The sequence below is a fragment of the Tasmannia lanceolata genome, unplaced genomic scaffold, assembly GCF_043159265.1.
Source record: "Tasmannia lanceolata isolate RefF3 unplaced genomic scaffold, GAP_Taslan_0.1 ptg000005l, whole genome shotgun sequence".
Taxonomy (NCBI): domain Eukaryota; kingdom Viridiplantae; phylum Streptophyta; class Magnoliopsida; order Canellales; family Winteraceae; genus Tasmannia; species Tasmannia lanceolata.
In genome coordinates, this window is record NW_027518682.1 from 11,570,510 (window position 1) to 11,636,358 (window position 65,849).

Consider the following 65,849-nt stretch of genomic DNA (forward strand, 5'->3'; position numbering starts at 1 on the left):
GGAAAAAAATTATGCTCCAATGTTGGAGAGAGACATTTTAGAGATATAGATTGCATGATTGGAGTAATTTTTGGGTCAGAAGAGATCCAAACCGTGCAAGAGATCCAAAGTAAAGTCTATCAGACGGACGGTTCAGATTAATCAAAGGTGGTATCCACTAAGAAGTGTTCTAATATTCTTTAACAAAAATAAGAATAATGATATGGTAACCGATTTGGGGACCAACAGTGGAACGGAACAAATAGCCTCTCAACACATTCCCTTGATTTTTGGCTTTTTACTCAATGAAAATGGCAAAACTACCCTCCCATGCCATGTGGCATATGGTGATTTGTTAGGTTCCACTCTCGGTTCCACTCTCAACACTCTTAAAATAATAACGGTTCTGCTAGAGACTTCCGCAGAAAGGCATTTCACGGCAGGCAGTGTTAGGGCAGGTTTGGATACCTCATGTATTTGTATTTGGATTTGGATTTGAATTTTGAATACAAATAAATAGATTTGAAAACCGGATTTTTTTTTTCCACTCTTGTAGCTGATTTGGAAATCTAAGGATATGATCCAGTCAAAATCTTAACTACAAATGTGAGAAATCCAAATCTAAATCTTCTGGGTATGTTATTGTTGTTTGGAATATTGAGGATTTCGGATTATGCATAAAAGGAAAAGTCAACAGTTGGATGAGAGAGCCCATGCTCAAATAAGTTAAATTAATAAGACAAAATCTGCTGAAAAGTGAGCCTGCCTGTGCCTCGCTTCTCTCTCTCTCATGCAACTGCCAACTGCGAAAATGTCTTTCTGAGAAACTCCCCAGCAAATCCCCAAAATTATAAAAAAAACAAAATAAAGTAGTCCGCGGGCCACAAGGTAAGCGAGGTCTCATTAGAACCGAGCAAAGGTGCTTCCCCCCTTGTCCGATTCTGGAAGCTTCAATTGAAGAATATACATCCCAAATTTCTCTAAAGATAGGGTTTTCTCCATGTGGTTTTATCCCTACACACCCAAACAAGCAGCCCAAGCAGTGATCTGCTTCTTGACCGGAGCCACCCTATTTGCCGTGGGCGGTCATCTCTCGTACGTGAACATCGAACCCCAACGAGCTCGAACCCTAGCTCGAGACGAGTTCGTTCGAGAGCATTTCCGCAAGAAATACGGCAAGTGAGGAATCTCCCTTTCTTTCCAACCAAACCGCAAAGTAAAAATTTTCAGCAATGGCTTTCGTTCCCACTCCTATTAACGGGCCGGTAATCGCTGAAGTGGACATGGGCTCGGATTCTGCTCCAAGCACGGTCCGAGTCACCATTGTACAAGCCGCAACTGTATTCTATGACACTCCCGCAACCCTAGGTAAACCATTTTCGTCATCTTTTTATCCTTTTTCTTTTATTTCTCTCTTTGTTTCTTATTTGCAGAGGGAGATTTATAGGTTTGGAATTTGGAATTTTGTATTTGTAGTTTATTTTTTCTTTTCAGTTTGTAGTAATTGTTGTTTGGATTTGGTATTTATTTATTTTTTTTTTTTTTTTTGAGAAAGGACAGAAGAGGGTAGAGTTTTTTAGAAGCTTATCTGAGTAAAAAGAAGAATTTTATTAGGGTAATGGCAATCATGCATTTGAACATGATTTATAGTTTTTAAATTTGGAATTTTGTATTTATGTTTTATTTATTTATTTAGTTTGTAGTAATTGTTGTTTGGATTTGGTATTTTTTCCCCCTTTTTCTTGAAAAAGGACAGAAGAGTGTAGAGTATTTTAGATTGAGAATTTTTTTTAGGGTAATGGCAATCATGCATTTGAACATGATTTATTCTCTAAATAGGTTGATCCAAACCGTCCATGTGATGGAACGCAACATCAATAGGTTGTGCCCGTAAAATCATTTCCATAGGCTGATCCTAGCCCTTCAATCTATAGAGGTTTCCATAATTGTTGTTCCTCTTAAGGTGCCCAGAATCAATATTTTTACAGGTGTCCTGCATTTGTAATATCAAACTTTCCGTAATTTGACCCGCACATAGTGAATAAGGAAAAGTAGTTTTTTCGTCCTAGTTTGGGGTGCAACTTGGGTCTCAACCCGACCCAACCCGAGGAACCCTTATTTTCCAACCCAACCCGATTTCCAACCCGACTGGGTTCAACCTGACCCAACCCGATTTGCAATTTCCTCAACCTGACCTAACCCGATTTCCAATTCAGATTGGGTTGGGTCGGGTTGACCCGATTTTGTTGACCACCTCAACTCAAGCCGGGTTGTTTTGGATTTTGAGAACTAATAGTGAGTCACCAATAATCAGTTTTTAATTCACAATCGGTTCTGAAAATCCAAACCAAACAGGGACTAACAATTAACAAGGGGAAATGTTATCCGCACTACTATATTTTGATGATCACACTCCTCACTTTATTAAAGAACGGTATGGCCCGCACAATAGGATTATCCAAACCGTCCATTGGGGACTGTGGAGACTATTTCAATGTTGAAAAAGGAAAACACATATACATAATTTCTTCAGATGGAACCCAAATTTGGGTTTTGGGTCCGGTCGGGTTGCCTGACAGCCCAACCCGACCCGATTTCAAATTCGGGTTGATTTTTCCTAGCCCAACCTAACCCGATTTGCGAAAAAGCTTAACCCAACCCAACCCAACCCAACCCAAATTCGGGTTGAACCAGACCTGCGTGGGAACATCCAAGTAACAACGATGGTCTCAAATTATATATAGTGCTACTGTCCTGACTACCATATTTTATAATGGCACTACTCACTGTATTTTGATGATCGCACTCCTCGCTTTATTAAAATGTACGGTATGGCCCGTACCATAGGATGATCCAAACTGTCCATTAGATGGGCCACTGCTACATAGGTTGTGCCCCGAAAATAATTTTCATAGGTTGATCCTAACCCTCCGATCTATAGAGGGTTATAGGTTGATCCAAACCGTCCATGTGATGGAACACAACATCAATCGGTTGTGCCCGTAAAATCATTTCCATAGGTTGATCCTAGCCCTCCAATCGATAGAGGTTTCTATAATTGTTGTTCCTCTTCAGGTGCCCGGAACCTGTCAATATTTTGCAAGTGTCCTGCATGAGTAATATAAAGTAGTTCTTTCGTCATTGTCATGTCTTTACCTCTTCTTGGTAGTTTTTTTCTGTAATTGTCATAGACAGGTACCCGTGTCGGTACTTTTCGTATGTAGATTACGATTTTACCCTGAAATAATTTTTCATTGAGATAGATGTTAGATATTAGCAAAGGGGTTAATGGTAAAAGAGTAATGCTGGCGTGTAAATCTCACATAAAAAAAAAAGAAATTCCTTTTTTCTCTAGCTATATAGTAGTAGAATGACCCGTACCATAGGATGATCCAAACCGTCCATTAGATGGGCCACTGCTACATAGGTTGTGCCCCAAAAATAATTTTCATAGGTTGATCCGAACCCTCCGATCTATAGAGGGTTATAGGTTGATCCAAACCGTCCATGTGATGGAACACAACATCAATCGATTGTGCCCGTAAAATCATTTCCATAGGTTGTTCCTAGCCCTCCAATCGATAGAGGTTTCCATAATTGTTGTTCCTCTTCAGGTGCCCGGAATCCGTCAATATTTTGCAAGTGTCCTACATGAGTAATATAAAGTAGTTCTTTCGTCATTGTCATATGTCTTTACCTCTTCTTGGTAGTTTTTTGTTTCTGTAATTGTCATAAACAGGTACCCTGTGTTGATACTTTTCCTATGTAGATTACGATTTTACCCTCAAATAATTTCTCATAGAGATAGATGTTAGATATCGGTAAAGGGGTTAATGGTAAAAGAGTAATGCTGACGTGTAAATCTCAGATAAAAAGAAAAGAAATTCCTTTTATATATATATATATATATATATATATATATATTTTAAATTACAGTATGAATCTCCCATCTCTATGCTCTCCTTATTTTGGAAGAGAATCGTAGAATTTTTTTTTCTCTCACAAACTCAACAAATGAATGAGAAATGAAGAATATTCATTCTTATTTATTATTAGATAGGAAAAGAAAAAAAAGAAAAGAGACAAGGGATAGAGGTGCCAATTTCCTTTAACAATGGAAGAAGGAAAAAGATAAAATTGGAAGGTAGGGAGAAGATGGAATGCAACTTTGGCCATTGGATCACAAGAAGAAAAGAGAAGAAGATGTGAAAAAGGTAAACGAAAAGAGCAAGCGGGATTAGAGATATAAGCTTATTGGTTATGCGGACTGTGAGCATTGAAATGATCTAAAGATGAAATTATATTTACATTTGCCCATCGATTTTGTCTTTTTTTAACAGCATCTTCATGGCGGCCAAATAAACAATCCAGTGTTGCATTTTCAACCCATGAGGTTAAGTCCTCTTAAGTGTACCAGGTGCAGGTCAACCACTTATGTTAATGATTATTGAGCGAATTCTGTCACAAACTCACAATGAGATTATCTAAATTGTTTGGATGCCTAGGACTGCTATTTGCTAAATGTTGCATCCGTATCAATTGGTGTCTCAGGGTGTTTAGGTGAATGTGTTGTCAGTATCTTTACTCATGCATTAACTATTATGAGAAGTTTTGTGGGCCATAAATTTTTGTTGTTGTTTTTAACTCTTCATATCATAGAAACTGAATTTCCATTCCCCTTTGGGTCACTCATAGGGTTATTGAAATAACACAATGCAAGTTTAATTCTTTGAGGGACCTACTCTCAAATACTAAAACTCAGGGGGCACAAGTCGCATCTGAATTACTACTTCAACTTGCTCATTTTGAAAGAAAATTTATTTTCAGCCCATAATGACTGCTATTTGGGGATTTTACAGGGCTGTTCAAGTTTTTTTTTGGGGTCTCAGTTGGTTTTAGGTTCTAGTGTATAGGAGAGCTAGGGTACTGAAAGTGTCTGTGTGAACTTTTTTTTTTATAAGTAACAGTGACCTTTAAACTCAGCATACTCATAAGATGCTTGAGCAATGCAGCAAATGAAACAATGGACCAGGAGATTGGATCTAGCCATAAGAAGAATGCTTGGTTTAAATAACTCACTTCTTGGTCTTCGACCCCCTAAGTCACTACGAACGCCCCCGAGTAAGCGCTATAGCTTGTTTCCAATATTCAGGGCTTTTATATTGAATTAGTAGATCATTTCTTCTGTTTCTACAAGTAACAGTGTGCAAATCAATTAAAGTTTTCATGTTACATTATTCAGACTTTTGACTAGCTTGAAGGCTGAAGCTAATGTATTTTTGAATTGTAGAAGAAAGCCTCACTCAATTTACTATTTTAAGTCTTCCTTCTTTATGTTTGTTGAAATAACAGATAAGGCAGAGAGACTGATCGCAGATGCTGCTGCATATGGAGCACAGTTGGTTGTTTTCCCAGAAGCATTTATTGGTGGTTATCCCCGTGGTTCAACCTTTGGTGTTACCATAGGTAGCCGTTCAGCGAAGGGAAAAGAGGACTTCCGGAAGTATCACGCTTCGGCAATTGAAGTGCCTGGTGAATCTCTTTTCTTTTTTTAGATGCTTGATTTTAGTTCCGAATACAGTGACCTTTTGACATATAAGATGACCATTCTTCTATAAAATGATACTTTCAAGCTTTCTAATTTGTATTTCTTTCAAAGTTGCTCAATTAAGAGTCAAATTCATTTGTCTAGAAAGACAGCAAATCCCTGAAATTTTATTTATCACGAACTATCACAAATTTTATGTATTTTTAAAACAGTTCTAGTGGGAGTTTAAGCAGGGTTGTCGGGGTTGGTTTGAAGGTAAAATTTCACCTTTCGATCTCAGCTATGTTTCATCTTAGTGTAGGGGTTAAATTCGAGTTGGAATAAGAGTTTTCTTTGGGTCTTGGTGGCATTTGAAGGGTTCAACAAGAGGTAAACCTACCTTATTTCAAATAAATCTGTACAACAAAAGGTATAGCCACCTTATGTCAAACAAATATCGGGAATAGTTTCGTATTTCCAACCCTTAAATGGGGTGAAATCACTTACAGATTTTGTTCTCCTGAACTATCATTTCTTCAACAACTAAAAACAACTGTTGACAGCAAATAAAAATTTATAAATGATAAATAAAAATTTATAAATGAAATTTCTGAAGAAATTTAAAATAAGCAAATCCTATAAACCTTAGAAGATTGTTCTTTTCAAACTGTAAATAGATTTAAAAAAAAAAATTGAAGATGAAGATTGTGCGTATCTTCCCTCTCCTTTTTGACATAGAAAAATTATGAGGTTAGTCTTCCGTATATCAAAGGATTTAGTGAAGAGCTTGAGCAATTTGTTCCTCTAACCAGTGATTGAGATTTCATGCCCTTACGTTTTTTTCGTATTGATATGGGGTAATAGGATAAGCCACAAATAATAAGTGCCGAAATGAACTCTATTAACCGCTTTCAGAGGCCGAACATTGTTGTTCAGAGAAAGGAAAAACATTTTTTTTCTGGTGTAACGGGGAGGGGTGGTTGGAAGTTTGCACGCACTATGGGTCATTGAGAAAGGGACCAAAAAATATGAAGACTTTCTTCAATTTAATCACTGCAGGTGTTGGCACTCTTCTTTGTAGTGTGGAGGCCGTGCTTTGTTGGGCCTACTTGGGGCAGATTGGAGTCACTAATTCCAATGAGCTAGAGGGGTGCCTACTTGCTCAGTAGGATCAAACTCATTGACCTGAAATTGTTAGATTCACTTATAGTGGAGAGAGGTTCTCTCAATGTGATCAGGTGGATCTTGGCCGGCTTTCCCCATAACTAATTAGCTTTGATAAAACCCACTGATCAGCTCTCTTTATTGATCTGTTAGAGACCCTACAGATTTGTTATAGACTTGATTCAGTCCTAAAATCTCTGTCTTAAATATTCTTTCCATCAACTGAAATACCTTCCTCAGCCTATTACCCCATTTACCATTCAACTGTGTAGTTACATTCTTCTTCTTGGACTACATGGCCTGTAAAACTTTAAATCTATTCCTAATAAATACCTAGACCTGTCCTTTGACGTTTCTCGACACCTGTCAAAAGTTTCTCCACTCTAAAACCTGCAACAGTTACTAGCCCGGTAATCTAAATTATTTTCCTATTCCCTGAAGTTCCTGGTCATTACTTCAATAAAATTTTACCCATATTCCAAAATTTTACCCTTAGATCTTCCATCCTTTACTGAAATTTCTCAGATCTGTCACCCCTCTTAATTCTGCCACAACAGTCCCTATATTCATATCCCTAAGCTTACCTAGGTATGTTCCTTTAATCCTGATCTATTCCCATAGTCTAGTTAGCAAGTCTTTTTTTTATAGGGCAACGAAATTTCATTGATCTATCATAGAAACATTCAAAGAGGGACAAGATGTCCCATGTTTACATGTTATCATGATAATGCCCAAAACTAACCCCGATTCAAAATAATCGGGAGGTATTCCAAGTATCTAACCCACACCAGTATTGTAAAAGATCAAATCAGTATCACGATCCACACCCGCCTTTGCCAGTTCATCCACCATAGTGTTCGCAGATCTCTGCATGTGAACTAAAGTCGGGTGGATGATTCTCGCTAAGTCGCGAATCTCGTCGATCTTGCTTGCTAATCGCCAAGGACCACAGCATTTGATTTTTTGCCCAAGCAATGGTGTTTGAGGAGTAGCCTTCAACGATCAGTGGGTCCAAGTTGGTCTTCCCAAACCATCGAAGCCCAAAGAGAAGCGACGACACCTCGGCTTCGTTTGCATCGCATACACTAGCCGGACCTCGAGTATGACATAACAACATTGCCGCAATAGTCCCTAATTACTCCCCCAATCCCTGCTTTCCCCGGATTCCCGACAGAGCTACCATCAAAGTTGAATTTGAGCCACCCCTCAGGCGGTGGGGACCAGCGAGGAGTTATTCTAGTTACCTCCTTTTTTTTCCTTAAATTACTGCCGACCAATTGTTTAGGATTGCCCCGGTGGAATAGGATATCACCCCTTTTGCATGGGCCCATGCTCTGAGGGACAACTTAATGTTGAGTGCCGTATGAAGCCACGCCCTGTCCTTTCCATTGAATATGCGATTGTTACGTTCCTACCATAAGTGCCAGGTGATTGTGAAAGGAATAGATTTCCATATCGAGAAACCTAGGCAACCATGAAAAGCACCCCCCCAACTAAGAATAACCTTCACTATACTATTTGGAAGCGCCCAAGACATTCCAAAATGTTTGAAGATACCCATCCATATCTGGTAGGAGAATGGACAGAGTAGGAATAAATGATCCAGTGATTCCATTGCGTTCCTGCACAAAACACATCGACTAGCAAGTCTGAAACCTCGCTCTTGTAGCAATTCACAAGTGTTAATCCTGTGATGAACCAGGGTCCAAGTGAATGCTTTTATGCGTAATGGAACAGAGGACCTCCATCCAGACAATCGCCCAACGGGAAGGCCCTCGTCGTCGATGTCCTTCATCAATTTTTCGAAAGAAGGACTTCACCGAAAAGCCTCCTTCTGTGTTGGGAGCCCAAATCCATCGGTCTTCCTCGAAAGGGGACAAATAACAAGATGATAGCAAATTCATGAGCAATCCAAAGTTCCCAATTTCCGAATCCTTCAGGTTTCTCCCTAAGCAGATATCCCAGAAGTCACTGCCCCCCCACCCCGCGCCCGCGAATAAGGTGTTCCGTAATCCTAGCATCGGGATTCAATGATATACGAAATAAGTCCGGGAATTGTGACGCTAAGTTGGAATCTCCAATCCATAAGTCCACACAGAAACAGACAAATTCACCACTTTCGACTTTAAATCGAGCCTAGTTAACAAGTCTGAACCCAAGACTCAAAGATATCTGCTTGATAGTGCCCCTATTAGCCCTTATTAGCCCCTCCCACGCTACTATGCTAATAAGAGCAGTTATGGCTCTAGCTTATATGCATTTTTGAAGCCCCTCCCTATTTTCATATCCCTAAGCTTAACTATGTTCCTTTAACTCTTACCAAATCCCATCGCCTAGTTAACCTAAGTCTGAACCCAAGACTTAAATATATCTCTTTCTCTTGGCTCTCCTACATCAATTTGTAAGACAGCTACAATTCCTATTGTCTTCCCTTTTGGTCTTGCATCGAATAACCTCCATGGATTGAAATTTCGCTTTCGGTTTTTTTTTTTTTTAAATTTCGGTCCGAAATTTAAAACCTTATTAACCTCTAAGGTAGAATTTTCTTTTCAATTGTTGCTCTGGCTCAAAACTTGTTCAAGCTATTCATTTTCTCTATGAAGGAAAAAAGAATCATATTTTTGGAATTCTTGATAAGTTTTTTCTTATGAGCCATGTATTGTGGAAGTATGTTGATGCCTCAGTAAGATAACAAAAACCAGGCGATAATGATTTTACAGAAGAAATTATTGATGCCTGGGAGGTTAAAAATGATAATATTGGTACTTGCCTAATTGGCAAAGTTTAAACTTTGATACTGGAAAGGAAACTTGCATTGTGGTCCTTATGTAGACTCTTATTTTTGCTTGAGCATATTGGCTGGGGATAGAAATTCATGCTGCGCATGTGGTTTTATATTTCCACCGAGACCGACACGAATGACCTAAATGTTACTGTTTCCATCCCCACCGAAACCGAAACGACCGAAATCCATAAACCAAAATCGTAAGTGTAATAGTGGTATGCATGTATGTATTACATTATTTTTTTTTGAATGGTCAAAAAATTTCATTAAAAGAAGACTGAGATGGTCAAAAACAAATTACATGAGAAAAAAGAGAGGAGAGAATGAGAGAAACATATCTATAGAGGGACAAAGACAACAAAGAAAAGACCAAAAATCAAGGCGGAGGAAAGTCAAACTGCTGCATCAACTCCAAACTAACCCCAATCTTGGCCAACCTATCCGCATCACCATTTGCTGACCTCCTAATATGGCGAAAAGAGATAGACGCCCTGCTCACTAGGTCTTTGATCTCATAAAAAATATCCGCAAATCTCCAAGGACAACCATGAGAGCCCGACAACCAACGAATAACAATAAGCGAGTCCCCCTAAACCACTACTCTATTTAGGTTTTCTCCCACAAGAAGCTTTAATCCTCCCAAAGGATTTACCGTGGATGGCATCCCTTTCAACTCTATGACTTGAATCATCAAGGTTGTCAGATCTGCTTTCTAGTGCATGTAATTTATCCTTTTTATGTGACCCTTGCCACCAGAGTATTTTGGCCCTTCAATGCGTGAAAACAAATCCTTACTCAGTGTTACATAAATATTTTGGTATTGCATAATTATTTTTTATATAATAGCATGTGAGATATGGTGCATGTATTATGTATAAATATTTATATGAATTACATGTGAAATTTGGTATGTACTAAATCATCTAACATGCGTGGCAGTGCATGTCACTAGGTGTTCGATATTTTTAAATCATTATGGATGGTTGTCTCTCTTATATGATGATTTCTAAATATGTATTTGTGTTTATTCTAGTGTTTCATGAAGTTTCATCTTTAAATCCTATCATTTGCGTATGTTTCCATATATTTTCATGATTTTACAGGATTTCCACTGAAATTTCCTACCAAAACTGAAACGTTTCTGTTTCCGTGGCAACCGAAACCGAAACCAAAATTCTAAACCTTGGCTGCTCAACAGGAGGATTATCTTCGCAGAGATTCTACTCTATGATTCCCTGCCACTGGGATCAGCTGACACTTATGAACCCTGGATTTCCTACTAACCGTGTTGTACATTTCAGAGATTTTGTATCCAGATTCAGTTGTTTCAGTTCGTGATGGCACTGGGTCAAGTATTTGGGCAGGTCAATGGATGCATCATGTTCGGTTCCTTTTTCTTCGTCGTTGGTGGATAAGCTGGCTTGAACCCACATCCTCATGGATGCGACACAAAATGTAACACAAAGGACCTTCCAACTGAGATTCAGGCGGAAGCCCAATCCATCATGTTGGGTTGGGAGTGGTTTGAATTTATTAGAATTCTATAGCTATGGTTTATCTAGATTGGGAATCAGTACGCCTTTAAGGTAAGGGTTCTAGTTTAGCTCCATTACTCAATATATGTGGTTGAGTTTATGCCTTGGTTTATATGGGCCAATATGTCATTGAATAGATTTTTTGGGACAAGCACCTTTGAGATTAATTTGGACGGTCATGGCCCAAGCCATCTAGCAAGTGACCAGGTCCTATGGTTTATCTGGATTTGGTTATGTAGGTCTGATGTAGCAAGTGATTCTGTCCTTTGATTTGGTCGTTCACCATGGTCCGGCCAGTGCCTTTTACTAAATCAGATGATCCTATACCTTGATCAAGGACGATAAAACAAACATTCATGTAAGGTTTTTCAAAAAAGGTCCAACTTTAATTGTTTGCTGTCAAGATCATGCAAATGAAATCTCTTTTTGGCATGGGACTCAGACCCACTGTTGTATCACGTGGGAACCTAGTCAAATTAAGGTTTGGATCTCCAATAACGTGTGCAAGATACATGTTGAGTTCATACTTCATACTCGTCCGAATTAATATGGGTTGTGCTTGTCCTGCTAGTCGTACTCTTAGGGGCCGTTTGGATACGCGGATTTTAGAGTCTTGGGTTTCCTCAAAATTTTTGATGGAAGAATATAGAAGGAGACCATCAGTCATTTTCTGATTTCTCGCACTTCTTTCCATTGAGCAAGAGAGTAGGATATCAATGTGTTTCTAGGTTTTAGAAATCTCAAGATGGAGAGATTTGCAAAGCCCGGGTTTCTTTCTCAAAATCCAAGATGGCAGACGAGCAAGGTTTTAAATTTCGGTTTCGGAATGCGTTTCGGTCCGAAACCGAAACCGAAATTTCAGCCGAAATTTCCTAAATTTGGGCGAAATCTGACAAAATCTTCTCAACGCCTATTTTATAGGCCATATAATTTCGACAAATTTCCGAAATTTCAGTAATTTTGGGATATTATTAAATAATGAATTAAAATCATATTTTTTTGGAGATATTCTTTAAATTTCGGCCCGAAATTTTGTAATGTTTCGATTTCACCCAATTTCGGTCGAAATTTAAGACCTTGCAGACTAGAGAAGAAGGACGTCCTTCGTTTTCTGCCCTTCTTTAACCCAGCCCAGCTTTCAAACTGAAAACCTGGATTCTAAAATCCACGTATCCAAGTATCCCTTCTTTTAGGGGCCGTTTGGATACGTGGATTTTTGAATCTTGGATTTCCTCAAAATCGTAGGTGAGAGACAAGAGAGAGAAGCAGACCAACTGTTGTTTTCAGATTTCTCGCCCTTCTTTCCGTCAGCAAGAGAGTAGGAGATCATCCCATGTTTCCAGGTTTTAGAAATCTCAGGATGGCCAGAGATTTCTAAAACTTGGATTTCTTACTTAAAATCCAAGATTCTAAAGAGAAACGAAAATGGACGGTCTGCTTCTTCTCTTGTCTCCCATTCAAGATTTTGAGGAAATCCAAGATTCTAAAATCCGCAAATCCAAACGGCCCCCCAGAGTTTTAGTGATCTCTCTCTCTCTCTCTCTCTCTCATTCAGAATCCTTGCATTTCTTGCACAAGCATATACTGGCTTTTGATTATTTTCTTGTTAATCTTATTGAATAGTTATTGCAGCATGGCTTGTGGATTTGTGTTTTCATTTTTGTACGTCCGTTAAAGACCAAAAGTCATTTTATTGTTCCTTTTTATCTACACATCACTCATCTGTTCCAATGCAGTTAACCTGGTTCTCAGCCCTATTCTAATCCTTGTAAAATTCCTATTCACCAACAGTTAATACCTTTAAATGAGTATCTCCAAGCTTCAGGTTTCAATACATGGAAATTAGGCTTGAAATTGCCATCATAATATTTGGAATTTTCTTCCATGGATCTAATATTTGCAGTATATATCTACAGGTCCAGAAGTTGACAGGTTAGCAGCAATCGCTGGAAAATATAAAGTCTATCTAGTGATGGGTGTTATAGAGAAGGCAGGATACACACTCTACTGTACAGTTTTGTTTTTCGATTCTCAAGGCCAGTACCTGGGGAAACACCGTAAACTCATGCCAACAGGATTGGAGCGTATAATATGGGGGTTTGGAGATGGATCTACTATTCCTGTATTTGATACTCCACTTGGAAAGATAGGTGCCCTCATTTGTTGGGAGAATAGAATGCCCCTTGCAAGAACAGCAATGTATGGTAAAGGTAAGCCTTTCAGAACTCGTATTTTGATTTGTGCTGTTTTTATTCCTTTTAATCTGATTTTCTTTTATGAGTTTTATTCTTCGGTAAACTTATTACCACTTTCCAGTTACATACTTCTTTGAACTGCTTTATGGATTTTAATGTGGGCAGCAGCATAAGGTTTGCTACTGAGATGTCTCTATGTATGTTAGTTCTAGTATTGATCAATAAGCATTGAAAAGAATCTCTCTGTGCCTCCCCAATATATTCATATGCCCATTACATGCATTGTGATCTTTATGTTGTCATAATCATGCATCAAGTTGATTTTAATTTTTCTCCTTCCGCTTGGTAGTATTTTAATAATAAAAACACTAAGAAGACGTGGCTTTTACTAACAACCACTTTTTGGGCACCACGTGTACTACAGGATGTGATCAGATCAGGAAAAAGCAAATCTGGTCCATTTCCATTTGCCCCACCTTGATTGGATGATCATAGCCCTTTCATCTATCAGGCATCCTCTAGGGCCCTACCAGTAGAAGCTAAACTGTTGATTTTTGTAGGACTTAATCTTATGGGCTGCCTCATGATGGTCCAGATCAACGGTTTCAATTGTACACAGCTCCCCATGTGAGATCTAACGGTTCTGATTCTACACACAACTCGCCATGTGGGATCCACTGTAGATCAATAGGATGGATTATAACAATCTCCTTCCGCACAGTCAAAACTCTTTTTACAATTACCTGCTAAAATTTTATTGTTTGATCCCCCATCTGTCTCACGACTCCTATGTCTTCAGGCATTGAAATATATTGTGCACCTACGGCTGATTCCAGGGACGTATGGCAAGCATCCATGACACACATTGCTCTTGAGGGTGGGTGCTTTGTTCTGTCAGCAAACCAGTTCTGCCGAAGAAAGGACTACCCACCGCCTCCAGAATATTTCTTTGGTGGCCCAGACGATAACCTTTCTCCAGATTCTGTTGTATGTGCTGGAGGCAGTGTCATTATCTCTCCATCAGGGACTGTCTTGGCAGGACCCAATTATGAAGGAGAGGCCCTCATCTCTACTGATCTAGGTATGTTTGTCTTCTGCCCTCAATTTGCCTACATGATCACATTTGGAAACAATGGTGTCTCTTTGACAGTTGATATGATTTGTAGATCTTGGAGAAATTGCACGAGCCAAGTTTGATTTCGACGTAGTTGGACACTATGCAAGGCCTGAGATTCTGAGCCTGACAGTGAAGGACTACCCTTTACATCCGGTTTCATTTGCAGCTGCTCCCAAAAGTGGAGGTGCTCAGAATTCGTAAAAGAAATTTGCGGGTGTGTTACAGTTTATATCTATACAATAAAGTGCCTAATTAGGCCAATCTGTCAGTGGTTACACTTGATGGAACTCCCCCTTTGGTTTGTTCTTGGATTGGAGACTTTAATAATTATGTATGGTGGATAACTGTACCAGTTTATTTAGTAAATGAAGATTACAAGCTGCAGGCAATGTGCGTACAATGAAAATGGATGACTGAAAGAAGCAAGAGACATGAGTATTGGGTGCATAACTTATACAAGTTTATTTAATACATGAAGATTACAAGCTGTACGCAATGTGCATACAATGAAAATAGACGCATTTGACAATCTGAGAGAAGCGAGAGAAATGAATATTGGGTGCTCACTTTTACAGTTCTGTAATGCTACACAAACACCATGGTAGAGCTAAAGACCCTTCACTAATCATGATTGTTGCTGTTCATAATGCCGGCAAGAAGGTGCCTTTCTCATTAAGGATCCAAAATGGATTTTTACCCGGATTGCAACTTGATAGGGCGTCTGGTCCACCATGCTGCATTCAAATTGCAACTTGAAAACTATCTTCTAAAGGCCTCGATACTATGCCAAGACTTTATGATTGCAATAGAGAGATTTTAGCTTTAGTTGGGCGTGGCCAAGAAACCACCAGTTTAGCTTGGTTTGCCCTAAATAACTCATGAGAGAGAGAGAGAGAGAGAGAGAGAGAGAGAGAGAGAGAGAGAGAGAGAGCTTTAGCTGGTTGTGACCAAGAAACCACCAGTTTCGCTTGGTCTGCCATTTGCTGGGAATGCCCAGCTTGACGGGTTAACATTGTGGATTAGGAATGCCCGACTTATTAATTTGATTAATTTACCTGGTAAACCACACAGGGCTCACGTAATAACAGAACAACTAGGCCAAACGAGCATTTCTCTTATATGATAACAGAACAACCAGGCCAAAAGTGGATTTCCCTCTTATTAACAGAACAACCAGGTCAGAAGTTGGTTGGTAAAAAGCAATTTTTTGTGTTACATAGGGAGACATAAGGGCATGTTTGGCAACCATGAAAAACTTTTCTATGGAATTATAGTGGGGCCAATTGTGAGAGATGGGCTGAGAGAGAGAGAGAGAGAGAGAGAGAGAGAGAGAGAGAGAGAGAGTTGAGTGGGTGGAAGTGAGGGGAAACATGTAAAGTCTGAAAAGAAAAGGGAAAAAAAACTTAATTTTAAGTAGCTTAATTTTTGAGCGATGATATTTTCACCCCCTCCGGTACGCATTCGCCCCCTTATAACGTGAACAGTGGGAAACTCTAACGCTTTCTGACGTCAAAAATCATGTTACAAGGGGGGCGAATACGTACTTGGGGAGGAGGGGGGGGTGAAAATATCATCGCCTTAATTTTTTCCACTGTTTAATAGGGCTCCCTCCCCCCTTCCTCCCTTTCATAGTTTCATCTTATAATTGGGCCCATGAATATTCCATGAAATAAATTTTCACGGCTGCCAAACATGCCAGTATGTGAAATCAATACGATTGATCTTGCACAGTTGCACTAGAACATATTCCCACAGGGGCGTCACATGGGTAAGATAAACGGACTACAAAAAATCTAGTGTAGCCTTTATCGGGTATAAGTACCATAAACGAGGACAGATGGTGTGGATCAAGGGTATTTGGCCGGACCCGAGATCACTTACCAGAGGCACAGGCGGCAAAAGGAGGAACATGAATGAAATAGATGATTTTAGCTCAAAATGACCAAATCAGGGTTCAAACCAAGTCCCAGTAATGGCCATAAGGGTTCAAACCAGGTTCCCCTTTCATCTCATCATATCCAACTTCCAAAAAATCCCACCATACTCACTTCATAAACTCAGTTCATTTTCGAGGACCCTTAATCCCCCGTCCAAATTCGAAGTTCCAGAAAATTCTCAATTCAGACAACGGGTTTCACTGGCCAATCTACTGCAGAGGTACGGTGTTCCATCGTCTAATCTCAACGGTTTTCTCCGAGAAAACCAATTTTTATTGAATTTCAGCTTGTCAGATGTCGAGAAATCTCTGGGTATTCTTCTATCATTCAAGTTATCGCAGAAATCTCTCGTTTCAATCTTGTTTTCTTGTCCTAGGGTTTTGGAATTAGGGTTTCTTAAGAAATGGGAGATGGGTTTTTCAACATTAGGGTTTTCTGCGGCTTCTCCAATGGCAATTCAGAGGGTTTTAGAACAATCCCAGAGGTTCCGAATCGAGCCTGCTGATTTATATAAAAATTTAGAGGTTATGAAGGATTTGGGTTTTAGTGATGAGACTGTAACTAGGGTTTTAGAGGAATTCCCCAGAGTAATTATGATGAGTGTGCGGGATCTCAACCTTAGAATTGAGTTTTTCAAGGGAAGTGGTCTTAAAGGGTATGAAATCGATAGAGTCTGTTATTCTTTTCCAGGCATTTTAGGTTTTAGTGTTGAAAATAGGTTGAGACATCTATTTGAAGAGTTCGAGGATCTGGGATTTAGCAAAAATGAGGTTAGAAAGGCGGTTATTGAAAACCCTCGACTTCTTAGTTTGGAAGTTGGAGAACTCTCTAAATGCGTTGAATTGCTGAGGACTCTGAAATGTAGGTTGCCCATCAAGGAAAAAATTCTACACAGAGGGCTTTTTCGAGCTGGCATTGAAGTGAAATTGAGAGTTGATTGCTTATGCAGACATGGGTTGATCCGTAGGGAAGCTTTTATTGTGTTGCGGAGGGAGCCAAGGTCGATCATATATGAATTAGAGGATGTAGAGAAGAAAATTGAATTTCTACTTCATAGAATTGGGTTAAATATTGGTTGTTTGGTTGAAGTTCCAGAGTATCTGGGTGTGAATCTTGAGAAACAGATAATTCCTCGATATAACGTCATTGAGTATCTGAGATCGAAAGGAGGACTTGGTTTTGAGGTGGGACTGAAGGGTCTGGTAAGGCCCAGCACGCTTAGATTCTACAACCTTTTTGTCAAGCCATACCCTGAGTGTGAAAAGATCTTTGGGAGATTGCCAAGAGATGTTGAAGTTAGAACCAGACATCCAGTTGGATTGTGGAAGCTGTTTAAGCCGCAACAATTCCCCAAGTCCAAAGAGGATATGAGGAACATTAAATTGTTCATGGAGTCTTTGGTTTAATACAGATGGTTATACAGGCTAGAATGTCTTCCATTACTTCTTTAAATCCAATCAAGAAGTTATCATTAAATCCCTGACCATGCATTGCGAAATGAAGGCTTAAGGTGCTACGAAAATGGTCTGAATTGAATGCATTGGTCACTACTGATTTAGCTTCTGCTGAATTTCGAAAATATGAAATAAATGTCAAAACTTAAGAATAGAAAATGTCGGAAAAACCAGAAAAGAGGGTGCAAGACATGATTTGTAATTTGTTTCATATTTCATGGGATGCGACAAGAAATCACGTGACCAAAGGTTTCCTAATGGGCCACACATGCATTGTGGTGGGGACTTAGTCGGTCATCAGATATATCTGGAGTTGGTGCTGGGGTCTGACGTATGATTCCCTCTATACTGTAAGCAATGTTTATCCACACACTGTATATCTATGGTGTTCTTCAAAGGAAGCCCGGTGCAGTTTTTCTATATGTTTGCTTGCCACTCTCAGATTTTTTGGGAATTTTGATACAAGGTATATATGCTCTTTAAATGAAAACAGGGTAACTGATGAAAGTTTATTTGGTAGTGCTTTTGCAGTAGTACAAATGCATGACTTGTATCAAATGCATGCATGAACATGTTTTTAGTAGTTTTCAGGGAACGCGTACTTGATGAAGAATATAGAATTTTATTGCAACTGTTTATTTTGTGGCATCTACTTAAAAGTTCACTTAAAATACTTATTTCTTTGGCATCTTTGATTTATACTATGCGTGTTTTATATCACTTCTTCCTTGTAAATTGGTGCTTACTTATAATAGCCAATTTTTTCAAGTATAAACAATTTTTTTAAAAGTTCTCTTTTCACAGGTTGTATAGAACATATTTTATTGCATGAGACTGGCAGCTTTCATAGAAAGATTAATGCGGTTTTCTATTTTCCAGGACTTGGGCTCATTGGTTTACAATCTTTAGGAGAGAACAATATAGAACTACAGCATAAATGCTTCAACAATAAATGAGGGATGAGGAAAAGAATCACTAATCTACGAATTTTAATAGCAAAACTGTTTGTGGTAACTTGGTTAAGTCTTTTTCTAAGCCGCCTTCCACCCAAAGTAGGTCCGTAGTTGGTTAGTTTCATATGAGAGATCTGGAATTTAAGTAGGGATTCTTTAGTTCAGGGTAACCTCTACCCCTTGGGTAATATGTATGTACATTTTTCTTTCTTAATAAAATTTGAGTAGATGTGAACCCCTTTGAATGCACAGATTCGTCAAAGTCTCATTGACAATGAGACTGCAGATTTATTCTTATAAAATAAAAATAAAGAAAGAAGACAACAATATGACTGTGTATTTGTTGGTGAAGTTTTCATGTATCGGGACACTAAAAAAGAAAGAGTTGAGCATGTTGTGAACTGGAAGATTGTATGCAAATAAAAAAGAGAGAGGTCTTGGGATTGGTAACTTTTAAACGTGGGATTTGGCTATTTTGAGTAAGTTGTTACAAAACCTCTTTTTAGCACCCGAGCGTCTCTGGTCATGGAGTACGCTCTTGGCAGTGGTGGCTATGTTTGCGGCTAGAAAATGTTTTGCTTTGCTGTTCAGCTGCTCCTTGGGGTGGTTTAACAAAATATGTGCCAATTACCAAAAGTCCAAAACTACTTTTTTATCTGGTAAACTATTCTTTGTAGTATTTTGTCGCCCCGGGAAGTCCTTTTCTTTCTCCTTGTAAAGAGAGGCTTCTTATATTATATTATAATATATTTTTAGATAAAATGGGGAATGCATTCAAGTGTGAAAACGGCGGGCCTTCCCACTGTTCTTCTCCGCGGAACACGTCTCTGGCTGTGGTGGCTATGTTTACGGCTAGAAATGATTTGCTTTGCTGTTCAGCCGCCACTTAGGGTGGTTTAACAAAACATGTGCCAATTACCAAAAGTACTTTTTTATCTGGCAAACTTTCGTTGTAGTATTCCACCTCTTGCTTGCTTTTGGTGAAGAAAAATGTCTTATGGCGCAAAGTCATTAGAGACAAGTACGGAATGGGTTCGGGAGAGCCGGGGTGGTGGTGGTTGGGGATTTTTTTGCGGGGTGGGTGGGTGGGTGGGTGGGTGGGGGGGGGGGGGGTGGGGGGGGTGGGGCAGGGTGATTGTAATGTATTAACCTTGCGACAGGAAAATGCTTTGGGGCATGGCAGCCTATTTGTCTCCGTCCATTTTCTAAGTATAAGGTACAGTTTAGGGTGGGTGGAGAGGAAGGTGTTCAAATTTGGGAAAAAATTTGGTTAGTTGAGTCACCTCTCTGCCATACCTTTTTGAACCCGTATCTCTCAGCAAGCCTTAGAGGGATGAGAGTTTGTGGATGCCTTCAGTGGAGAGGGGATGGATCTGTCATGTGGGTAGCCAAAAGAAACATTAAACAAGAAGATATAGATAGCTTCACAACGAAGGGAGGATGTATTAATTGTTTCGGTAGTCAGAAGAAACCTTAAGTTAGAAGAGAGAGATATCTTCATACTTCTTAGAAGGCTTGAGTTGGTATCCCTCTCTCCAAGTGAACCCAATAAAATGATTTGGGTTCTGGATCCACAAGGTGCAATCATAGGAAAATCTTTTTTCTGCTGCATGTCTAACGAGGGTGACTTGGTTTCCCCATTAACTCGAGTATGGCTTCCATGACACCACCTAGAGTGGTGTCTTTATTTTGGACAATGGTATTGAGTAAAATCAACACTTGTGAGAGGCTAAAATAGAAAGGTTTCCATCTTGGAAGCATGTGCTTATTTTGTAAGGAAGAGACATTAGATCATCTTATTCTCTATGATTTAGCCAATGCTTTGAATTTACTACTAGCACGTGTGTCAACACGTGACAATGGCTCGACGCTGACAAGCGTGTCGACAGGCAGCCCAAAAAATGGACGTAATAGGACTCTCTGACGATGAGATCTACATGAATTGAAAATTGATTATTTGTCTAGAAGCTCATCATCAAAACCTAGACCTAGATGGCACCCCTCGTCGGTTGAATTGATCAAAGTATATTTTGATTGTAGTTCACTAGGTAACTCGGGCTAGCGGGTGTGGGGTCTGCATTTAGAAAATGGTTTAAATTGAATGCATTGGTTACTACTTAGTACTTACTATACATTTTGCTTATGTAATTGAGACTGGAAATATGAAATAGATGTCAGACCTGATGAGTATAAAATGACTGGAAACTAGAAAAGAGGGTGCAATATATGATCTGTAATTTGGTTTGCATTTCATGGGGCGTAACAAGAAACCATTTGCGCAAATGTTTCATTTGCAAAGGTTTCCTAATGGGTTACATATTGATCTGTGCATTGTGGTGGTCTAGGTGGGTCGCCAGAGATATCTGGATTAGATGTTGGACTTTGTCATATATGATTCCTTGAAGTTTTGACCTCTAAAGAGAGTACGGCCTTCCTCGGCATCACCTAGAGTGGTGTTTTTATTTTGGACAATCCCATTGAGAAAAATTAACACTTGCAAGAGGCTCAAAAAGAAAAGTTTCTGTGTTGCAAGCATGTGCATGTTTTCTAAGTGTGGAGGAGACATTACACCATCCTATACTTTTTTTTTTTTTTTTGATCGGTAATTTGGGGTTAGGCAGACCCCCACCAGATATATTAAAGAAACAAAAGGATTACATACGAAAATAAATAGCTCCAGAGGAGTCTTCTAATACAATAGAGAGCAGTTCCTGAGGAAGGTCGATAGCATTTATAGGGTGGCCTTTGAGAGGGCAAGTAGTCTTTGAGAGATAATCTGCAGCCTTATTCCCTTCTCTCCAGATGTGAGAAATGGTCCAGGACCTGAAGCTGGTTAGCAAAAGCTCAATTTTTTCCAGGGTTATGATTTTCCTCCATGGGCATGTGATTTCCTTCTGCAGAACTTTGACAGCTACAAGGGAATCAGATTCTATCCATAGGAGATTACAGCGATTCGGATCAACGAGTTGGAGGCCCCTGAAAATTGCTTCTATTTCTAGTTCAGAGATGGAGGACGAGCAGAGACTTGCTGCTGGATAATCAATAGAGTAGAGGCTCACATGGTTACCATTACTGTTGCGAAGAAGCCCTCCAATGCTTCCTTCACCATTAGCCAACGAAGCATCAGCATTTAGCTTAAGGGAGTCGGGTTGAGGAGGAATCCATGAGCATGATTTCAGTTGAGGGGATCTGGAGAAGCATGGCAAGTTCCAAATTTCTGAGATTTTGAAGTTTTCTTCAGTTGATATGTCATCCAGCTTGAGAAAAAGGATTTTTTCTCTAGCTACTCTGAATATCATGTTCTTGATGTTCTGCTTGTGAGTCTTCTTATTTTCATGCACTCTGCTATTTCTTTCCTGCCAAATGAAATGAATGGCAGAGGTGAACAGAATTCGGATGAAGCTATATGATTGTCCTTTCGATCTGAATTTCCTTCTGAGCCATAGTTCTTCTTCAGGTAGGGATCGTTTCTGCTTCTTGCGATCAGATATACGCCTAAGGATTGCCCTCCATATCCAGGCAGTGAAACTGCAGTTGAAGAAGAGGTGATCAGCTGATTCGGGTTCAGTATAACAGAGGGAGCAGGATTTGTTCCTCGATGGACCTAGGAAGTGAAGGTTATCTTTTGTGCTGAGCCTATTTTGCATAGCCAACCAAGCGGTAGTACTGAATTTCGGAATGTGGCCCGGGAACCAAATGGACGATGCCCACTGGACTTCTGGTTTTGGGGGTCTGATTGTGTTCCAAGCGCTACGGAGAGAGAATTTTCCAGAGGCTTCGGGTTTCCAAATGATTTTAGAATCCAAGTTGTCAGAGAAGAGAGCACCATCTAAAATCATTTTGAACTCCCAAAGTTGGGGCAGAGTCAGGATCATATTCCACCAACCTTCTTCGAAAGTTCTGAGAATGGAAGCAGAAGGGGGAATGAAGTTGGAGAGGACGGATGTTTGAGATGAAATCGGCCCATTTGGGTGCCAGGGGTCATTCCAAAAGTTCAGCTTTGAGAGAGGGTTTACGATGTAGCAGACATTCGGGAGGATAAAGGATCTAGCATTGATGATACTTCTGGCAGCCCAGGATGGGTTGCTGGGCATTTTGATGCTCCAGATACTTCTGTTCCTGAGGTATTTTAGATCAAACCATCTGACCCAGGGGATGTTTTTCCCATTGAGAATGTGCCATAGTTGTTTAATTTGAGCAGCTCTATTCATATCTATCAGGCTTCTGATCCCCAGCCCACATTCTCTCTTCGGATTACATATGGTCTCCCAGGAAATATTATGCCATTTCCTCTCCCTTTTGCAACCCGACCAGAAGAAATCTCTGAAAATTTTCTCAATTTTTTCCAGGACAGAGCGGGGAATGTGAAAAGCCGCCGACCAGTAGACCTGGTAGGTGCTTAATACAGATTTGATAAGTTCTGCCCTACCTGCTCTTGAGAGGCTCTTGTTGGTCCAGACAGAGATCCGCTTCTGAATTTTTTCCAAGATGGGGAGGCAGTCAGCAGCTGTGAGTCTAGAGGTGATAAGGGGAAGTCCCAAGTACTTGATAGGCAATGAGCCTTCACTCATCCGAAGGATGGTGCAAACTGCTCTTCTAGTGCTATTTACTGAACCTGAAAAAAAAATTTCACTTTTTGCAGGGTTAAATTCGAAACCAGAGAAAGATTTGAATTTGTTGAGACATCTAATGATCTCGGCAGCACAAGAGGGGATTGGGGAAGCAAAAATCATTACATCGTCAGCGAAAAAAAGGTGGGAAATGGTGAGCTCTTTTCTAACGAAGGGGGAGGATATTTTGCCAGAAGAGAGGAAGGATTCAAGGAGGCAAGAAAGCATTTCCATGACAAAGCAAAAGAGAAGGGGGGAGAGAGGATCTCCTTGTCTAAGACCATTAGAGGATTTGAAAAATCCTTGAGGGGATCCGTTAACCAAGATTGAGAATGTGGGAGTGGAAATGCATTGGTGGATCCATAGGCACCAGATGTTTGGAAAACCAATTTTTGTGAGGAAGGTGATCAGGGAGTGGTGGTTCACACTATCAAAAGCCTTTCGGAGGTCCATTTTAATGCACATTGCTTTTGTAGAGTTTTTCCTATGGAAATTGTGGCAAAGGTCGTGGGAGAGAAGAATGTTGTCTTGAATGGTCCTACCTTGGATGAAAGCCGACTGGAAAGGGCTAATTAGGTTATCCATGATCAATTTAAGCCTATTTGCCATCAGTTTGGAGATGATTTTGTATAGAAGGTTGCAGAGGGCAATGGGACGGTAATTCTCAGGGGAGGAGGCATCAGGGGATTTAGGGACAAGGGTAATGAAGGTGCAATTTAGTTCCGGGAGCATCTTTCCTTTAATGAAAAAAGAAAGGATGGCCTCAGTGATGTCTTCTTTGATGAGGTACCAAAAAGATTTATAAAAATCACCATTGAAACCATCTGGGCCGGGGGCTTTGCTTCCATCAGATGCAAAGATGGTTTCCCTGATTTCATCCATGGAGAATGGTTTGGATAAGGCCTCAATCTGATTGGGGGAGAGGATTCTAATAGGGTCAGGAATGCTATGGGCTTCGGGGTTGAGGCCATTTGAGTTGAGAATATTGTTGAAGAAGTCCACCATTACATTTGAGATTACCTCTGGATCTGAGGAGTAGGAGCCATCAAGAGTAATAGTGCCTTGGATACTGTTTTTGTTGCGACGAGCCACCATAGCAGAGTGGAAAAAAGCAGAGTTAGAATCTCCAAGGGCCAGCCATTGGACTCTGGATTTCTGCTTGAAAAAAATCTCTTGTTTCCTAGCCATTTTGATATAAGAGTCCTTCATGATCTCTTCTGCATTTCTCAGGTTTATGTCGGTTGGAGAGCTGGCTATCTGGCATTGGATGTCATCTAACTGCTGGCGAAGAAGAGGGGCCTGGATGTCAATTCTTCCGAATACATCATGGTTCCAAGTTTTCAAAGCTTTTTTGACCTCCTTAAGTTTTTGAGTAACACGGTACAAAGGGGATCCTATAACTGGGGTTTGCCAAGCCCTTTGCACACATTCATACACAGAGGAGTCTTCTAGCCACGTAGATAGGAATCTGAAGGGAATTTTGCTATTGGTAGTGGCGTTGTCAAATTGGATTATAAGGGGTGAATGATCGGAAAGGCTGGTGATAAGCGTTAAAGGATCTAGGGTAATTGACAAGCCATTCAGAGTTTACCAGAGCATGATCAAGTCTTCTAAGTTTCCAATTTCCTGATTTAGAGCTGTTATTCCAGGAAAGAGTCTGCCCATGGGCTCTCAGATCTGTAAGGTAGGAGGAGTCAATCCAATGGTTGAATTCTTCCATGTCCTTGACATTTGGGCTGGCTCCTCCGATTCTTTCATCAGCATATCTTATAATATTGAAGTCACCTATTACTATCCAGGGGAGGCGAATATTCCGGGATATGGAGGAGAGATGGGACTAGAGAACTCTTCGATCGATGCCTTTATTTCTTGCATAGATGCAGGTTAAATTGAAAGAGATCTGAGTTTGGAGAAATCTAACTTCACAGTGAATGAATTGGTCAGATTCTAGAATAATGTTGACCTGAATCAACTGAGGATTCCACACCAACCAGATCCTTCCCCTAGCAGAAGAATTGTAGTTTGCAAAATAAACCCAGGAGCCACAAATTTCATCAATGTATCTAACCATTTTTTCCGAAGGAGCGTGAGTTTCAAGAATACTAATTAGGGGAAGAGAATTTTTCTGAATAAGGTTTCTAACCTCTTTTCTTTTGTTGGATGTTCCTAAACCTCTTATATTCCATACACCAAACTTAATCATTGGAAAGAATTTGGTTTTTTTGGGTTAGCAGGACAACAGTCTGCTGTCATATCCTGAGATTCTGAATTATCTTGGAGGGTAACGGAAGTATTTTGTGCAGGCCCTTCAGAAATCTCTTCCATTTCGGACGAACTGGGCTTTTGGGCTCTGAGGGTAAGACCAGGGGACCAGTTGGTCCTCAGGTTGGCAAATGGTTTGAAAACAGGGGCACTGGATTTCCCTTTCTCCTCCTCACTAGCTTCTGAGATGGTAGAGGGTTGAGATGAGGCAGGGAAATTTGCGGGGAGATTGTGGGCGGAGCTGGAGGAGGGTTCAAGAGGAGAAGGGGAGGCATTGGGAGTTGGCAGAGTTTGTTCTTCTTCTGAATCAACCACTAATTCCTGAAGAATGGAATAGGGATTGTGCAAGATGATGGGAAGGCTTGATTGCTGTGGTGAATTTGGGGCTTTAGTTTCAGAGTCTTTTACAGCTTCAGGGCAAGGTTCAAGAGGCAGGGGGACTAGGCCTTGATCAAGGGGGGCTTTCTGAACTGTTCTCCACTCCTGGTGAGTGCTGGTCTTTGGTTTTTCTATGGGGCCAGACAGAGGGCAATTTTTACCTGAGTGATTGAAAGTGAGGCAAGAGGGGCAAGAGATTGGTTTCCAATCATATTCTATCTCTTGAGAGATTTTTCCAGAGGGGGTTCTGATCTGAACAGAATCAGGTAGAGATTTTCCTGCCTCCACTTCCACACAGACTCGGGCATAGAGAAGTCTAGAGGCCTCAGCAGTGTGAGAGTCGAGGTATAAGGGCTTGCCTACTCCACTAGCAATTTTGCTCAGGGCTTTTGTTGTCCAGAATTTCAAATGGAGGTTTGGGAGTCTGATCCATATGGGGATCTTGTTGAGTCTCATCTTTTCCAATGGAAAATCCATAGTCCATTTCCTCAGGATTAGAGGGCGGCCTCCATAGTGATGGTTGGATGCTTCAAGCACAAGGGTGCAATCATCTGAGTTTAAAAATCGGAATAGGAAAAAGCCATTATTCAGAGCATACAACCGGAGTTCACCTCTCAACTTCCATTTCCTGGACAGGTGATCTTTCAGCGCCGGGAAGTAGGGGCGTTTCCCTAAAAAATAACCCACAAGACAATTTGCCCATTTAGTTTCCGCATCTTCAGTATCCGAATCCACAATGTCAATATTTGTCAGGCCTTCTTCATCTATTTCCGGAAGGTGGTAATCAAGGGGAGGAGATTTAGGAGGGGGTTCACCCGCAAATAAGGAGTTCCATCCTTTTTGCAGATGGGGGTGGATAGGGGCCGGAATGAGAGCTGATTTCAAAATTTGAAAAGGTAGATCCCGCTCGAGAGAGGGATTTTTGGCAAGAGATTTCGAATTTGGTTCTCTCCCCACATCCAGATGGGAAGCGAGGTCCCCAAGAATTCTAATTTTGGAGGGTTCACCAACTATGGGGGATCCTTTACTAGAAATGGTAAGTTTTGCTTTTCCCGGGGAGCATGCCGATGACTCTGTTTCTTTTTCCGGCAAGAAGCGGGGAGCAAAGATGGGATCAGGGTGAGTGTTTTCAATGATTTGGCTAAGGGTGGGGGGAGGGGAGGGAAGGTATTCTTGCAAGATTTCAGGATCACAAATGTCAAAAGAGGTTGGGGGCTTTCCTTTTCTGGTTTTTTTCTGAGAGGATTTGCTAGGTTTGGGAAAGATTTTGTGAATCCTAGTTCCATTTTTGTAATGGGTGGATGGGTCAAAGGGAAGCAATTTATCTGCCTCAAGGTGAGCTTTGAGCTTATCAAGGTTTTTGAAAAGGGAGGGTTTGATTCTCTCAGGTTGTATAGTCGAATATTGCTCAAATCCGTATTCCATTTCCAGGGCTCGCACTTCCAGAGGGGTGCTGTCAATGGGGGAAGATGAGGGGGGATTTTTGAGGGAGTCAATGGGGGCAAAGAAACTCGTACCCGGAGTTTCTTGCATCGTCCATCCATCATCAAGATTTCTATTTCCGGGGTCAGGGGGTTCGCACAGATCCTCCATTTGACGAGTCGATTTCCTCCTCCACAAGGTAAGGAGGAGAACCGTTGAGGAAACTTGGTCGATGGAAACTTGAAGAAGCAGAGAAGCTACTTCAATCTTTCATTCTTTTGTTTGAGCTTACTCTCCCATCCTATACTTCATTGCCCTAATGCTGATAAATTGTGTGTGTGCGTGCGAGCGGGTGGAGGAGTTGCTTTTTGGGTTGTCGGGGGGGGGGGGGGGGGGGGGAGATGCACTATATGAGAGTGGTTTAGGTACTGAGCAATTGGTTCTACTTACCGGTCCCTTGGTGATAATATAAAATCTCTCTGGCACATGGTGGCATATGTGGTGGTTTGGCACTTATGGGAGGAAAGAAATAATAGAATAGTTAAAAGAAATAACAGGGGTAGATGTAGAAGTTAAGATTGATATATTTAACTGGGCAGCTGGAAAATGGACGTAATGGCGCTATCTGACTATGACATCTATTAGAATTGAAAATTGATTATTTTGTATAATTTCATCATCAAAACCAAGACCTAAATGGCACCAATACAGTTAACTTTATCAAAGTTAATTTTGATGGAAGTTCACAAAGTAACCCTGAGCCAATGGGTGTGGGATTTCTGTTTAGACTTTAGAAGCACTGTCGGCGAAGTAATCAAAGCATACTCTGTCCTGATTGGAGAGACATCATTGGGTCTGTGGAGGCTAGTGGGTTACATCCTTGAAGTTCTTGATCTTCAGAACCAGCTCCTTCTCTTTCAATCATATATCACTCAAGGTCAGCTAACATGGTGGCCGATGAGCTGGCTAGAGACGGGGTTAGTGAGAAGGCATCTTGACATAGGTGACACAATTTCTTTTATGATTTTCGAGTGGGAGTTGTGATTCTTGATTTCCACGTGCTGTTTTCGGTGCCATAATTGTTATTTACAGGTAAATCTGATATATTGCCTGCAAAAACCTGAAACAATCATTAGGTTCTCATTATTCTATAATTCATGCAATTCATGAAAATTTCCACTGAAAGTCTCATAAACTTTAGATGAATGGTAGCATAGATCTTAGAAGCAGGAATCTTCCGTCATGGGTGCCACCCACGCCCTTGAACCGCAATTCGGCGCTCCTTAGGAATGAGCTTCCAAGGAACGCAGCCCCATGACACTCCCAACATGATAGGCGCGACCTCGTGATGCTCCCAATCTATTGACGCCTCCATCTATGCTGGTATCTTCAAATTCTGGTGCATCAAACTCCTCCAACTCTTCAAAGTACTACATTTGACCAATCACAAATGCATCTTCAGAAGGCATAGGGAAAGAGGGCACTTAAATGAGGATGGTTAGAAATTACTACTTTTCGATGTACTTAACTTTTGAATGATAGATATGAAGATTGTTAGAAATTACTCGACTCGACTCGACTCGACTCAACTCAACTAAGCCTTTGTCCCAAACTAGTTGGGGTCGGCTAATGAATCCTTTAGAAAATTTTCATGAAGAAGGTGAAAGGGTCTACCCTGCTCAAATTAACTAAGTCTAATCTTGACACTAGTTTGGTTCGTCTACATGGATCATTTTCTTCCATTCTATCCTATCCAACGTCATTTTTTCTGTTATGTTCCCTAGCCCTCAAGTCTTTCCTCACTGTTTCTACCCAAGTTGTTTTCGGTCTGCCCCTACGTCTTTTTACTCTATCAACGTGGTACGAGTCACTTCTTCTCACTGGAGCATCCAAAGGCCTACGTTGGATATGCCCAAACCATCTTAAGCGGTGCTCTCTCATCTTCTCCTCAATTGGTTCCACCCCCACCTTTTTACGGATGTCTTCATTTTTAATTCGATCTAACCTTGTGTGGCCGCCCATCCATCTAAGCATTCGCATCTCCGCTACACTCATCTTATGGTTAGAAATTGCTATTTTTAAATTTTTTCTTGAAATAGGCAGTCATTACTATTTTTTTACGTACTTGAATTTTGAATGACAAAGAAAATATTACATAAACACTACTATGACGCTCCCAACCGTAGACTCTTCTACACCACCAAACTTCCCTACCCCCACCCCCGCAACCGCTTCGTGCATATAAGGCACAGATCCAAAAACTTGAGTTGCGCATGAAATAATTCTTAGTGCGGATTTCTTTGAAATTCTATCTTTGCCGTGTATAATATTACTTAGCTCGGTAATCATTTGTCTTGCTTGGTCAGCACAGCCTTTCGGTGCTTCTGTCTTCCTTGGGAATTATCAAATCCTGGTTACTATGCATGCATAGCCTTTCGGTGCTTCTGTATTCCCAAGGAAGTCATGGCAGAAAGTGAGATGCTATGCTTTTTATTTCTTACACAATTATGAAATTTCACATGGCTATATCGCTTTTAGATATATGCATTACCATATAATTTCTATTATCCAATGTCATTTATTGGTACTTTTGCACAAGACTATACTGAATTACCATTTCTAAGGAGGGTTGCTCTTGCTAACTCGGTTTTACTCCAAGAAAGTTGGGAGCAGAAAATATTATGAGACTCAGGAAATATTGAAATTAGATGTGCTGGAACTTGTTGAAACAAGTGTTAGTTAAATAACAATTCAAAACCCACTGCTTGGTATTTGTAAGATTTTGACCATGTAGTGTCACTACTGTGCAAACCTGCACGCAGAGTCTGATTCCTAGTTTTGGCTGATAATGGTATTTGAATTTTGCAACATTTTTTTTCCAGTGTGATTTGCTAGATGTACCTGCCATAGGGGAATTAGAGGAATATAGAAAATATGTAAGCTTATAAATTTGATTCCTACTTCTGGCAAGTTCCCATATTTTCTCATTAAAAACACACTTTATGTAAGCTTGAGTGCTTCATTCCATATTGGTGCTTCAATTTTTTGGTCTGCCACAATTTTTGTATTGTTGGTAAATCCTTTTGCAGGTCATAGACAACGATGTGGAATTTTGGGTAGCAAAGGCAATAACTGCAGAGCTACTTTTGGCTGTAAGAGGGACCAGATGAATCAAACTGTAGTTTTCAGGCAATTATAGCTTTATTTGATTTTTGAGGTTAGAATCAACTGCAGAAAATAGCCAGAGGGCCACACTGAACTGGAATGATTATAGAGTATTAGAAGTAACACCCTGAAATTCAATACATATAGCGCATCAGATGGATTCTATTTCTTTGAACGAACCATGCATGCTTGAATGATAGATACACATTTTCATACTTATCGTCCAACTAAAAATCTAGATGAGTGGGAACAGTAAGTCTTGTGTTGGAGGCTTTAAATCATGGAAGTGAACTGAAATAAACCTTTTTAATATACAATTTTAATAACAATATAAAACATACTTGAAAGTGTTGAAAATCAGATGAAAAAATCAATTATACTAACATTTCACCAAGTAGCTTTCGACCTCATTTTCATAAGAGTAATGCTAGGGAGACCGAGAATATAAACGAGAAGGGGACCGAACAAATGGGTTTTCGCCACAACATCAAAGCGACGTAAGCCCAGCCCTTTAGGAATAAAAAATCTGCAATAAGTAGTTTTTACACGTGTCACATTCTCATTGTTGGGCTCTCCCATAGGTCGTACTTTCGGTCTCGATATCATTTTCCTTTTCAAAATGGCATTCCCCAGTTCATTTAAAAACTTCTATTATTGGTTGCTGATAGCTTTTTGTGGAGTATAAACAGCATGTAACTGCTAATCAGAGAAGTTTAAAATATAGGAGTGCCATTATAGAAATATGGGATTGCTAGTGCCATTTCCATTCTTTAGAACATAAATTTTCACAAAGCCTCAAGTCCATTTTGAGCAAATCAAATGGTTCATGTACTTTTGTGATATATACCATGAACTGTTTTCTTCTGGAATCATCTCGTATATTAAGGTTTGTATGATAAATTGCAGGATATTAACAAATAACAATGCTTCTGTCTTTAGGGGAGGACAAATTGATCTCTCATTTCATATTTTCATTATTGGGATTGATGTGAACCTTGGCGACGTAAAAGGGGTGCCCCATTCAGTGTCACTTGGTCCATCTAGTGGCGGACAACATTCCACTTGGGACCATAGTTACTAATTTTGTTTGGGTGGGCAGTTTTCTTTGGTTACTGGAATGCGTTTTCAAGTCTCTGGGGTTGGGGTTATCCAGTATCAAAATGGGGTTATCAAATTCCGAATGAGCTTATCGAGTCCCTTATGAACACGTTTTTACTTCCTGTTTTTTTCACTCGTTCATTTTCACTGTTTCTACCCTACGATTCATCTTCATCATCCTCCATTGAAAGGGAGAAGTAGAAATGCAAAACCCTAAATGAAAAACAAAACCTAGATTTAGAGAGATAGATGGGAATGAACTCACGTTTCAAGTTTTCGAGCTTTCCCGCCTCTAATGGTGGCTAAATGATGACTAAATGATGAAGAAGATGACTGGTAAGGTAAAAAAACGAAGTTGAAAATGAAAAAGTAAAAAAAAGGGGGAAAGAAGAGAGAAGAGGGAAAAGTGGAAAGGCAAAACTTGTTGCTTAAGAAAAAGGGCATTTTCGTTCAGCTTTTAATGACAAGACCTCTTTTGTCCCTCGTTGATAATTTCTGAAAAGCATGGGTCCTGTTGATAATTCCGCCTAATTTTTGTCCCCCATTGGTAATTGTTCATTTTCCTTTTCATAATGGCATTCCCCACTTCATTAAAAACTTATATTATTGGTTGCCGAAAGGTTTTTGTGGAGTATAACAGCATGTAACTGCTAATTAGAGAAGTTTAAAATATAGGAGTGCCATTATAGAAATATGGGATTGCTAGTGCCATTTTCATTCTTTAGAACGTTGATGTCCACAAGCCCGCCGCAAGTCCATTTTGAGCAAATCCAATGGTTCATGTACTTTTGTGATATATACCATGAATTGTTTTCTGCTGGAATCATCTTGTAAATTAAGGTTTGAATGATAAATTGTAGGATCTTAACAAAAATAAAAAATAAAAAATAAAAATGCTTCTGTCTTTAGTGGGAGGACATATTGATCTCTCATTTCATGTTTTCATTATTGGGATTAATGTGAACCTTGGCGACGTAAAAGGGGTGCCCCATTCAGTGTCACTTGGTCCATCTAGTGGAGGACAACATTCCACTTGGCACCATAGTTAGTAATTCCGTTTGGGTGGGCAGTTTTATTTTGGTGACCGGAATGGAACGTTTCGGTGTTTCGGCTATTCGGGTGTTCTATTTTAACTACTATTTATAAATTTTTATTTTTAAATTGTTTAAAGAATAAAAAAAAATCAAAAGAATGAAAAATATTTAGAAGAATATAAGAAAGCTAATACATCAGCCAAGGTTAACATCCAAAAAAGAAAAAAAAAAAAAATCTATTTTACTATTTAAAATATCTATCATAAGCATGGAATTGGCTCTTGTTGAGCCTATTTAATATCAAATTTAGCTCAAAATACCAATAACGTACACAATTCATTGTACCAAAATGCCCATTATAAACGAGGAGTGGTGTTTTAGGGAGGAGTGGAGACCAGCTTTACAAAAGAACAAAGCTGGGGTTTGGATGTGTTTTTAGCTCTCCTATTTGTTTGTTGGAAGGGTTAAAAGACATCAAATGTGTTTCAAACGAACCCAGAATAGTCTTTAAACAAGGGTAACAAAGAAAAACTCAAACCAAAAATTCTGTACAGTTCCATTCGGAACAGACACTTCACTCTATTCTCTCGTTTCAGGCAAAAATGTCTGATTTGAAGCAAAAGATAAAGAAAAATTGACCGGATTTTAGGCTGTACGTAAAAAAGACATCTGAGGATGGGCAAACAGGGTCTGATGAACAAAAAAAAAAGAGACTGAGTTGGTGGGGTTGATATTTTGCTAGAAAATAGGGAAATTTTTTATTTTAGACAGAAGGTTACCTTTCAGTTTCTGATGGGCAGAACCGAAGGCACAAATTAGAGATGGAAATTCTGGGCTTTTCATGGTTCCCCTTTGTGGCCATTCTAATCTCCTTGCGAGTGTGGCTTGAATAAAAAGGAAACATTATTTCAAACCCTCGTCAACCAGACAACCAGAATCTTTGTTTTATTAATCCAACTCACCTGTAATAGGCTTTTAATGCTTTATTTTTTACATTCGTAGAATTAGAGTTTTTGGAAACCCTATCATGACCCGACCCCCCAGTAAAAGGAAATAAAAAAGGAGAAATTATATGGTGCACGGCCTTACAACAATATGTACGGTGAAAGTACTAACCTTGATATTTGATCCAACTCAGCTGCTGTTGGATCAAATATCAAGGGTGGTACCCCTACCGTATTGTTGTAAGGCCTTACACCATATAAAAACTCATAAAGAAGAAGGGTATCTTTACACTCTTCATAAAATGACACTTATTGCTGGCCCCACTTCTGCCTCTTGTATGTGATAAAGTTCCGTTGAGAATATTTTGATCATAGGATTTGCTAGCGTCATCCGCGAAAAGCCTTCTACGATGGACGCTAGCAAATCCCTTTGATCATACGTTGCTGTGTTTGGTTGCCAAAAAAAGAGGAAGTTTTGAAGCATTTGAACAGGATTTGAAACGCCTTACACGTTTGGTTGCTTTTTTTTCGTCCAAAAGCCTTTTTGACTACTGGGATTGTCGGAACTCAATCTACTGACGTGGAATGCAAACGGGAGCCGAATTGTAAACCACAAAATTGGAGTTTTTTTTTTTCTGGAATGCTTCTACCGACTAAACTCCAAACATAATCATTACAACCAAACAACACATTTGTATGATACTACCCAAATTCCCTTTGACTGACATTCCACCCAGATCCCCTTTGACTCCTTATTCCACCGAAATTCCAAACACCCAAACGAACCAAACACAGCATAATTTAAAGAGAAACGGTTTTCGCAACATCAAAAGCTTACACACAAGGAGGTTCAACAGAGGTCTTGCTAGTGGAGAATCTTTACATAAATGAGTAATCGGAGATTAGCTTAGTCAATGGAAAGTGGGGAATTAATGACTTTGGTAAGTGGTAGTGGAATTGGAAAAGCTTAAGGACTCACACGAGTGCAAGCTAGGCAAAATAATCAAAATGGCCTTGGGCACGGAAATAAGATTAAAACTAAACAAATTAAGTTTTTTTTTTTGAAAAATACACTTTAAAATTAACAATAGGATCCTAGTCAGTTGATCCATCAAAAATCGTTTTAGGGTTCCTCCAGAAAAAATTTAACCATTGATTTTTTTGTAAAACCAAGGTCATGTGTGTTGCCTAGTGATATTCGACAAGATCAGTGGTCATGATTCTACAGATATCTCCCATTGCAGGCCCAAAAAATTGCCTTTCACCATTGATTGTGAGACTCAGGTTTTGGTCATGATTTTCCACAGACTACAGACATCTCCCATTGCGGGCCAAAAACTTGCCTTTCACCATTGATTGTGAAAGCCACGTTCTCTCTCTCTCACTCACACCGACACACACACAAGGGAAAGAGCCTTGTCTCATGCTGAATTCAAGAGGACAGTGAATTTTCTTATTATTGGAACTTTCGTACTAATTATCTAAAATAAAGCAAGCCTATTTTAATCCAAGGATATTAATGAAACAACCCAATAAAGTCATTTAAGGAATATGAGTGGTGATTTAAGTAATTAATTAGGTAGATTTTTCTTAATTGGGGTGGTTTCGATAGTCTTCCCAACAAAAAATAATCTACATTGATCGAAGAAAAAAAAATAAAATCTCCTAGACTCTGTCAAAAAGTGGGTTCTACCACAAAGATGGGCTTCTTCCATCAAAATCATTCAGACCGTCCATTTGATATAGACTTTTGCTTGTTGAATCTGAACCATCCATGGTGGGCCCCGTCATCTGCAAACTAATCCAAAACAAAGAGCCCAAGATTCCAATTTTCCTCAACCATCTTACCAACGAAAATACTTCACAAAGCCAAAGTCCAAACAGACTAGGAAGGAGTGATTCTCCTCTTATCTTTTAACAAGGGTGGAGAGGGATCTTCTTCTCAACCCTTTCTCAATCCCTAAGCCACAGAAACAAAGAAGAAGATGGCCTTAAAACCCATCATCTTCTACTTATTTTTCTTCTTTCTCTCTCTCATTTCTCTCACTCATTCATTCACCAGATCCCCTCATTTCTTTCCTGCTTCTCTGTCATTATCTTTTTCAACTCAAAACGAGGCGCTTTACCAGACAAGCTACTTCACCCAAACGTTGGATCACTTCAATTATCAGCCTCAGAGCTACCAGAAATTCCAACAGAGGTATCTCATAAACTACACCTATTGGGGTGGTGCAGCTAACAAATCACCCATCTTTGTTTATACTGGAAATGAGGGAGATATCGAATGGTTTGCACAGAACACAGGCTTCATGTTCGACAACGCGCCTTATTTCAAGGCCCTTTTGGTTTTTATAGAGGTAAATTCGAATCGTTTGATGTTGGGTTTTTATGGGTAGGCTGGAATTGAGCCCATGATCTCAATGTTTTGAGGACAATCCAAGTCGAGTCAACTCGAACGAGTCACTTCGGATTCGATAAAAACTCTACGATATAGTCCTATTAATGTATCCTTGGTGGAGGATATTATGTTTTGTTTGTGTTCCGTATGAGAAAAGTGGCTGCCCTTTGATTTGACTTTATGTTTTCTGTGGAATTTATTGCAGCATAGGTTTTATGGGGAGTCAATCCCTTTTGGGGGTCAAGAGGTGGCTTATAGCAATGCAAGTACCCTTGGGTATTTGAGCTCAACACAGGCTTTGGCTGATTATGCAACATTGATCATTGATTTGAAGAAGAATTTATCAGCAGAAGGCTCTCCTGTGGTGGTTTTAGGAGGTTCATATGGAGGAAGTATGACTTTCTTTCTTCACACATTGATTTTTGTTTCGATTTTTAAAATGGGGGTTTTTATTTTTTCTTTCTTGTTGTTGAGATTTGTTGAATTGAGAGAGAGACTTTTGCAGTGTTGGCTGCATGGTTCAGGTTGAAATATCCCCATGTTACCATTGGGGCCTTGGCATCATCTGCACCAATCCTCAATTTTGTGGACATTGTTTCCCCATACAGCTTCAACAACATTATCACACAAGATTTCAAGGTCGCTCTCTCTCTCTCTCTCTCTCTCTCTCTCTCTGTCTCTCTCAGAAATTAGTGGTCTGATCATGACTTTCAGTATAAGGCCATCTGCCCTAGGAATTAAATAAACTTAGGGTTTTGATTTCTAATACTTTTTTGTATAAATATTATTTTAACATTTTCTTCATGAATTGGGTTTGAAATTCACCTCAGAAGTTAATCAAATAAAAAACAGTTCTTAGTCAAGGAGGAGAATTGAATAGTCCTGCCAACTTTTATTTTCTTGTGATGACCCATTAATCACTCCGAGAATTTCTTGATATATGACCTTATTCCTTAATTAAAGGGATTCTCAAAATCACACGCTATCAACCTTTTCCTATTTAGTTAATTTGTTTATGAAGTTGGTGGATTGATGAAGAAAAAGTCTCTCTCTCTCTCCAACTAGTTTGGAACAAAGGCTTTAGTTGAGTTGATATACGTTGTCTTTTACTATTTAATCCGCTGTCAAAAGGTTATTTCATTTCCCAAAAAGCTCTCAGGAGGCAATTAAAGAAGAACAGACAGCTGGGTTTGTGCAAATATGAAAATGTGGTTGTGCTAATAACATTTCCCTAAATCAACATATAATGTTACAACGTGATTAAACTAACCTTTGTAATTCTATATCAAAATATTGATTATTTGATCAGTTGTTTCTAACTACCAGAGTGTGAGTGAAAGTTGCTACAGAACAATCAAAGGCTCGTGGAAGCAAATTGAGGATACTGCTCAGCAGCCCAATGGACTCGAAAAGCTCCGAAATTCCTTTAAAATATGCAAGTAAATAATCTAATCACAAATTCACAACAAATCACCCATTTTTTCAATGTTAATCCCTTCATGTTCTTCTTACAGGAACTACATTAGCGCCAATTCTCTAGAGAATTGGCTCTCAACTGCGTACATTTATACTGCCATGACCGACTATCCGACGCCTTCCAACTTCCTAAACCCTTTACCAGCATATCCTGTGAAACAGGTATTCATACAAGTTCTAAATGTTGGCTTTGTGTTAGGCAGTAAAAGTAATTGAACGGTTTAGATCATCCATTCATGTGGGTCCGGTACGCATACTCACCTTGTAAAAATTGGGTGATGGAAACAACTCCATATATTTGAATCTTTATGTGGTGTGAATGGATGATCTAAACCATTAATTTTTTGGGTTTAATCATAGATAGGCCATTCCCAAAAAATAAGTGCCGGTTAATGATCTTAAACTCTTTGATCTGAGGATTTTTTTAGTTACGGCGCAGTTCTAAAATGGGGGCCGCAATTCGAAGGGCTAGGATCATCTTATAGCCCCCCTTTTGGGGCACATCCTAATTTGGAAGGCGTAAAAAATGAAGGGATTTCTTGTCAAGGGCTCAGATTATAAAGAATGTTTTTCAATGAGATTAATCTCAACCCTTCACAAGAACCGTGCCCTTTATGAGAGACCTTACGAGCTCTATAAAAACTTCCCCCTTCACAAATTTTGACGCTTGTGATTGACAGATGTGTAGGGCGATCGACGATCCAACGGTGGGGAATGACACTTTGGCAAGATTGTATGGTGCAGCGAACATCTACTACAATTATACAGGGAATGCCACGTGTTTCGATCTGAACGATAATTCAGATCCGCACGGGTTGGGGGAATGGACATGGCAGGTGGGCCCCTTTATCGCTGTTTTTTTTTGTCGTTTTCTCAAGTCGGACAAAACCAAAAGAATGGGCTTGTGAGTGATGTTTTGAAACTGATCTTAGCTTTTAAAAAAAAAATAATGATATGGTAACAGATTTGGGGACCAAGAGTGGAACCGAACAAATAGCTTCTTAACAAGTCATTCCCTTGATTTTAGGCTGTTTCCATAAAATGGCAAAACTACCCTCCCGGGGATTTGCTAGGTCATACACTCGGTTCCACTCACGGTCTCCATAAAGCATTAGTGACGTCTTACAGAAGCAAGAGCACGTGGGTCACGTGTACGTGTTTTGTATTTTTCTTAAATTGGGAAGTCGAGATCGAGACTCCAAAGAAGTTTCACTTTTCCTCAAAGCCACACGCAACTTGATATTTTAACCTGGTGGGCTCCACCAAGGATTTGGCCCACACACATGATTTTGACAGTAATAGAATATTTGACCGCACCTTGGAGATGTCATAGCCCAAAGTCAATAAAATCAGTCTCGGAGAGCCCTCTCTAGTGCATTTATGAGTTATGACTAAAATGCCGAGCTCACTTACGAGAGCTTGTAACCCATGTGGGGGCTTTAAGGTGGTGTGGACCATTTGTTCCGGCTCTGCTGGGTTGGGTTCAAGGTGCATAGTCCTGGCTCGCCCGTTTCAAGCTGGGTAGTTGAGTTATGTGACCCAAGCGAAGGCTTAGGTTACTTGATTCTTAGAGAGGAGGGCAATGCGATAGGCTGGTTTCACAGAGCAGCGAACACTTCCTGCTCTCAGCGGTGAAAGGAAAATGAGTTTGCATGCCTTGGTCCAGCACGCTCTCAGGGCTGAACTCAATTGAACCACCACTTTACAAAAAATTGCCCATAAAAAAAAAAACTTAAATGTTACTCTTTTAAGTTACAAGGAGCTGTCATCAATTCCCTAAAATCTACACATCCCTTTCGCCCCCATGGAAATACAATAGTCTATACAGTAGGGTTTGTTTAATGATTTTGCCAACCGCGAATCCTGAATTAAGTGAAATATCATTGATTTACAGCTAAGTCCTAAGATTAGACTATATATTATTCACTCTTGAAAGAAGACGACGGTCTTTACATATTAGTCTATCTATGGTGATTATTTATATATGTACGTATTTTTTTTTTATGGGCAAGTTGGATTTAGGCAGATCCTGACCGGATTTATTATAATGGAATAGAATTAATTACAATCTTTTGAAAACTGCCCTCGAGCATTCACTAAGAATATTGAGAGGAGGAGACTATCGAGAATAGACTTAACTCTCAAGAAGATAAATGTAGTCCTCCTTAGGAAGGTTACAATAGGAGACCGTTTTGCCCGTCAGACTTTGAATCACACCACCTCAGGCAGTGCACAATAACAGTGACGATCCAACTCAACCTTGGGGACCAATATACACACAAGCAGGCCCAAAGTGGTTCGGTTCTAGGGGATCACAATCTCATAAAGCTTTAGGTGGTTTACATTAGGGGTGGACATGGTTCCGGTTCGAACTGGGGAACCAAACCGAACCGGCACATTTGGTTCGGTTCGGTTTGGTTCCAGCTGTACATGGTTCGGTTCCGGTTCAGAAAATTTGGAACCGGTGGAAATTCGGTTTGGGTCTGGGTTTGGGATCCCAGAACCGAGAACCGACCCTACTTACTTACTTTGGCATTTGATAAAATCACCCCTCCCCCATTTAATTCACCCCTCTTTAACGTGTTCCTTTGCCTTTAAAATTTTAATGGATATTAGGAATTGCCCAAATTTGTAGTTCATATATAATTTTTGCATTGCCCAAATTTGTGCCAGATTATCCCAAATTTGTGCCTGTTTGTAGTTCATATATAATTTTTGCATTGCCCAAATGTGTGCCTGATTATCTCAAATTTGTGTTTGTTTGTGTTGGTAGTTCATATATAAACATGACTGAACCGAACCGAATAGATTATAAACACGATTAGGCAAAAAATCTACATTTGGTGAAGGTTGGGTAAATCCAGGACCGAACAAATTATATATGATTCGGGTTCGGTTCGATTCCAAACTTATATGGTTCGGTTCTGATTCCAATTTTAGGAAACATATTATATATGATTCGGTTTTGGGTATGCCCCAAAACCAAACCGAACCGAACCGAACCATGTCCACCCCTAGTTTACTTGAGTGGCTATTGTTAGAATATACGAGATCTTACATCTCCGACCTTCGGATCATCCAGTTACTTGATTAGGCAGCTATGTTAGTTTAAGATTATCTTTTCCTTACCTTTATCTTTCCTTTGTTATCCCTTAAGTGTTGTATATAAGCGCCATTAGGTTCATTGCTAATTATCTAGAGAGGTATGCTAAACTTAGTGGCGCCCTTGCAAAAATGAGGGTGAAAGGGTGCCCCAATTGGCTGAATGTGACCATTGTGCATTTATTATGGTTGGAAGTCAAAGAGCATTAAATGCACAAGGCTGACATTCAGCCAATACGGGTGCCCTTTTACCCCATTTTTGCAAGGGCTCCCCTCAGTTTAGCATTCTTCTTATCTAGATTAGTGAAATTCCATTTCATAACATAGTATCAGAGCATGTCGATCACGCCCTGATCACATGTACATGTCTTGGTCTTGGTAAAGCTTTCATTCTCCTTGGGAATTTATTTTCAACTCTCTCTCTCTCTCTCTCTCTCTCTCTCTCTCTCTCTCTCTCTCTCTCTCTCGTGCCTATCTTGTTGCCATCACCTCGGCCACCATTACCAGCCCACCATGCTGCCAGGATTTGCTTGTGTTCCTTCACAGAATAAACTTTTCTATTCCATTGTAAAATCTTTTTTTTTTTTCTCTTCCCTTCTCTAGATCGATCTCCGAACCTTAAATCAAATCAAAGTGTTTGCTCACTCCTATGCTCCATAGCTTGACCATGCAGACCTTCGACAGCTAGGGAATAATGTCAGCTTCTTGGAGTTTAATTTGCAGGTCCGGCCCACATTTCAAGCTCCCTAAGTAAATTCTGATCATTGATTACTCCCCAATTGGCCTTTGCATGGCTTTCACCTGCTATTCTTGCTCTTCAAGCGAACTTCATGTACTTCAAGCTTGATTCCCATCTGATGAGAGAATCTAAGAAAGTGACCGAGACCATCTCATCAGGGAAGGTAAAAGATTGGAAGGGTTCTTTGATAGAGACTCAAATATGAATGATGGGTCCTCTACTAGAGATAAAAGTGCAGCTAATAATCATTCCCTATAGCGGGGAGAATTTCATGTTTAGCATCTACGCTCTTCATGGGTCTGTTATACCACCCAAAGCACCCAGATATAGCCCTATGTTAGGCATCATAATTGATTGGTGACCTCAAAGTGATATAGCGGGCCTACAAGGCCACACGGATATCTCATGTTTAATGATACAATATCCTTTGCCAGTGGACTAACCTCGAGACTTCCTCAAGTAATCCCACTTAATTAGGTCATGTTCCATGTGCAAACTTATTTTGTCACTCGCAATCTACTTTAGAGTCTCACTCCAATGACTGAGGTAGGTCACCGTACCATGGAGATAGCATAATAAGTGACCCTTGTAATAGTATTGAGTTCCCAATATCATCCCTAATTGTGAACCTTTTTAGGTTTTCGAGGAATTAGAAGTCCATATCTCCTATCTAGGACCTAGAAGTTTTTTGGCATGGAATTCCTACATTGCTGTCTGAGGAACTTTAATGAATATATCTCATGTCTCATTGAAAATCACACATCACTTATAAATCTCTAAAAAACTCCCAACTGCACTTAAAGCCAGTCATACATGCATTTTACTCCAATATGGCTGTCACTCAAACACCTTGTAGATTAAGGCTTGGTCAAGGAGTCTACCATGTTAGCAACCTTAGTGATGGCAAAGTCCCCTCTGTCAATGATCTCATGGATGGCATGACACTTTTGAAAGATTTGGATCATATGACACTTTTGAAAGAATTGCTTTACTCTCTAATGAGACTTATGCTGCTATGCTTGCTCTCTCGCTCCATAGTTGTTGTAGAACAACGTAATGGGTGACTATATGATGAGGATCGTAGGCGCATGGGGCCAAGAAGTGGCATATTGCCAATAAGACTTTCAGTGATTTTATTCATTGTTATTTAGATTTAGGGATTTTATTTTCATGTTATTTTATTTCCCTGTTATTTCACTTGCCTATATACGAAGGCATTATGTATTGGACAATTTAGTTTTTAGAATAATATTGAGTGAAATTTCTCCCTTGAGATTTCTCTTTCCTTTCCTTTCCTTTCCTTTCCTTTTCCCTTCTTCCTTCTTCTCCCGTTCTCTTCTTCCTTTCCCTCCCCCTTTTTCGATCCCTTTCTTTCTTCTCTAGGCCTGCACCACTATAGAAGGTACCTCCTCAAATGTGCAGCCACAATATCTTTTTGGCAGCTTCCAATGCAGCTATGCATTTTGTCTCTGTTGTAAAATTCACGGTAGTGTCTTGCCTACAACTCCTTCAACTGACTGCTCCTTCCAACAAAAGACGACCTCAAGTCATCGATGTCATACTTAAGGTTTGGCTTAAAACACTCTAAAAAAGTCAGGTCTACACCTCTACAGAGCAAGAAGTAATGCTTAGTTCAACTGATGTACTTATGGATGCGCTTCATAGGTGTCCAAAGCTCTATACGAGGGTCAAATTGACTTCTGCTTACAACGTTCACGTCCTAACAGATATCCTGTCTGGTACATAGCATAACATACATCAAGCTCCCCACAACTAAAGCATAGGTGTGCCACTTCATCATCTCCCTTTCTACCCATGTCTTGGGAGACATCATTTGAAGTTGGCTAATTACATGCCTTAAGGAGATGAACCCTTTTTAGGAATTCTTTATGCCATAGTTTTCTTGTACCTTACCAATATAACTAGGGTGTGATAGTCCAAGCATCAAATTCTTCGTGTCTTGATACAACTTGAGACCAATGAGCAATTTATCAACAACTCCAATGAGTAAGATATCGTCAACTTAAAGACCTACGGGTGAAGATATCATTTCTTTTATGTCTAAATATTTAAAATCTGCCTAAACTGTCCAATTCAAGCATTTGCTAAATGCTTTTTTGTCCATTGATACCATTATGGCACAGGGTTTGATTCCTTTTATAGTGGAGTCATTCAGCAAAAGCTAACTTTAACTAGAAGGAGAACATGCTTTAGTAGATTATTAGCCTGACTAATGAAAATTAGTATATTTTTTAATTCATGCAGGCTTGTACAGAGATGATTTTGCCAACCGATGGGAACAACAATGACAGTATATTTCCTGCTTCCAAGTACAATTACAGTAACAGAGCAACTTTCTGCGAATATTCCTTTGGCATTACACCAAGACCAAACTGGGCTACAACAGAATTTGGGGGGCATGTGGGTATCATCACAACCTAAAATCTGAAAGATTTTCCCAACTAGGTTTCAAATACTTTACTATTCAGAATATGACATGTTGCACACCAAAGTGAAGTATTTTCAAATGTCATGTGGCAATAACAATCCATGTTGGTTAGGCCTTGTTCATTTAAGATTATGTCAACCGATTGTGAGTGCCGAACCTATTATTAAATGCAAAATTGTGTTTAAATTTGAGTCCAATAATCGGTTTATAATTCACAATCGGTTTTCATAATCTAAAACGAACAGGGCCTTAATGTGCATTGGATGTTGTTCAAGACGCTCATCTGGTGGGTATGGTTCTAGATGGTCACAGCCCAAAAGAAACACGGGTTGGACAATCCTAACGATCTGATCTAAGGAAATTTGAGGGCCGAAAAATGAACAATTGAGAAAAGATATGGAAAATGGCCTAAATTCAAGAGGTCAAAGTCTACTGATCATACGGTTAAAATCACACACACAACGAATTTGTGTATTTTTTTGGCTATGGCCCATTGAGGATAGTTCCCACTAGATGGAGGGTCCACAACTCGTACATCTGTGACATGGGCATAGCGTACGAGTCACTGATTCGAAGTGTAACTTAAAAAGTGCTTCACACAGTATACTTTCCTATATTTGTATTTGCATCTTATTCTTTGAAATCAATTTATTAAAGTACATGTTTTATACAGTTCTTTAGGACATGTTTAAGCTTTTCTTATATAAAAGTCTTCACTTTGGCAGGATATCAGTATTGTATTGAAACGATTTGGGAGCAACATTATTTTTTTCAATGGACTAAGGGACCCTTGGAGTGGAGGAGGGTAATTACATGAAGCTCTCATCTCCTGCATTTTCTTTTCTCTAAGAGCACTAATATTTGAGTATCTTTTTTGTCTGAAGGTTTCTTTGATGATTTAATTTACCCCCATATGATAATCTAATCCCGCTTTAACAGGGTACTGAAGAGTATATCGAAGAGCATTGTTGCCATAGTTGCACCACAAGGTTTACAAATGAACCTCACTCTCTCTCACACACAAATTTTTTGTTTAGCCAATATATTGATTTAAGTGCAAATACCTTTACTTGTTTTGTGACAGGGGCACACCACGTAGACCTTAGATTCTCAACTAAAGAAGATCCAGAGTGGCTTCAAAATATAAGGAGGAAAGAGATCTTGATCATAACAAAGTGGCTGAAACAATATTACAAAGACATAGACCATCCCACCATGTAGCTTCAATTCTCTCCAGAAATCACAAACAAAACCAAAGAAGGAAGATCACATGTTCTTCCTTAAATAAAAACCTTGAATCCTAACAAAAATATTGCATTCAATAGAAAAGAAGTGAATTCATTTTGGGTTACAATGATATACAAGTCAGAAGTGAAAAAATTATGAAATTTTTGGTATTGAAAAAGGTCCATTGTCTCTTTACTTTCTTTTTCCCAATGTATTTTGAACATCTATTACAGAACTGTAAAATGTAGAAAAGAGTGTCACTATTAAAACAAGTGGGTGCGGACATCATTTTCCAGTGAACGGTTACAAATTTGCAATCTAGTGATTGTAGTTTGTAGTACTCATTATTTATAAAGTTGTGATCTAAATTGGCGAAGAGCTTTCTATGTAAATGGTAAAAATAAGGCAGTAAAGTTGCAAAGCTTAAGTGGGATTAGAAATTTGTAATCCAATGAGCAAATAATAGCAATTATATTCGCACGAGTTCATAATCTACTAGGTAGAAGGGTGTGTTGGGTGTTGAAGTATAAATGATTAAATAATACAAACTCTAACAGCCTATGCTTTTTGAATTATTGTTTGTTTCACATGGCACCATAGTTACTACCTCACCATGTAGAAGAATAAAAGCACAAGCTATCGAGCACTAAGAAAACACAGCATATGTAGGCAAACTGAAGCAAATGGAATCCCATGTAGAAGAGCCAAAGAGACAACACCCCAAAGAGTCAAGGAAATAAATTATCGACTTTAGAAACTCTGAAGGAAGGGCCATGCCACATTGAAGGAGTGTCCGGAATATGAACCTATGAAATGCCAAGCAGGGGCAGAGGCACATATAGCATAAGGGGGGCCATGGCCCCCCCAATACAGTACTGATTCCTTGGCTAAAAAATTAGTGGCATAGCTATTTTAGTGGTCATGCCCCCCCCGCCCCCCATGACCAATGCAGGCAAGTGTATATTAGTCTGCCCCCCCCCCCCCCCCCCCCCCAAGTGTAAATTCCTGGCTCCGCCCCTGATGCCAAGGAGGAGACATCCATATAGGGGAAATCCAGAATTCGGGAAAAACACCTACTCATCTGGAGTCCAATCTATCCAATCCTCCACCCACCGACATCAAAGAAGGATCTTGACAAATAGTTCAAGGGAAAAAAGGAAAATTCCCCACCCTCTTCTTCCTCACATCGCCGACAAACACTGGCTCAGAAGTAGATATCAAACCTCAAACGGAGGACAAACCAATGAGAACAAACAACCAAATATTGAGGAAGAGCCAGAGAAAATCAGAATGTTGAGTCAGAAGATGATAAACCTCTTGGAATAGGAGATATCACGCATTATAATCATTCATAAAGGATAGCAGGAATTTGACCTTGATGAGCTCGATACCTGTTTCTTCGCCATTGATTTGCTCATAGGTCTCTAGTATTTTTTAATCACTCAAGTCCTTTGTTTTTCCCTACCTAATGTGTCTCAAGGATAGGGATGCTGGTTTTCATGCTTAAATGTATCATCTTTCTTTTTCATTTAATAAATTGGTAGGGGTCGCCGCCAAATCCCAGCTTAGCTACCAAAAAAACAGAGTTACTGCCTCATGGGGTTCAAAACCCAGCAACTCCTTGACGTTAAATATCCACATGTATGGCCAACCCAAAAGAGGGGTATGATCAACCCTAAAAAGAGGGGCCACACATGATGTGAGGGGCGAAGTATAAATGATTAAACAACACCAACTCTAACAGCTTTACCTTTTGGAATAATTGGTTGTCTGAGAATAGGAAGAAAAGTAGAAATACACTTTAAGGGGAGAGCGTTTCGAGAAGAGTATTTTGAGCACATCCATAGAAAATATTACACAGCAAGAAAAGAGCTACAGAAGAAGAGTTACATATACATGGAGAGAAATTTCAAAAATATCCATCACCTCTTCCCTTGAAACCAATCTGCCCAAAAGTCAGGCAAACGAACAGCCCTAAGTGCCATGTTATCAACCACAACCTAACACCCAAAACCAAGATTCAATAGCAATAATTTGGGTCATTAGCAAATGGATACAAAAGTATAATGATCTTGATCATTAAATGCAACTCTAGGCCCTCCCATGTGACATTTGTATGATCCTGGCCGTTCATTTGTGTGATTCTTACAAAATGAGTTCCAATCACATTCTTATGTCACATGGGTAGGTCTGATCAGAGGGTGTATGTAAGTACATCTCATAATTAAAGTTGATTATACACTAACCAGAATTGAGATCCGAGAGCAGGGCCAGTGGGCCAATGAGCGAGCTCCGTTCCGATGCTCTGAAAGAAAAGACCGGTCAGACTGTTGCCATTGATAGCCGGAATGCTCGAAGGCGCGAGCCAAGCGATCAAACCAAAACCGATCACGTTAAAGTCCTTACGAAGCCAATCTCTCTCGAAGCTTAGAAAGAAGAGAAATATAAAATACTAGTCAGAGAAGAAATAGATGCAATTAACTTAGTTAAGAAGGGTCTTGGGGATAATTACCAGGTAAACCTCCCACCCGAAGCTAGATATGGCTTTAGAGGGTTTCTCATATGTACAGGGGATCTTATAAAAGCTGATATCATAGAGAGAAATTAAATTAGAGATTATAATTCGTTTGCTTTATATATTATAATAAAATTGCACGGAGCTCGCCCATTGGCGAAAAATACAAGTTTCTAGTTTAAATTTATGAGATAAAATAGTAATAGCTGTGAAGATATTTGCATTTTAAAGTTATTTAATAGATATTGAGAAGTTTGCAAGTATAAGATATTTATAAGAGTTTACATTTATATGGTATTCAATATCTAAAGGAAACTTTACAATTGTGAGGATTTAAATAACCCTAAGAGCCAGCCATCTTTTCTCATTATTTTTAAATTGGATAATATATGTAGGGGAATGATACCTCCCCCCACCCCCCCACCCCCTCGCCCTCCCCCTCCCCCTCCCCTCGCCTCTCACACATTATTTGTTAAGTTTTAAAGGCAAAGAAAAACGCTAAAGGGGTGAGTTTATCCTCAAGCAGTGAGCCAGTCTCACTGAAACCATTAAAGAAGGAGGGGGGGGGGGGGGGATGCTGCAATATCATTTCCCTATATCTCTAATAGCCATGAAGAAGACTACTTTCATAAGAGATATAATTTTTATATAATACTTTTTATAGGACATTTAATAGCTTAGTGAAATTTACATTCATAAGGATTTATGTGACCTTCCGCCACATATAGACAGGGGCGGAGGCACATATGAGCGCCCCCCCCCAACAAAAGACTTGCAAAATCCCTTTTATGCTACATGGCTGTACATGCATTCTAGTTGGTTTAGTGGCCATGGACCCCCCAATTAATGACCAATCAAGGCAAGTGTAAATTAGTCTGGCAAACCCCAAGTGTAAATTCCTAGCTCCGCCCCTGCATATAGGCATAGCTATTTAATAGCTAAGGGTATATTTACTTACATTTAAAAGGTTTTGAATGGCCTTGAGGCCACCCAGGTTTTCACATTATAGATAGATATAAGGTAATTAATAGCTTATGAAAATTTGCACTCATAAGATTATCACTGACCTTGGGGCCTCGCAAGTTTTCCCATTATATGTTGTATAGATTTACTATATAAGGCATAGAGACATTTTGATTATAAGATATTTATCAACTATACATAAATTTAACTTTATAAGTTATTTAATGCTAAAAAAACTTTATATTTATAAGGTTTTAAATAATATCCAGGGCCACCCAGGCTGTTCCGGAGTTTATATTTGGTTTTTGTGTGGACATGTACATATTTTTTTAAAATTCAATGGGCCTGTATTCGCCCTTTGTGTTTTTACTTGGTACAGACCCCCTCTATTGTATTTATGACAACTCTTTTACACCAGAGGGGGCTGTCACAAGTAAAAAAAAAGGCTGAATATATCATTTTCCATCATATCATTCATTTGTTGGGCTCCAACATAAATAGGCCAAGCCATAAAAATTTTCTCCTTAGGATGATCCTAACCCTACAATATGTAGAGAGACGACACATTATAGAAACATCTACAGAGCGTAGGGCTAGGATCACCCTAAGGGATGATTTCTGTAACGTCCTTATTACAATGAGGCCCAACAAATGAATGGTTTGGATCATGACACATAATAGAAACCTCTACACAAAGTAGGGTTATGATAATTCTAAATATGATTTTTTTGGGCATGGCCTATTTACGTTGTGACCGAACAAATGAATGGTTTGGAATCGATTATGACATTATAGAAGGTAGAGTCAGAAAATCATATACCATATACATTAAGGAGGTGATTTTTTCTGGGCATGGCATATTTACGTTGAGGCCCGACAAATGAATGGTTTGGATAATCGAATTATGTGGACACGCTGCGCTATTTATTTTTTTTATAACTATAGATATATAAGGATATAGGCTAAGATGATTGTATTGGTTAATTTGGTGAACAAAAGCAGCCAATGACAAACTTGTTTGTAAGCACATGGGTGGATCCAATTCACTTGGCTTAGAGACGTCTTAAAAGGCTGTCAATTTGATCAACAATTTATCAAGGGCTAGGATCATCTGATGAGGTTGTGAGAAGGTTCAATGAGCTTATGAGCTTGAAGATTCACAGACCCAGTCAATATACATGCAGCGGTGTATCTAACACCATGATAGGTTTATCCTTGCCCCTTGATCCATCTATCATCGTTTAACATTCCTCTAAGAAAGGCTAAACCATTGATTTTTCGTAGCCCTTTATCTTAGGAATGGGCATGTCGCCATGTGGGTCACACCTCATGAAATTCTACATGAATAACGGTTTAGAATGTTGATCATTATGATTGAAAGGGGTGGATTGAGAAATCAGGTAATCTCTTCCTAATAGTATAATAATATTGGGAAAATAACATGGTACTGGCTAAAAAAATGAAATTAAGTTAAGAGTAGACGCACCAGATGTGAGAGAAGGGGTTTTGGAAGGTCGAGAAAGAGGGGAAGATCCTAAGCCAGCTGCAACGGTTGTCGCCATGGTTGCCATTCTCTTCACCTTGAGTGGTTCTCAGATGCTGAAGAGAGAGGGTTCTTTAGTTGTTTGGAGTTAGGTGTTTGTGATGGAGAATTTGTTGCATGGATTACATGGATCGAATGTTGCGAATTGGACCTATTAAATATTGCCATGTAGACAGATATGGATAAGGAATCTTGCCCCTTGTTTTTTACAAGGTAGCTTTCTTCTTCTCCTTCTAAATTTGTATAGGCTGTTCATTTTGGATTTTGAGAATTTATTTTTGTCAAAAAACTACTAGAATTTGCCTTTAATTTATAAGATCTATAATCAATTTTGGACTCAAAATCCAAAACAAACTAAGGCCCTGTTTAATTTATTTTGAAGGAAAACACTTTGAAAAAGGGATTCTGTTTGGAAAATAAAAACGGGACTGACATCACCGGTGATTTGACCTTTTTCAAGGTGTATTTGTTGCTTTTATGGGGATTTGAGGCCCCTTACTTAGTGGACGTGGCTCTAATGGTTGACGCCCTTTTTATTCACAAAAGGGGATCCCATTTTCCTAGCCAATCTCTAATTTGAAATATGAAAATCGATTAGGAGTCCATAACTGATTACTGGACTCAAAACTAAATGTGTTCTCAAAATCAAAAGCAAACAGAGTTAGTGTAGGGGTATCAATCGGACCCAAACGGTTCATCTGATGGACAATTCCAAATTTGACCTTAAATTGACAAGTTCCAGACACAAGTTCCAGACACATTTAGGTCCAAGGGCACATTTTGGATACATGTCATAGGATACAAAAATTTTTCCTTTCTGATCTAGATAACTAACAAAAGCCCATGGGATCATCCTTGATGAAGGCAAAAATGACAATCCATTAACAGGCCACACAGCAAGGATACCTAGTTAATTCCACTAAATGAGTGGGAGCCCTAGAGAAATCAGACCCAATTGAATGGCGCCACCCTCGTGGGGTAATAAGGTAATTGCACCGGGTGGAAATTACCAACAGCCCCGACATGGCCAGACGCTATACATAGCAGGTAAAGGCTCAAAGGTACATAACACAAATCTCGAAATTTATTATTCTTACTGATTTTTCCTTCTCTGTTGCTGGTCACTGACTTAAGCATCGGAGGGCCTTCTCGGAGAACCATCTCCGGGATAGTCTTTTAAATGTTTCTCGTGCACGCAGGCCGAAGTCCGCTTTCTTTGTATCCAGCTTAGCTACATCCAGATTTTGGCCACAACGGTCCTTAATCCGAATTTATTGTATTATTTTACATAATTTACCTCCAATTTTTTTTTTAACTTTAAGAATTAATTGAAGGGTTTTTAGCAAAAGTAAGACATGTATTTTTTTGGATTTGGATAAGAAGGCTTTCTAAAGGATTCGTTAGCCGGATCCCAACTAGTTTGGGACAAAGGCTTAGTTGAGTTGAATAAGGGACAATAAGGGATTTGAACGTATAAAATACCCCCCCCCCCTCTAACGGTTTCTGTGAGAATGGTTCACTGTTTGAGGATAAATTCACCCCCTCTAACGTTTTTCTTGGCCTATAAAACTTAACGAATAACATTAGCGGGGGAGGGGGGAGATATCATTCCCTGAAAAAAATTACAAGAGGGAGACATACTATTGGAACTAATTTAGAAATTTTAAAGGCTTATAATTATTTTTATTTATAATTAACTTTCCTCTTATCTTGGAAATAATGTTGTGAAACGGTTTTGGTTAGTGGGAGAGATTTTAGGGGATTTGGAGACGTTAGAGAGAATTTTGGGAAGTGGGAGACGTTTCCCAAAATTGCATCCCTTAATTTCTGTAACGACTCTCTAAACTCCCTTATCTCTTAAAAAAGAAATCGTCTTCTTCTTATTCTCTCTTCCAAAAAGCAACTCTGCATTCCTGGAAAAATTCCCACATCTTTGTTCTTAGTTTTCAGTACTTTCTTCTTCATTTTATTATTTCTTGCGATACGGGCATGATGAGTTCGTGAGATTAATTCCCTGCACGGAAAAGATCTTAAAGGATAGTTGAATCTTTGGAGCAAAATGTTGGTGAACCCAGTGTAGGCGGGGGCGTTTTGACTCTAAAGAACAAAATCTTGAGAGCATTTTCTCCTTGCAGGTCCCCTGCTGGGTGGTACTCTCGGTCTCCTGTCTCCGTATCATTTTCCAAAACTTTATATTTTTTACTTTCACAAGAATAATTGGCTAACAGATATTAGCTTCTCTTTAAGTGTGAGAGATCCGCAGCTTCAGCTCCAAGATAAGCATATGCAACAACATAATTTTTGAGTACTTAAAAATTTATCTGCCATGTCCTAACTCTACCCTCGTTATTGAGATTTGCTAGGCAATTTCATGGCAGGGAACAGGCACCTCATATGAATTAAATAAGAGGAGTGATAAATCGACCCCCATATATCTTAAATCGACTCCCGAGAAAGAGGAGAGGGGAGTCTGATTTATCAGTGCCGAAACAAAATTAGGTAAAAGTGAGTCTGCGTGGGTCTTCTCTAATGCTAAAGTCAGCCTAGAAATGGATTTCCACGAAATTGACTAGCAAATCCTTAAAAACCAAAGAAAAACCGTTTTCACCGCATGCAATTGCAACCACGCCAACGTGGGATCAAAACATGGATGTCCTCATTTCATAACCCTTGATTAAATGGGAGAATCGCCAAGTTGATCTTTCGAAATTGACAACACTCCTAAAACGGCAATTTAGTCTATACACCACCTTCTTTTATTCCCTCATACCATATAATAATGGTCAAAGCATTGAAGACAAAATCTAACAAAATCTTCCAGAGATTTTCTTTATGACAAAAATAACCTGCCCTTTTCTACTAAGAACCTTACCCATTCTGTGATTGCATGCATCTTTAAAAGGTTAAAGGAGGGTATCTTTGTCTTTGAGTACTTAATCTCAGTTAAAATACCACTCACCACCTCAAAAATATTTCAACCAGAGAGAGAGAGAGAGAGAGAGAGAGAGGTGAAATCCATGCATGGAGTTTCCGGCGGCCGGAAAAGTTGAGGGAAAAGTTGATGGGCCGATGATACCAAGAGGGAGCAAAAGAGACAGACACAAAAAAGTCGAAGGCCGCGGGCGGAGAATAAGAATTCCGGCCACATGTGCTGCTCGGATCTTCCAGCTGACCCGAGAGCTGGGCCTGAAATCCGATGGAGAAACGATCGAATGGCTCTTAGATCACGCGGAGCCCCTCAGCATCCCTGAAATCGGACCCCAGATTCTCTCTACCGGACCCACCAACGACTTGCCTGAATATCCAACATTCACGTCGGAGGAACCACCGCCGGTAGCAGAAGGGTTCTCGGCGCCTATTTCTTCTGGTTTTGAGATGGGTGATCAATTCAGCTACGAGACGGATGGTGAGTTTGATACGCTCGTTGGATTTCATCACAAGTTCTAGCGTTTCTCTACTACTTTCTAATTCTTGGTGCCTTTTTCTCGTTCTTTCTTGCTTTACTCTATTTGGAACTGCATAATAACTTAATGTTTCTTTCATGGTCTTTATCAAATTCCAGCGTACTTTACATTTTTCACATCCTAATGTGCTAACGTGCACCCAATACGAATTATGCTAACGTACTCTGAGGTGTGGAAGATTTGCATGACGATGCATGTGCTTGACACGTGTGTGCCAGGGTTACACGTTTTGTGTAAGAGGGTGCTGTTTGTCGATTTCGCGCATAAATTGGATTAATATCTGAACTTTACTGAGAAAGTTAAAGACAGCGCTAATCACTCCCACATCCAATGCATGTTGTTATTTAATGAATAATAAATTTAGGGAAATGATATTAGGGATTAACAACGCAGCAGAATAACGAACACCCCGAACACCAGATTTACGTGGTTCACCCTTTGGTATGAGCTACGTTCACGGCAGAGCTACAAGCCAACGATTCCACTATTCTGAAGAAATATTACAAACCCTAACGTCTTTCACTATGGCGGCTTCTAATATCACATCATTTTTATATGGCGTTCTAAGACGCGTTACAATAAAGGGAAAAACTCTAACTCGTGAAAGTACAAAACTACTCCCAGTATAAAAACGTTAAAAAATTCGGGGTAAAGTGTACATTACTTTCCAGATTAGATTGAGATCAGGCTTCACCAATAACACCATGGTTTAATATTGGCACAAACTCTGCCAGTCTTTTCTTTTTACTTGGCTCGTGAGAGCTTTTTGGGAAATGTAATAACCTTTTGACACCTCTTTAAATACTAAAAGACAAGATGGGTTAGTGAAAATATCAAAATTTCTATAACTATAGTTGTGCTGATTTCATTTCCTTAAATTCTATAACTATACACAAGATTTTTGCATGTAGAAAAGTATACATAGGCCGTGTTTAGTTAAACACCAGGTTTTATCATGGGCTTATCTAATTCCAGCGCACTTTAGATTTTCGCACAGTATCATACTAACATGCGCCCATTGCAATGGCGCGGTCGTTTTGGTGAGAAGCAGACAATATGCATAGCGATGCCTGTGCATGACACGTGTGTGACAATAGACGGGCAGGGTTACGAATTGAACGCATACATTCGATTAAGAACTCAACTTTACAAAGAATGCTAAAGAAAGCGCTAATCATTGCCACATACAATGCATGATGTTATTTAAAATATAATTACTTCAAGAGGAATGATAGAATGAAGGGTGCCCTTGCAAAAATCAGCTCCAAGGGCATCCATATTGGTTAAATAACTATAATTGAAAAAACACACACAAAAATTGCTTGAGGTTGGTGGGCACGTACCCTTAAAACAATGAGGACTGCAACGCAGGTCGGGTTAGCTTCAACGTGAACGCAACCTGAAACTCTAAAGGGGGGTTAGTCTCTTTGGCGCATTTGATCAATCCACTGTTAGTGGGGCGTGTCTTTTTTCGGGGATTCTCAAATGCGCCCTCAATCAAAATTTCGGGAAGTCACGAACTTTTCTGGCCGCGCGAACTTGAAGACCCGACTCAAACGAAAAAAACTCGCTTCAAATGTTCACCATACGCAGGTGAAACTTGAAGTCCCTGGCTCCTGACTTGAGCAACCCCAATCTCTGCCCTAGTCTCATTGCAAAGGGTTGCAAAGGGTTTCGAGGTATGCTCTTCTCCCTCTCCCTCTCCCTCTCCATTGCAAAAAAGGGTTTCCAGAACTCCAATGCGAACAAGAACCCCAATCTCTGCCCTAATTTCTCTTGCGTATCAGGAACTATCTTCCCTTTTGATGGATAAAACAAGGGTTTTACTCTATTTTCTGTCCATCTCCTCCCTCCTCAGTGTCACTTTCTCTTCGTATCTCTTATCTTCTTGTTTTAGAAACCCTAGCTAGTGTATACCTTTTTTTTCGTGGTTTGGATATGGTGTCAAGGATTAAGTTGATGAGATTGGGAGGGTTGTTCCATTGAAGAAAATCACAGCCCCATTTCTTCTTCTCATCCCTTTTATTTATTTTTATTCAATCTTTTTATTTGAGTGTTTGTGAAATAGAAGAAAATTACAGCACATTTCTCTCTCTGTTTTTTATAGCTCAATTCTCATTTGAATGAAGTTTTTTTTCTTAGAGTTCTATGCATGTCACATGTTTGATCAAATGTGCATAAAAGACTCCTACGGTTTCAAGTTTGTTGTTATTTCGGTTCAGCCTATAGACTCAAGCTGTGTGGAGTTGGAGATGGTTTAACCTCTATGTGGTGCCTGTATTCTCAATTGGGGAAATGCGTTGTTAATTCTAAAGTTCTCCTTACATTTCCTTTGGAATTGAGAAGGCCATTACATGCATTAGAGGGATTTAATTTGGTTGTACGAATGTCTGAATCTTGTTTCTTTCTTAAGCTTTAGATTCTAGAAGAAGCCATCAATTACAATGAAATAACCCCTGTTTACAATTAGAGCACAAAATTTTGTTTTTTGCATATTTAATGTAAGTAGTCCTCATGGAGTTAGATTTCCAATTGAAGAAGACTATATTCCATGTGTAGCAGGAGGGGCACATAATGTAAAGGCACATGTAGAAGGCCCAATCATATTAAATGTATAAGGCACACTAATTCCTCCCGTATCAAATTGACGGTCTGGATCAATCAATGGTGGGGCATATAATGTAATCGTGCAACAAGAATGCGCTTTCTAAAGCATTCCTCCTACCGAACAAATGTGATAGGACACATCCACAAAGGTATAGTGTGTCCCACCTTGGAATGATTCGGCTGTCCATTTGATAAGTCTTGCTTTGGATCTCTTGTGGCCTTCACTGGAGATCCAAAGCAAGCCCTATCAAGCGGACGGTTTAGATTGCCAGCATAGCTGACCTGATTTTCAGGCTATAGGAGATCCAAACCAAGCCCTGTAAAGTAGACGGCTTAGATCAATCTAACAAATAACTTATTATTGGCCTAGACAGATGAGCCTATGACCCTATCCAAAGTGAAATGACTACCTTAGCAGGACCCGCAAATGCACAATATTACTTAGATATTTTAGTAGTGCCCACAAATTCATGGGATCATAGTAAAAATTCAGTATTAAAACTCTAGGACTTCAAATTCATGTATTTGTTGATGACTAACAGGTGATTTCAATGTCCGCATGACTCTAAAAAGTCCCCGCCGGAGTCCCCAAAGTCACAAGTGTCCGAACATTAAAGTCCAAGTCCTCAAAGAGTCATGGACAATATGGAAAAGTACGCACATTCAAATACCGTGCGACTAAACCCCCCTAAACCGTGAACCTGTCTGGACCTGACTCTCAACCAAGGTTTTAATTTTCGGTTTCATAATGCGTTTCTGTCCTCACCGAAGCTGAAATTTTGAAATTTCGGACGAAACCATTCGAAATTAAATAAAGTAATATTTATCCCGTACCAAATTTCGACGAAATCACCTAAATTTCGGGATAATATTAAATAATAACTAAAATCGAGTTTTTTTGTTATATTCCTTAAATTTAGACCGAAATTTTGAAATTTCGGATGAAATTTTGAAATTTCGGATGAAATTTTGTAATGTTTCGACTTCACCCAATTTCGGTTTCGGTTTCGGTTTCGACCGAAACCCGAAGTCTTGGACTGAAATTTCGGATTTCGGTCGAAATTTAAAACTTTGCTCTCAACAGAATGAAGCTAACCCGACCCAACCTGTAAAATTAATATCTCGACTCAAATCCATCCCAATTTCCAAATTCGGGTCAGGTTGAGTCGGGTTGACCAAGTTATGGTGATATCTTTCTCGTTTAGGTTTTTATGTTCTAAAAAATAAAACAGAAAATGGTAATTTTTTTTTAAATGACGGGTTTCAATGAGAGTCGGGTCAGCCCAAACCCGACCCGACACGAGCACAACTCGACCCGTGATTTTTTCGGGCTAAACCCCGACCCAAGTAGCACCCCTAAAAATAATTTTAGGATCATTACATTCTATCTCTGAGGACCCACAGGCCACAGTGATGGTTTTTACTATGGTTGTTCTCTTGCTAATCATTTTCCAGCTAATATTTTCCTTACTACTTTACGTGACTAGAACACTAGTCGTGGTGTTGGCTATGATACCAAATATTAGGTATTTGTTGGGACTTGGGTAATTGTTGCACCTTCCTTGTAAGCCCATCCACATCTAATCACTTATCCTACACGGGATCTTTTGCTTTTGCAAAGAACCCCAACAATCTCCCCTTCAAGAAGCAACCTGGATAATCTTGCCTCTCCACGTTGCGGCAATGTGTTTGCACCCTCCTTGTAAGTCCATCCGCATCTAATCACATATCCAACACGGGATCTTTTAATTTGCTTTTGCGTGGAACCCCAACAATCTCCCCTTCATGCAGAAGCAAAGTGGGGGATAATCTTGCCCCTCCACGTTGCGGCAACGTGGGAGCCACGAGATCTTCTCTGAGGGAATTTCACCATCCTCGAAGATGCCCCGGGGTTACCGAGATCTTCCCTGAGCGATTATTTTCATCCTCGAGGGTATACTAGGGTTACGACGTCCCGGATGTAATACCACTTGGGACTTGGATAGAACTCACCCTTAAAAAATCTAGCCCTTGAAAGCTAGCCGTTAAGGGGAGGTTGCCCAAGTCCTTATAAGCCCATCCACATCTAATCACTCATCCGATGTGGGATCTTTTGCTTTTGCGTGGAACCCCAACAATAACTAACATTAGGGACTCTGTCGATCAATCAGCTAGATGATCAATGATTCATGCTTTCGTTCGATAAATATCTCCAATTTTTTTATAAATATTTCATTGTTTTTAATATTTGGTCAAAAAATTCTCATCCTCTCTCGGCACTTTTCTTAATTCTGAAAGAAGTTTACTAATTTTCACAAAACTAGGTTTATTTTAAGGATTTTCATAAGTGACATGTAGCAATGGGGGCGCCCTTTAAGCCCTTTTTGCAAGGACACCCCTCATTTTAGCATTTCTTTAATTTTCTAGGGATTATATTATCTTTGATTTGAAACTAACATATATAAGGGATTTGCAAGGCAATTTAGTGAAAAGCCATTTTGCAGTTGACTTTTGCATAGGGGAACAGCCACCTCAGATGCATTAATGAATAAATCTGGATTGATTCTTGTTAGGAATTAACAACGCAGCAGAATAACGATGCGAAGATAAAGCGAAAGATCACACATATAACACACAGATTTACGTGGTTCACCCAACCAGTTTGGTATGGGCTACGTCCACGGCAGAGCGACAAGCCAACGATTCCACTATTCTGAAGAAAAGATTACAAACCCTCACACCTCTCTATGGCGTCTCCTGATATCACATCCCTTTTATATGGCGTTTAGAAATGCGTTACAATAAAAAAAAAAAAACCTAATTCATGAAAGTACAAAACTACCCCCAGTATAAAAATGCCTTAAAGTGTACAGTACTTTCCAGATTAGACTGAGATCAGGCTTCACCGAATCTAGCTCTGCTTTGCTCCTCAACCAAGAGGTCGAAGGTTCAATCCCAACTTACCTACCAAAAAAGGGATTTGCTTAGGACCATAAGTGACGCAGGGCGACGCAGCTGATTGATGCTCTGATACTAAATAACGCAGGGGCGACGCAACGAACTGATGCTCTGATACCAAATAACGCAGGGCGCGGATAGCGTAAGCGAAATTTTGGATAGCGAATTACGTAAGGCAAGACCATGGATGTGGACTAGTTAATAAGTAATATGTTCTTGAATTATTTCAAGAACTTTTAAAGCAAATATGGGCCGGTTAACAAGATGGAGGTTAGGAAAGGGAATCAAGAATCAATATTGGAAAGATGAGGCTGTGATGTTTTCACTTGTAGGATCGGTGACGTGAATAGTTGTTGGGGTAAATAAGAAGCAATGTTTGTTGGGTTAAGGTTGATGGGTTATTAAAATGATAAGTGTATTTAGGTTACTAAATTAAAGGTCTGTTGGGTTGGTCAAGGGATGAAAGGAGGAGGTTTGGGCACAGGTTTCTACTAGCTGCTACAAAAGGTTAGTGGAAGAGGCTTGGAAAGTGGGCTTTACAAGGGGTCTCGGTCAAAGAAAATAAAGGCTGAATTCTATCGAAGGCTATTAGGCAAACAGTTGGGAGTTTGGGCTAGTAATTAGAGGGTTGAGAAGTGGGTAACGATAACAAAATAGGGCTGTGACAAAACTACGGACAATGGTGTTGATCGTACCTAGAAAAATATTTCAAAATTGGTCTTTTGCATGATGGGCACTAGCAAGCGGCAGGTGGCCTGCAAGAACGGGCAACACAAGCCGCAGGTGGCTTGTATCTTGGACGATAGCAGCAGGTGGCTATCTCCTTCTCCCGCGGGGCGGGACTCGTGGCGACAAACCGAAGGCAACAATGGCAACCGAATTTTTATTTATCAAAAACTAATATAAACGTTTTACAATGATGCCTATTTATAGGCTTTTGAAAAGACTAATCCTAATCCTAATCAAACGTTAATTAATTTCCTACTCTAAAGAAACTTACCAAAACAATAAAACTCCAAACCTCAATCAAATTCCTAAAAATACTCTAACTCAATCCACATAAAAGTTGAACTCTAAACTAAATTGGTAAAAATACTTAAAAGCAAATCTTAAATAAAATCAAACTAAAATGGGCCTCTCTTGAAGAGTAGTAAGCAACGTGGACTGTTGATTTGAGCGTCGTATAATATCTTCTAATCTGATGGTCCGATCAAGTTTCTGATGATCTTAGCTGTTGATCTCGTGATAGTGTAAGATGGACCTGCATCAATAAGGCATTTCGCGCTTGGGCTGTTGGATGTGTGAGCAGCCACATAGGCTCAGATTTTGTCTTATCGAAAATCGATAAGAGAAAATCTGAGCCTATGTGGCTGCTCTCACATGCAAAAACCCAAGCACGAAATGCCATCTGTGATGGTCCCTAGCAAATTCCACCAAAACAAATAACGAATAAGACAAAATATGCTAAAAAGGAGAGCCCATTTCCTAACCGTTATCTTCTCGTCAGTGATTCTGTCTTGACGAAGTACTCCAACCTTTCCGTGTATGCCTTCCCCCCTCTCTTCTCCATTTCATCCCGAAACTAGACCGGTTAGGCTTTTAGCCTCAATCTCTTGCTAAGTCCCCTTCAAATCCCCACAAGTGGAGATTGATATATCATATATGTAGGATAATTCGCACCCCAGTTAGGCGTTAAAAGTCTTCCAACAGGGGGGTGCGAATTTATGATCACCCATAAAATTTTGTAACATTCATTCTATCATGCTATTATAGAAAGTCACTTTTACCCTCCTTTCTAAAACATACTATTGGGCCCCACCTCTACCTCGTTTACATGATTGGATCTGTTGATTCTAACACCAGCCATAAAGCAGGCCAAATCCCATTAGAAAACTTTTATGGGTTGGTTTTAGGCCTTTGATCCATCATACTTAGTTTAGGGCTCTGCCTAGAAATGTTATGCATTGATTTGTTTTTTGGTGTGTGTGTCCCCTTTATCTCCCCTCTAGAAGTTCCACAAAATCAACGGTCTTGATCTCACATACATGCCCTGTATTCCCACCTTATAGGACCCAAAATCACCCTTGATCCATCGTGATAGTTTAGTGATCAACGGCCCAGTGTCATGGGTCCCGCTGATTGCACCAAAAGGAAGGGTGGGCCCATTATTTTCCGATGGGACTTCCATGATACATCAGATACGAAGCAGACAGTCAAGATCGACCATCAATGCGTTCAAATGCTTTAGTTAGGACACTCCACGTACTAGCATCAGACGAATAAACAGTCCAGATCGTTTTGATGTGACAACCATGGGCCCACCCACGAGGCCTCTGCATCTATTACTCAAACAAAAAGGAGTGGGAAATGCATTCATTTTTTTAGAAAAAAGACAGGGGAGGGTGAAAATGTTTGAGAAGGGGTGGAAATAACATTCCCCTTTGATAAAGCACACGCGCATGTCATCACTTATCAGCACCATACGATCCCTTTTTCTAGAAGGGGCCCACCTTGCCGTAAATCAGGTTCATACCAAAAAGTACCATTCTACGCAATGAATGGGGCCCACCAAATGAAGGATCCGATCATGCTCACATTATGTGTGTGGGCCCGATCAGGGTTCTCAAGAGTGTGGGACGACCCTTTTTTGAGCCACCCATGTGAAGTTCCCAAAAGGGTAGCACGGGCCAACCCAAAAATGAGAACACGTGCAGCACTTCTCAGGGGTACTGTTGTCTTATTTCTGAGAAAGTACAGTTGGACCATGTTCACAGCCATGAGTAAGAGAGGGTGGGTCCCACATCTACTCCTCCTCATACCTCCGGATATCGACACGTGTCAGCTATTTATTATCACAACAGATGCTTTTGTTGCTAGTGGAGTAGCACTGCAATTTTGATGAGAGAAAAGAAGGGTTGGATTTGGTGGGCCCCAAAAGGAAAGGAAGCACGCCTTGTGCTATACAAAAACTAATGTCAGACTCCATTTACAGCCCCGGCCGACACTCAGAAAAAAAGGTAAGACGTGGCTTTTCTTCAATATTTTCAAACCTTTCCTTTCTATTGGGGGTGTGAATTATCCTACACCGGGTGCGAATTTATCATCGCCCAAAAATAAATAAAAATAAATACTCCCAGTACAGAACGTGCGTTTGAATGGTGTGGAGTAGCGTTTGGAAATCGTGTTTCTATTTTTTTAGATGGGAGTGGAAGTGATATTTCCACCCCATTTTGCTTATATTTTTACTAAAAATGAGATTATTTTTAGGGAAAGACAAATAAGAGGTGTAAAACCAGCTATTTTTAGGAAAAGAGGAAGAAGGGGGGTGGAAATGCTGCAAAAGAGGGTGAAAATATCATTTCCTTTTAAAAAATAAAATTCTCTTCCTCTCTTTTACTGAGTGTTTCGTTTGCTTCTTTTTTTTCCTTCCCTATCTTCCAATCTGATGATAAGAATCGTGCAGGGAGTCCTCTTTTAAAAGTCAAATAACATGCACATAGCCTTAGCCCCACCTACCCATAAGTCTAAAATATCGGCCGATACGTTTTTTTTAAGCTCAGGTCCCTATCATATATAGTTACAAAATTCTCCAAATAATAGAATTTTTATAAAAAAAATCATGAATTTTAAATGCCCCATTGTAGTGAAAATTAAGCTTGAATTGTAATGCAGGAAATTCATGAACTGAACCTTCTTCTCATGGTTTTATATCTAATTTACAAGAGTATAAGTATCTATGTAGTAAAGATATGTTGCAAACAGAAAAAACACATGCTGTACGTTGGCTATTCTCTTCTTTTAATCTCCATACGATGGTTGTTGATAGCTTGTTGGGAATTGTAACAACAGATGAAAAAAATGTTAAATAAAGAGAGGGCTGCTAGTAACAAAACAACTGAGTGTAAATTTAATCTCTTCTTTAATTATAATAGCAAATTATAGAACATATGGTTGTAATTTAAACACATCACTCAAAGATGATTGGCATTTCATCACCATGCAGTTTTTCTGTACCGTTCATCAGACCTCTCTTTTCTTCCCTTTTTTTTCTTTTCTCTGTTACGTTAAAACATACATGCAGCTAAAGGACCAGGTGGGTTTGCTTGGGAGACTCCAAATGTTGTGTTTTATTTATGTTATTTTAATATTATTCAAGGGTCCATAAGTTTCCTCAAATATCTCCTCTCACTGTACTTTGTCCCCACATATTTGAAAAAAAAAAAAAAAAATCTAAATTACTAAAACCTCCGTGGATTCTACTACAGATTCCAATGTCGATGAGGACAGTTTGGTCATCATAAAGAGTTCCAAAATCCAGTCAAGAAAAGATATCAAATATCTTGAGAATTGTGAGTTTTTGTATATAAAAAAACACCATTTGAAGATATTTTCTGGTTGATTATTAGCTCCTGTTTAGAATAGGAATGGGTCATGTCGTATTAGCTATATAAAATTACATGTACAGATGATATTGTGGATTTCGCAACATCAAATTCCAATAAAACAAATAGAACGACATAACAATACGTGGAAGTGGAAATAATAAATAATAAAAGATAGTGAATGAATAATGCAAGGCAAAAAAGAAGAAGAAAAGATTAATGGAAAAGGGATTGTGTGGAGTTGATAGGAACGCGGGTGCAACACCCAATTGGATAATCTTATCTCTTTTGCTTATTGGAAATGTAAGGGATCTTTGGATTTTTGCAGGCCCATCTCCTTTTCAATATTTGAAATTACCCGTAAAGGTCCAAAACCAATAATGCTGCAAGCACGTGAGAAATTACTCATTTCCATTCTGCAAAAAATGTTTCAGTTTCTCGTCCATATTTTTCTCATAGGGTCGGTGTGATTAAGGTCTATTTCGTATACACTGAATTCTCAGTGTTTACTATATTGCCACTGCCTCAACATTGTCAAAGGATGGCCATTGGCCAAATCTTGGGCGAAACCATCTGCTCTTGTGGGAATGTGGGTGGAACATATTGATAACCATCATCCTACGAAAAGAGTATAGATCAAACGTCTCGTGTATATGCACCAAGGTTGGTTATAGGGAAATGATATCAGCACAACCATATTGTGATATTTTCACAAACCATTTTGTCTTTTAGTATTTAAAGAGCTCTCAATAGGTTATTAGATTTCCCAAAAAGCTCTCACAAGCTAATTATAGAAGAAAAGGAGGCTAAGTTTGTTCAAATATCAAAACAACGTTGTTATAATTAAATTGAGATATGGGGATCGATTTATCAGTTTATCACTGCCCATTGAGAAATATGGTTTTCAAAGTACTATGGTATGCCCCCAATATTCATCGATCAAGGGTTCGTCTGGTTGCACACGTGGCCTTAAAGTGGTGGAAAGTTGTGGCCATTTCAATCGGAGTCAGGAGTTGGAACTCTTTAGCAAAATGGGTTAATAATTATGATCTCAAGTGTGTATTGGTGCATGTGTGTGTGCGCGTGCCACGTGCATGCGAGAGATATATCCCACATTGGTCCACTTTATATTTTGAGCTGCCAAATATGGGACCCACTTTAATGGAAAGTCTATTACCTAATTTGGGTGGGTAGGTATGGTAGGGTCTACCACGCGCGGGGACCATTCTAGGTGTGCGTACTGTCAGATTAGGGCTCACTTTTGTTGAGAGTCCATTAATTTGAGGGATTATTTGGCGTGATTTGGTGTGGGGTCTACCATGTGTGGCCACACATGCGATGTGTGTGAATGGTCACATATGTGACCCACATTAAGTATGATTCTCACTGTGTGTACACTTCACTCTTCTCTTTCCTTTTGCATCCAATCAAATGCCCTATTTATACTTCCCCCACACTTTGCCTGACAACCAAATACCTCACTTCCATCAACTATACTACAATATTATGTCACTCTACTTCACTTTCCGAAGTAGTAGTGGAACCAAATAGACCCTAACGTAGTACTACCCCGTGTAGAAAGAACTATAGTGTGTAAAGGGGTCAGAAATATTACTACCCCGTGTAGAAAGAACTATAGTGTGTAAAGGGGTCAGAAATATTATTTTGCATATTAATAAAATTAAATAATTGAAAATATTAAAAAGAAGCACAATGTTAATTAAGCTCCTTCCTAAAAGACACTGATTGGGCTCCGTTTGAAATAGCGTTTAAAATGCCGTTTTGCAAAACGGCGTTTTCATGTTTGGTTGGCCGGATCAAACGGCGTTTTAAACGGCAAACGGAGGTATTTTGTGTTTGGTTGCAAATGCTCCAAAATGGAGTTTTAATGGTTAAATGACTAAAAAGGGCATTGGTTGGTTGGCCTCGATGTAACTCTACTACTCTCTCATTAGGCCCAATATTAAAAGGTCATTAGGATCTAGATCAAACACTAATAAAATTAAACATCATTGCCAAAAAAAAAGGCTATACCTTTGGGGTTCTTCTCCTTCTTCTTCTTAACAGCTGGATTTGCCGGATTTGACGGACGAGTGGAAGCACTGAGGCAGTGAGGCGTGAGAGGGTTTGCAATTTTGCAAAGTAGATAAAGAAAGTAAGAAATTAGGATTTTTTTAATTCTTTTGTCTTTAAAAAATCAAAATTAAGAAATCATATAATGATATCAGCAGCCCCTTGTTTTGAATTAAATATTAACAATTTAACAAATTTGTGTCGTCAAGAATGATATTAACACCCCCACTTTTTTGGTATTTGACGTAACGCATAAAATCGCACGCAAATACGTAAAAATAGGTTTTGGTGAGGGCAAACACATAAAAACCCACAGCCCAAAAACTCCATTCAAAATGGCATTTTGCACAAGGACCTCCCCCCCTCCATTTGCAAAACGCCGTTTTGAGGGCTCAAAACGGTGTTTCAAACGGTG

At 39.5% G+C, this 65,849-nt stretch overlaps 5 protein-coding genes across 6 annotated transcripts; 4 read left to right on the forward strand and 1 right to left on the reverse strand.

The window, feature by feature from the left end:
- The first annotated feature begins 1,073 nt into the window (after nt 1-1,073).
- Nucleotides 1,074-14,773, forward strand: LOC143877490 (bifunctional nitrilase/nitrile hydratase NIT4B-like). Its single transcript, XM_077379560.1, has 5 exons — nt 1,074-1,347; nt 5,332-5,511; nt 12,907-13,200; nt 13,985-14,266; nt 14,352-14,773. Exons 1-5 carry the CDS (start codon nt 1,212-1,214, stop codon nt 14,501-14,503), a joined length of 1,044 nt encoding a protein of 347 aa, XP_077235675.1. The 5' UTR covers nt 1,074-1,211; the 3' UTR covers nt 14,504-14,773.
- Nucleotides 14,774-16,029: 1,256 nt separating this feature from the next.
- LOC143877488 (Mitochondrial transcription termination factor family protein) lies at nt 16,030-32,780 on the forward strand. Its single transcript, XM_077379556.1, has 2 exons — nt 16,030-18,159; nt 30,408-32,780. Exon 1 carries the CDS (start codon nt 16,275-16,277, stop codon nt 17,643-17,645), a length of 1,371 nt encoding a protein of 456 aa, XP_077235671.1. The 5' UTR covers nt 16,030-16,274; the 3' UTR covers nt 17,646-18,159; nt 30,408-32,780.
- Nucleotides 32,781-35,383: 2,603 nt separating this feature from the next.
- Nucleotides 35,384-45,326, forward strand: LOC143877487 (uncharacterized). Of its 2 annotated transcripts, none has more exons than XM_077379555.1 (10): nt 35,384-35,916; nt 36,163-36,349; nt 36,463-36,596; nt 37,284-37,396; nt 37,472-37,595; nt 38,114-38,269; nt 43,540-43,699; nt 44,449-44,528; nt 44,663-44,712; nt 44,808-45,326. In XM_077379555.1, the coding sequence occupies exons 1-10, from the start codon at nt 35,545-35,547 to the stop codon at nt 44,827-44,829; spliced, it is 1,398 nt and encodes a 465-aa protein (XP_077235670.1). In that variant the 5' UTR covers nt 35,384-35,544; the 3' UTR covers nt 44,830-45,326. The 2 variants fall into 2 exon arrangements, with proteins under 2 accessions (XP_077235670.1, XP_077235669.1); XM_077379554.1 differs by having other exon boundaries at nt 35,385-35,916; nt 43,540-43,695.
- A 1,401-nt stretch (nt 45,327-46,727) lies between these two features.
- Nucleotides 46,728-50,078, reverse strand: PSAO (photosystem I subunit O). The gene is made up of 4 exons (XM_077379561.1): nt 49,915-50,078; nt 47,463-47,535; nt 47,197-47,376; nt 46,728-46,950 (listed from the first exon to the last, which is right to left on the reverse strand). The coding sequence occupies exons 1-4, from the start codon at nt 49,997-49,999 to the stop codon at nt 46,860-46,862; spliced, it is 429 nt and encodes a 142-aa protein (XP_077235676.1). The 5' UTR covers nt 50,000-50,078; the 3' UTR covers nt 46,728-46,859.
- Nucleotides 50,079-52,992: 2,914 nt separating this feature from the next.
- Nucleotides 52,993-53,418, forward strand: LOC143876358 (transcription factor TCP23-like). The gene has a single exon (XM_077378071.1). The coding sequence runs from the start codon at nt 52,993-52,995 to the stop codon at nt 53,416-53,418; it is 426 nt and encodes a 141-aa protein (XP_077234186.1).
- Nucleotides 53,419-65,849: the final 12,431 nt, after the last annotated feature.

Bases quoted from the DNA above. Each gene is read 5' to 3' on its own strand.
- PSAO (XM_077379561.1), bottom strand. From the start codon at position 49,999: ATGGCAACCATGGCGACAACCGTTGCAGCTGGCTTAGGATCTTCCCCT. The intron at 47,536-49,914 runs GTGCGTCTACTC...CTATGATATCAG, and splicing joins AACCCCTTCTCTCACATCTG to CTTTTATAAGATCCCCTGTA. The intron at 46,951-47,196 runs GTTAGTGTATAA...TTTGGGTGTTAG, and splicing joins GCTCTCGGATCTCAATTCTG to GTTGTGGTTGATAACATGGC.
- LOC143877487 (XM_077379554.1), top strand. From the start codon at position 35,545: ATGGCCTTAAAACCCATCATCTTCTACTTATTTTTCTTCTTTCTCTCT. The intron at 37,596-38,113 runs GTATTCATACAA...TGTGATTGACAG, and splicing joins CAGCATATCCTGTGAAACAG to ATGTGTAGGGCGATCGACGA. The intron at 43,696-44,448 runs GTGGGTATCATC...TCACTTTGGCAG, and splicing joins CAACAGAATTTGGGGGGCAT to GATATCAGTATTGTATTGAA.
- LOC143877490 (XM_077379560.1), top strand. From the start codon at position 1,212: ATGGCTTTCGTTCCCACTCCTATTAACGGGCCGGTAATCGCTGAAGTG. The intron at 5,512-12,906 runs GTGAATCTCTTT...ATATATCTACAG, and splicing joins TTCGGCAATTGAAGTGCCTG to GTCCAGAAGTTGACAGGTTA. The intron at 14,267-14,351 runs GTATGTTTGTCT...TATGATTTGTAG, and splicing joins CCTCATCTCTACTGATCTAG to ATCTTGGAGAAATTGCACGA.
- LOC143877488 (XM_077379556.1), top strand. From the start codon at position 16,275: ATGGCCATAAGGGTTCAAACCAGGTTCCCCTTTCATCTCATCATATCC.
- LOC143876358 (XM_077378071.1), top strand. From the start codon at position 52,993: ATGGAGTTTCCGGCGGCCGGAAAAGTTGAGGGAAAAGTTGATGGGCCG.